We start from the raw sequence: 72,089 nt of genomic DNA on the forward strand, positions 1-72,089 counted from the left end.
ATTGGAGTCTTTGCCCTTTTAAAATTCAAAAATTTAAATTTTTCAAGTATCTTTTGAATATAATGAGTTTGAGACAATGTTAGACTGTTAGGAGTTGTAAGAATTTTAATTCCTAATATCACATCAACAACTCCTAAATTTTTCATATCAAACTTACTAGCGATCATAAACTTTTTAGCTTTTATATTAGCAATGTCTTTGCTCATTATAAGCATGTCATCTACATATAGACATAAAATGACTTCCTGATTTGGAGTATCTTTAATGTAAACAGATTTATCACATTCATTGATCTTAAATCCATTTGATAACATGATTTGATCGAACTTTGCATGCCATTGTTTTGGTGCTTGTTTTAGTCCATAAAGTGACTTAATAAGTTTGCACACTTTCTTTTCTTTATCAGGAACTACAAAACCCTCAGGTTGTTCTATGTAAATTTCTTCTTCCAGCTCTCTATTTAAGAAGGATTTTTTCACATCCATTTGATGAATTTCAAGATCGTATACTGCAGTTAGTGCAATTAACATCCGAATTGATGCAATCCTAGTCACTGGCGAGTATGTGTCAAAATAATCAAGGCGTTTTTTTTGTCTAAAACATTTGACAACAAGTCTTGCTTTATATTTGTCAATAGTTCCATCATCTTTCATCTTCCTTTTAAAGATCCATTTTGAACCCATGGGTTTGTTCCCTGGAGAAAGATCAACTACCTCCCAAGTATGATTGCTTAAGATTGATTCAATTTCACTATTAACAGCCTCCTTCCAATAGGTTGAGTCGCTAGACAACATTGCTTCTTTGAATGTTTGAGCCTTACTTTTAAGAAGAAATGTTACAAAATCAGATCCAAATAAAGCAGATGTCCTTTGACGTTTACTACGTCTTGGACTTTCTTCATTGGGTTCATTCTCTTTTGGTTCTCCCCCCCCCCCCCCCCACTAAATGACTCAATTCTAGTTTTATACGGATAGATATGTTCAAAAAATTCAGCACTATTTGGTTCCATTACTGTATTATCATGAATATCCGGATGTTCGAACTTATGAACCAAAAATCGACATGCCTTATTGTTTGTGGCATATCCAATGAATACACAATCCACAGTCTTAGGCCCTATTTTTACCCTCTTAGGTATAGGAACTTGGACTTTGGCTAGACACCCCCACACTTTAAAATACTTCAAGTTGGGTTTTCTTCCTTTCTATTTCTCATATGGAATTACATTTGTCTTTGAGTGAGGCACTCAATTAAGTATTTGATTTGTTGTAAGGATAGCTTCCCCCCACAAGTTTGTGGTAAACCTGAACTTATAAGTAATGCATTCATCATTTCTTTTAAAGTTCGATTTTTCCTTTCTGCAATTCGATTAGACTGAGGAGTGTAGGGAGCAATATTTTGATGGATTATTCCATTTTCTAAACATATTTCTGCAAATGGAGATTCATATTCTCCACCTCTATCACTTCTGATCATTTTCATCTTTTTATCTAACTGATTTTCAACTTCAGTTTTATAGTGCCTAAATACATCTATTGCTTCATCCTTACCATTTAACAAATAGACATAACAATACCTAGTGTAATCATCAATAAAAGTTATGAAATACTATTTTTTACCACGTGATGGTGTTGACTTCATGTCACAAATATCAGTGTGAATCAATTCTAAAGGATTTGAATTCCTTTCAACAGATTTATAAGGATGCTTAGCATTCTTGGATTCAACGCAAATTTGACATTTTGATTTATTGCACTCAAATTTTGGCAAAATGTTTAAGTTAATCAGTTTTCGCAAGGTTTTGTTATTAACGTGTCCCAAACATTCATGCCATAAAAATTTAGACTCAAGCAAGTAAGAAGAAGCAAAATCTTTATTCATATCAACTGCAATTACATTGAATTTGAAAAGGCCATCATTAAGGTAGTCTTTTCCTACATACATATCATTCTTGCTTATTACTACTTTATCAGAAACAAATACACATTTGAATCCATTCTTGGTCAGACCTGGAATTGAAACTAAATTCTTTCTCAATTTTGGAACATATGAGACCTTATTCAAAGTAACCACCTTGCCTGATGTGATCTTTAATAGAACTTTTCCAGTTGCTTCCACCTTTGCAACAACGGAGTTTGCCATAAACAACTTCTCATCTGTAAGTGCTGGAGTATATTATGAAAATAATTGTTTGTTGGCACAAACATGGCATGAGGCACCAGAATCTATCCACCATTCTCTTGGATTTCCAACCAAGTTACATTCTGAAAGCATTGCATAGAGATCGTCCATTTCTCCTTTGGATTCAGCCAAGTTTACTTGATCCTTCTTTTACCCCGGTATTTAGTAGCCCTATGACCATATTTACCACATTTGAAGCAGTTTCCATTGAATTTCTTCTTAGGAGGATTGTTTTTTGGACCAGATGTTTTCTTTCTTTTCTTTAATTTTGTGGGATCTTCTTCAACAAAATTTACTCCAGATATATCTGAATTACCGCATGACCTCTTTTCTGCAGCCTTATTATCCTCTTTGATTCTCAACCTTACTATGAGATTTTCAACAGTCATCTCCTTGAGTTTATGTTTCAAGTAGCTTTTGAAGTCCTTCCATAATGGAGGTAACTTTTTAATAATTGCAGTCACTTGAAAGGCATCATTCACAATCAATCCTACATTAATGATTATGTGACTATTTAGGAAAAACTTAATATTTCTAACATAGGTATTAAATAAATTTATACCTTCAGCAAGGAGATCATGGATTATGACCTGCAGTTCTTGAACTTGGGTGACGACAGTCTTGCTGTCTATCAGCTTATAGTCCAGAAATTTTACAACAATGAATTTCTTTATTCCGGCATCTTCTGTTTTGTACTTCTTTTCTAAAGCATCCCAGAATTATTTTGAGGTTTTGATATTGCTATACACATTGTACAAATCATCTTGCAAGCCACTGAGAATACAATTTTTACACAAAAAATCTGAGTTTGTCCATGCTTCTGTTAGCAAGAATCGTTCATCAAACGGAGTTTCATCTGACATAACAGGAACATTCTCATTAATGAACTTCTGCAGACTCAACGTAGTGAGATAGAAGAACATCTTTTGCTGTCATCTCTTAAAGTCGACTCCAGAAAACTTTGCAGGTTTCTCAACAGGCGTTAAGGCAGCATTTGAGCGATTATGTGCGACCGATGTTGTTGCAGCACTTACTGTTCCAGCATTTGTTTGACTTGAATTAGTCTTTTTTTTCTGTCACAAATGGCAGATAACTCAAGTATTTGAAATACTAACAGTAAAGAACAAATCTTTACAGATTGTTTCTGATTTAACGATAAAGTTTTTATGTTCTTTTAATCGTTAATCGAATGAATTTTAAAAATTCAAGTAGAGTAGAAAACCATAAAGGTTTTAATCTCCAGAAACCTCAAATACATAAACTTATTAAATTTCTTAAGATTGTTACTCAACTTGTATTATAAGGTTAGCCTAAAACGACAGAAATAGAATAAGATGAAACAGAAAATAAATAAAATACAAGAAGTAATCCGAGCCCACAGAAACTACTGTGTGTCCTTAAGAAATTTAATCCCCTCACTGTACCGGAGGTTATGGATTAATTTCTCCCAAGATAAAATGGATTAATCCTGTTAAAGAAATAGCGGTACCTCAAATTTTTATAACTTCAGCGAACTTCATAACAGCAACAAGTCACACAGACTCAGTCGATCGACACTTTGATTTATTTGAGAGAAAAATATATGTAGAGAAGGAAAATTTCAGTGTTTGAAAAAATAAAAATTGACTTTCTTTTATAGCCATTTTCAGCAAGAAACTTGTCTGTTCAGAGAAATCTGTTTAGACCCGTTTTATCCAGAAAGTTGTGTCTTTTGGAAAAAATAACATAAGAGATAATATTAACATGATTTATTTGATTTAACAAAAGTTGATTAAATAAATTTTGTCCAAAAAATTTAAAAAAAATTCAATCAATTGCCAAATCCAAAGCCGAGCGAGCGATGACGACGGCGCAAGGGGCATCTTCTTCTTAGCTCTTTAAGAAGTAATGGAAGTGTTTCCTTATATAAGGACAACAATTTTCCTTTCTTTTGTCAATATGGGAGAAATGACTTTTCATTTTCCCTCCAAAATAGTTTCTTCACTTTTCATATTCTCTCTTTTCTTTTTCCATTCACACTTGCTAAACCCAACAATGAGCTCCAACACCTTGTTTTTGAAGATGAACATAATGCATCCTTTAATTATTATTCATGATTAGGCTTCCCTTTAAAAGATTGAATAAACTATAAAAAAAAAGAAGAAAAAAAAGAAGCACAATATCTTTGTTTACTTGAATATAAATCTTAAATTAGCAAGAGCGAACACTTTAAGGGCCAGAGATACATAATCAAGAAATAGGAGCTCTTGCAAGGGAGTTATAATGTTGTTGTAATTGACACCCTTCTTCTTCTAGTGTTTCTTCCTTAGGCAACAACCCGAATTCAAAATTTCGAATATGCATGAGATTCAATGTCAAATTTCCAGTAACATCATTCATAGGTCCCCAACTATGTGTCTCATGAAGGACCATATGATCGTGATTATGTGTCAAAATCAAATTCTCCACAGTCTGTTGAGCAATAAGCTCACTACATGTTGAAGAGAGATTGCTCTTTGATATCCATAAATCATTTTTGATGACAGAAGAGAGTGAGCATGTCCATATTCACTTACTCCACAGTTTCCTGCTCTTTTTTTTTTCATTTTTTGATAGGACAAAGTAAATTAGAGTTGTATTTAGAGTAACTAACAAATATATTAGCGGGAAAATGCACAAGCATCCCTTAGATTATGACCAAAATTCTAGAGACACATATTAACTAAACTAAGGTTCTATTATTCCTAAACTTATTTTTTTAATTTTGCACACCTTTTATCTTACGTTGCACACTTCGTGACTCTATGCAATTGAGGCGCGTGTGAGATATTTGAATGTCACGTATGCTAAAAAGGTACACAAAATTAAAAAAAAAATGAATTCAGAAGAGGTAATAAAATCTTAGTTTAATTAAAATATGTCAACTCTCTAAAATTTCAATCATAATCTAGTATATTTTTTCTAAATTAGCCCTTAAACTTGTCAGAATATTGCATTTGTTTTTAACTTCACCAGCATGTAATTCTTACATGTGACACAGCATTAAAATTGTACATGTTATACTTATAATTAATGGGAATATTGCATTTGTTTTTAACTTCACCAGCATGTAATTCTTACATGTGACACAGCATTAAAATTGTACATGTTATACTTATTATTAATGGGAATATTGCATTTGTTTTTAACTTCACCAGCATGTAATTCTTACATGTGACACGGCATTAAAATTGTACATGTTATACTTATTATTAATGGGAGGAGTCAGAATTTTACTTTTATAGGTTAATAATTGGACTGTAAATTTAGTATATGATTATACGTACATATTAAATGAACTTCTTAGCACAAAATATTATTTAATTAAACAAATCCAAGCAAAATTTTATTATTAAGGGAAGTGTTACCTTGAGAGGGGTTTGTGGTTTCTAGTATAATGATGTTTAGAGCTCTTTCTTCTTCCCTCATTATGTCCTGCTAATCTCCTCCTACGACTCCTCTTTGACTCATCAAACTCACTTGCTGAATGAAACCTTCATATAATAATTCCAAAAAACAATCATCACAAAAGTTATTATAGGGTTTACTTTGGATAAACATCATGATACATGATTACATCTTAGACAAATTAATAAAAATATCACTATAATAAAAAGAAAAATTTAGTGATATAAATATGCATATTCACAAAAACGCCAAAGTCTGTATCATTATTAGTTAATTGCCTTCAAATCTAATGTCACCACGGGCTGTAGAGACACTTACAAAGAATATTGATTGCTACTAAAAATACATATCTAATGACAATTAAATATACTGTTAATTAATTATCATTAAAGATAGGTGGTGTAGAAAGATATATATCTTGATGCATTTTCTATATTTTATAAAATAAATTAGTATTGGATAGTTGTACATCATAGAATGGTGAATAAAATGAAGACGTTAGGAAAATACTTCAAAAAATAACCTATTTAGAGGTCAAAGAAATACAACAAAGTAACAAAAAAGCTTTTACTCTACAACCTGTCGGTGTATTTTAACTTTTCTTTTTTAATATTATCAATTTATAAAACTTGATATTTGTTTTTTTAAAAAAAACTTGAAATCTTTTGTTTGTTAAGCTTAACTTCTATATACTAAAAAAAAAGTAATTTTTTCTTCATATTACTTGTTAACATACATGATAACCATAACAACCATAAAAATGAATCACTAATAGTTACTTGCTATAACAGTTAAAATATAACAAAATTCTTTAAGGCGATGCTCGTATAAGGTAAACTCATATATTGGTAACAAAAATGATAAGTAATAAGATAAATTAAGCTAGTGATATTTTTTTTTATGATCTTCTGTATTATCAATGAAAAATAATTAAAAATATCTTTAAACTAAGTTAAATTGCATAAAATTGTGTATATTAATAGTTTTATTAAAACATATCTTTATCACTTATAAGTTGATTCAAAAATATTTTTACCGCTAAAGTACGGTTCAAAATTTCCATTGTTACTTAATGTATTAAAAATACTTTAGTATTTTTGATAAATAAATTATTTTTTAAAAATATATTTCTTATCGATTAAATAATTAAAGAGATGTTTTTAATACTAAACTATTCACGATAAAGATATTTTTAATGGTAATAACCTGCCTGCTACACTGTTGACAGAAGCGTTGTTGAAGGCCACGTAGCACAACTTTAAGGAGCTTTGGCATGCATTTCACGTGTTTTATATCTTGTTAGGATCGAATCCTCACACAATTAATGAATAAAGAACGCAAGAACTTTAGAGAGAAAGAAATGAGAGATCTAGAGAGAGAAAAAGAGTAATTAATATTTTGTAGTAACACTTTGTGAATAAATTTTCATGACGGTGGGGTATATATATATATTAATAAATTAGAGTATTTTTAATTACAGAAAATAAATAAAAAATAAATAGTACATCAAACAAGTATCTTACGCGTTTACACCTACTTATTTTCGATCCTGACTTATGTCGTCTATGATAAGCCTTCCCGTTAATCAGCACCACGTGACACCCTTCCACTTGGCACTTGGGCACCGCTGCCGTTGATGGCCTCCTACACCATGTTGACACTTGGAAAATATTGTCTCGCTCTCTTGTTCATTACAAACCCGACCACTTGTCCACCAGCACCCTCGTGAGGGGGCGCATAGTTATTTTTAATATAAGATCTCTTTTCTAACTTTAGATTTAAAGACATTAAATGATGGTATGATGGATATTGTAAATAATATTCACCTTCATTCACTCGTAATTGTTGAAAAAGTTGTAATTATTGAAAAAGTTGATGTTTTCCGTTATTGATTATTTTTGTGATTTTTTTCTTTTTGGAAGAAGTACAGTACTATGAGTCTGTGAATGGTAAGAGGTACTTTGTGGGCATAATGTTATGGAGTGTGATAACTAATAAGACCCTTATATGAGAAGAAATTGAATATATGAAGGAACGTTTCTAAGCCTATCGAGTTTTATTTATTTAAATATGTATATATACTTAATTTTTTTGATTGACCTAATTTGCCTTTTGAACTTGGTAAATTGAGTGGTTTTGATTTTTCTAGATGCTGATGTGGTGTAAAGAGTGTGAATGAAAGGCGTGTGAGAGGGGAAAAAAGTCAAAAATATCAATTCCCAAGTGGTATTTTCAACTATTGATTAGGATCGAAATTGTTTGGTGGTATTTCTACTTATGCAACTATTAATAATGTATGAGTTAGTTATGAGTGAATCTATATATTAATTTCATGTAGGTATTAGTTATATACTTTTTTTTTGTTTATAATTACTTGTTCACATTTGAATTGACATACTTATTAAGAAAATAATGGTTGACATAATAAATTTGTCATTTTACTCTTACTTATTATAAAATAAATGATTAAAAATTAAAAAAAATCTATCTTTTTTTTCAAAATTATTAGAATATAATAGATTAAAAAATTTGTCTTTTCTTGATTCTTCAAAATAAAACAAGTAAAAAAAGAATTGGTCAAATAATTAAATAAATAGAAAATATTTGTTAATTTTTTCATTTTCTATATGGATTGATCTAATTCTAACTTAACTCCAAAACTAATCAAACTGATTCTAGAATAAAAAATGTACCAATAATTTTGTGATGAATGGAATGATTATTTTATAGTTTCACACTACATATTGAAAATGTAGCTAAAAAGAAGAAATAACAGAGAGTCTGCTGAAAGCAAAGGACACATCAGGCCTTAATTGTGTTCTTAAAAAGAAGAAAGTCAAGATATGGCAATATCAATAAAGAACATACTTTCTATCTTAATTTATATTATTTATTTTTCTTTTTAATATGTTTAAATTAAAAATAATATATTTATATATATATAATAACAATTTAATTTTAAATTTTTTTTGATAAAATAATTTATAGACATACAAAAATTTATGACTTATTTCACACCATAAACTTTAAATTTTTTCTTTCTTAAATTTTATGTTAAGTCAAATTAACTTCGAATGTACTAGCGCTAAAGTTGGATTCAATCTGAAGTCTTGCTGGTGGTTTCTCTAGCTTTTATCAGTAGCACAATGAGACTCCTATATATGCTCCTCATGGCTTCAGTGGCGTAGCCACATAGTGTCAAGGGACACCCTTTATCGGGAAAAAAATAACATATATACAAGTAAAATGATACATAAAATGATTAAATAACTTATTTTGGACATCCTTAACATAGCAAGTTGCTATTTTTGGTCACCCGTTAAGAAATTTCTGACTCCGCCACTACATGACTTTACTGTTAATTACATCGTAATTTCTATCAGTTTCTCAAGATACATATACATATACATATATAGATATAATTTTTTCTAAAGTCAACGAGTGCACGTGCACTCTGTTTATAGGAGTAGGTCTGCCTCTAGATGGGGTATGGGGGGAGAGGGGGTATAGGGCAGAGAGTGTTGTGGATGATGAACTGTATTGTACTAGAATTGCTAGTTGTGCAACTGGGGTTAGAAGCTTTAAAGGAAAAGGCTGTAGTTTGCAGGAGATGATAAGATAGGAGGGACTTATGATCGATTAAGACTCGTATATATTAGTTGTACCACGAGTAGCTTCAGATTAATATGCTTCTTGGACCATATATTTGGTTGACATATTTGTTATACAACTATGTATTATAAAATAAAATTTTAGCGTGAAGATATATTAATAAATGAAGAATAATAAAGAAATAATTTTTTATTTAATATTTGAACTATCTTGAATTTTAATTAAATTTAGATTCACGTATCATGGTAGAGAATATAGCTATAATCTTCTTCACATTGCGAGACTCATTTAGGTCAGTGCTTCCAACGATACTTTTTTTCATTTACAAGTCTCAAATTTATTCTAGATAGAAGGATTTCAATCATTCCATCACAAATATATCTGTTATAAAAATTGTTATACATAGCAAATAATAATAAGGTTTAGATATTTGGCACTGACAGGTTTGATGAGACATAAATGTTAAACTAATCAGAATTTAAGACAGGTGATTAGACAATTATAACATATGTTCAATTCACCAAGGAGATGATACCAGATAAAAGAAAGTATATAAATATTGAAAGTTAAAATAAAATGTTAGTAGATAGTTGAGTGTTATCTTTTGGGAAAATACCAAGTACCCCCTCAACCTATGCCCGAAATCCCAGAGACACATTTATACTATACTAAGGTCCTATTACCCCCCTGAACTTATTTTATATGTAATTTTCTACCCTTTTTTAGCATACGTGACACTAGTTCAAAAAATAAAGTCAACCATCGTTGGACCCACAAGATAGTGTCACGTAAATTAAAAAGGGGTAAAAAATTATTAATAAAATAAGTTCAGGGGGTAATAGGACCTTAGTATAGTATAAGTGTGTCTCTGAGATTTCGGGCATAGGTTGAGGGGGTACTTGGGCATTATCCCTTATCTTTTTGTTAAAAGGAGAATAAGTTTGACACTAATATTTTATGATCAAAACCACCATGATTAATATCCACACTAATTCTCATGATGATTGGTGGGTGAATGACAAGTCATATAAAACATCATATGACTTAATTGTTATCATTATCTAAAAGCATTAAGATGACATAAGGATACTAAGAAAGCGCATAGGAGAATATATCAAATACAATTGAGTCTGACATAACCTTTCTAACATTATAGGAGTGGTTGAGACGTAACACATATATCATGTACAAGTCTGAAATCAAAATGACCATAAAGGCAATAAAAGTATCCATGGTTTTGTCCTCGAATCATGAGGACTCACCAATCAAGCAACCAAACCTGGACAGTTCAGATCTAAATCACTTCTAGGAGAAGGAGTGTTGAATCCTGTATTATGAGATAATATAGGTAAGACTGGGCACCGTATCGAAATGGGACCACAGGACCGCAATGAACGGTATCAGATCAGAATGGGACTATCTGATTGGGTTGTTGATCGATATTGAGACGAATCAGACTGGTATTATCGGGATAGAGTCTTGGTTCCGTCCCGTTCCACTATATGTCGAGATAGAATCGGGACGAATTGAAATGAATCAGAACAAAACAGGATGAGATAAACGGAGCGACAAATGTAGTTATTTCAAAAAAAAAGTTTTTTTTGAGTTATTATGAGTTACGAAAATATAAATATTTTTTTTATTTTTTAAAGTTTAATAGTTTACGGTATTTAACTTTAAAAATTTATAATGTAATTTTAGTTAAGTTTATTTTAAAGATTTTCTTTAATTTTTACTTATATAAGTTTTTAAGTTAAGTTCAATAAAGTTTTGAAAAGGTTTTGAGCTTATGTTATAAGTTTTCAAGATTTGAATCTTCTAAAGTTTATAAGTTATTAAGTTTTACTTATATCTTATGATTTAAAAAACTTAAATTTGTAATTTTTAAAAATTAAATAAACAAAAAGAAATGCTAATAAAAGTATAAACAATGGCACAAATGATATTTGTAATTTTGATTAAAAATAATTTATTGGGATCGAAAAGGAACGGAATCAGGATGAACCGGTATCGATATATCGGTACCAAATCATGATATCATTTCATTTTGTGTACCGGTTCAATGTATCGCATTTCGCTCCGAATACTATGGACCCAAATGGAGCAGAATGGTAGTGTTACAATCCGGCCTGGTGCCCAGTCTTAAATATAGGCACAAATATGCATTAATACAATTAACGTACTAAGTAGGCTTTTGGTCATGCGATATCATATCATGATATGGAACCTGAGATGGAATTAGCGTTTGAACATGCAATTTTATGTTGATTCCCTCTAATGATTCTCTATGGTGAGATGTGATTCCATATTCTCCAAAAATCCATGATATGTGAATTTCATATGATGATTTGAGATATTTTAATAAAAAATATTGATCCACAAGTTTATATTTTATTAAAAGAACCTCATATTATATCTACTTACCATTTATTTCATATGTAAATAAAATTTATATCCACATCATTACTTGTAAAATTTTATTATTTTACCAAAATAAAATTTATTACTCTCACCAACATATTGCCACTTTAACTCACACCAACCGATTATTGAGTAATAAACTTATTCTCTTCATTTACTCAAACACCTAATTTATTACATCTACCATTTTGTATTTATTACAACTTATAGTTATATATATTTGAACAACACAGCAGATCAAATTAATATGAGCATATCAAATAGTGCTAGTGAGTCTGATAGCAACATTGAGGATGTTATTTTTTACATTGCAACAGTTGAACAAATCAAACAAGTCGGATGAGAAAATAGGTTCTTATGTCGAATAGAACAACATACATCTAGGCCTGTTATGGTATCTGTTCGAATGCGTGCGTCCACTGCCAGTCAATGGAATAGGTCCCTTGGCTGTACTCAAAGTAAGAATGAAGAGCAAGTAACAACAGAAAATAGCACAAGCAGTTTACGTGGAAACCTCCTTGCTCAAGGGAGTAAAATCACGACCTGTCACACAGGCTTTTCAACCGTTATCACTAATCTTCACAAGCAAAAGTGAAACCCAATTACAACAACGTGAAAAAAAGCTATTAATCTAACAACCAAGTAATAACTTTACTTCTTGAAGAGCCTAAGCAGATTTCACTCTGCCCACTAAGCTATCACCTCTAGATAACTTAGGATTCAACTAAGCAACACGCACGTTGCCCACTAAATCACCACGCTCCGAATGACTTAGAATTTTTACTAAGCAACACTCAAGGCTACCCACTAAATTAGTTGGACTCAACTGATTTAGGATTTTACACACCAAACAACTATCTAATTCTTTTATAGATGGAGGAACAGATTTAAAATTTACGTGCAGAAGAAATAATCCTAAGACAACTACACTTCCAGCTCTTTCTGATTTGAGTTGATCTTGAGGATGTTTCTTCACTCCTTTTATAAGCCTTTGCAAGAGTTCTTGAGATGTTTTTCAAGTTTGAAAAACTAATTGTGAATATAGGGATGTTTGTTTATGTAAAAAGGTCATAGTACGTAAAATAATCCTATCGGCTTAGGCTTCAGGCGCGTCTGCCACTTCTGCCACTGTTGGAGACTGTGCACCAACTTTTTGTACTTTCTCCAGCTGGCAGCCAAAAAGTATATTGAGCCAAGAACCAGGTTCCTTCATAAGGTCCATGAGTTTGTCAAATCATCAAAACAACAAATAACATTTTTCCCCTTTTTTAATGATGACAAACAATATACCAGTGCCTACATGTTCTTCCATATTTCCTTCTGTTGGGAAGTAGGAGAACAAATAAAGTAGTTTTATTGATTGATTAAGTGAAGGCATGGTGTCGTATGTGTACAATTATGAGAGATTGCGGTAAAGAATAAAAAGTATTGAGGCAAAGAAGAAAAAGTGCAGAATTGTAAAGAAGGAAAAGAAGGAAACAAATATGGAAATAAATAAAGAAGGAAAGAAATAAAAAAAAGTAGCAATTCAAGTCAAAGAAGGAATGAAATAAAAAAGTAGCAATTCAAGTCAAAGAAGGAAAGAAATAAAGAAATTACAATTCAAGTCAAATAAGGAAAGAAATAAATATAGACAAGTTAACCAAGGAAATTGTAACGACCTGTTTAGTCGTTTTGAGCAGCAGATTTTATTTCTGGAAAAACAGGCTGAGACGACGGAACCCACGATGGACCGTCATGAGCACGACGGACCGTCGAGGGGTCTCGTTTCAAAACACTTAGAAATTCTGAAAAATGGGTACTGAAATCGACTCTCTCAACTTCGTAACGGAATAGCAGGACGGACCGTCACAGGCGTGACGGACCGTCACAGACTCTTCAGAGAATTTCAGCCTCTGAACTCTGTGACAGAGCAGCAGGACGGACCGTCGAAGGCACGATGGCCCGTCACAGGCTGCGTAATCCCAGGCGGAGTCGGATTTCTTTAATGTTTTAAGGGACGTTTTTGACTATTCCGGCTTATAATTATAAAGTTAGTGGTTTAATATTAATAACTCAATTACTTGGGGGCTAAAAGAGGTAACCTTGAGTAAACTAGTGGGTTATTATTGCCATCTTTTATTCTTAATTATATGCTAATTAGGGTAAAAGAAAGAGGGTTTGAATAAAGAAAAATAGAAAGAACAAGAAGAGAGAGAGAGGATCGACGAGAAAGAGGAGAAACGAGAAAACGAAAAAGGCTTGGGAAATTGCTTGCTTGATCAAAATTCTTCGGTGGAGGTAGGTTATGGCTTTTATACTATTCGTAGTTAACTCTTAATAGCGAATGATATGTGTTGGGTGTATTGTAAGTCTTCTATATGCTTAATTGTATGCTTGCATGAATGTGATTATATAATTGTGATGAAATAAGCATGATGAAGCTATTGAATCCCAAATCTTGAAAACCCCTTGTTAATGATGATGCCTTGGTATAAAAGAAGGCTTGATGAACTAAAGGGATGAGATTGATGAGGTTGAAGATGCCTTGGTATAAAAGAAGGCTTGATGAATTAATAGAATGAGATTAGTGGAGTGGGTGTCACGAACCGACACGTAGAATTAGGGGATCGGGTGTCACGAACCGACACGTAGAATTAGGGGATAGGGTGTCACGAACCGACACGTACAATTAGGGGATCCGGTGTCACGAACCGACACGTAGAATTAGGGGATCGGGTGTCACGAACCGACACGTAGAATTAGGAGATCAGAGTGTCACGTTCCGACACATAGTAGTAGGGGGAGCGGAGTGTCACGTGCCGACACAAGAGGAATAAAGATAATGAATCTCGGAATATGTTAATAAATTCGAATGAAAAGAACCTAATTCCCAAATGAGCATGATATGGAGGCTTGAGTCCTCATGAATGTACTTGATGTTATTTATCAAAGATTCTTGTACATGGTGTTGCTACAGATTGAGTATGGTAGTTGGTTTATGATATTATCTGATATATACTGTTTTCTATTTTGAGTTGGCCGATGATATCTACTCAGTACCCGTGTTTTGTACTGACCCCTACTTGTATGTTTTCTTTTTTATTATTGTGGAGTGCAGCAAACGTGCCGTCGTCTTCAACTCAACCGCAACTCTAGCCAGTCTTTAATACACCGGATTTCAGGGTGAGCTAATGCTTCTAGCTTGGACTGGATGTTCCTCTTCATGTCTTGATGTCTTGAAGTTCCGGCATGGACTAGCTTTTTATGTATTTTAGCTTCTAGATACTCTTAGCTTTAGTAAATTGAAGTAGATGTTCTTGTGATGATGACTTCCAGATTTTGGGGATAATAATAGTTGTTGAGTTTTTAGAAGTTATTGATTGGTTTTTATTAATGAGTTTAAGTCTTCCGCATTACTTTCTGTTGATATTATATTGAAATGTTAAGGTTTAGATTGGTTGGTTCGCTCACATAGGAGGGTAAGTGTGGGTGCTAGTCACGGCCCGATTTGGGTTGTGACAAACTTGGTATCAGAGCATTAGGTTCGTTGGTCTCATCGCACAAGAACGAGTCTAGTAGAGTCTTAAGGAACGGTAGGGGGACGCCTTTACTTTTCTTTGAGAGGCTATAAGACTTTAGGAAAATTCCATTCTTTCTTTCTTTCGTGCTATTACTTGGGTCCAATTGGTATCTAGGTGATACAAATTGGTATCTGACCATCTTCACTCTATTTCGCAGATGGTTAGAACTAGAGCAACAACCGCGCCAACATCAACATCGGCAAGACAAGAAGCGTCTGAGCCAGCCACTGGGCTGTAGCTCGAGGAAAAGTAGCGGCAAGAGGTCGTGATAGAGGTCGTGGGAGGACGTCCTCTAGAGGAAGGGGACGAGCACCTAGCCCATCTGATACTAGGGCGGTGACTCCTCCAACGATTGAAGAAGTAGTAAGAGAAGGGGAGGATGGGGAAAATGAACAAGTACAGAATGAGGAATTACCACCCCAACCTACCCCAGAGATGATCAATCAGGTTCTTGCTTATCTTAGCGGGTTATTTGATCAAGGCCAAGCGCCTCCAGTGTTTTATGCACCAGCACCTCAGGATCCGGAGGTACAACATGCGGCTACTGTGGCTCCCCGCATGGATGCCTCATTGGAAATAGGCACATTTCCTCGTCTGACTACAGGGCCTGTAATGACAAATGATCAGCATGAACTTTTCAGTAAGTTCTTGAAATTGAAACCTCCAGTATTCAAGGGTGCTGAATCGGAGGATGCTTATGATTTTCTGGTTGACTGTCACGAGCTACTACACAAGATGGGTATAGTAGAACGGTTTGGTGTGGAGTTTGTGACTTATCAGTTTCAAGGGAACGCCAAAATGTGGTGGCGGTCACATGTTGAGTGTCAACCAACAGAGGCACCACCTATGACTTTGGCATCATTCTCTAGATTGTTTATGGAGAAGTATATCCCCCGGACCTTGAGGGATAGGAAAAGAGATGAGTTCTTGAGCCTAGACCAAGGTAGGATATCGGTCACTGCATATGAGGCTAAGTTTCGTGCATTATCCAGGTATGCCACCCAACTTTGTTTCAGTCCACAAGAGTGGATTCGTCGCTTTGTGAAGGGGTTGAGATCAGAATTGCGGTTTTCAGCCTTACAGGTAGCGGTTACTGCAAAATCCTTTCAAGAAGTGGTAGACTTCGTGATAGAGGTGGAAGGAGTGAAGCCCGATGACTTCACCATGGCATAGACATCAAAAAGGTTTCGAAAGGGAGGTGAGTTTAATGGTTCTTACTCTAGAGGACAGGGTTCAGGAGGTTACTCAGTCCGACCAATTCAGTCTTCACTACAGACTGTAGTTGGAGGTCCACCTCAGACCGGTCAGCACTTCTCTGAGAGACCTATGCTTGACTCCAGAGAGTGTTATGGATGTGGAGAGACTGGACATATTAGGAGGAATTGTCCAAACCAGAGTTATAGACCCCCCCCCCAATAGCTAGAGGTAGAGGTGGTCATGGCAGAGGCTGTTATTCTGGGGGACGTGGTGGACGAGGTAATGGTGGTCACCAAAACGGCCGGGGTGACAGGCAAACTAGGGCCACTACAGCACCACATGGTAGGGGCAACGGGCAGACAGGTGATAGGGCCCATTGTTACGCTTTCCCTGGGCGGTCAGAAGCGAAGACATCAGATGCTGTTATCACATGTAATCTTTTGGATTGTGATTGTATGGCTTCTGTATTATTTGACCCTGGCTCTACATTTTCATATGTATCTTCCGCATTTGCTAATGGTCTTGATTTACAATTTGAATTGCTTGACATGCCTATTCGTGTTTCTACTCTGGTGGGTGAGTCTGTGATAGTTAAAAAGGTGTATAGGTCTTGTCTTGTAACTTTTATGGGGAGCAATACTCATGTAGACTTGGTTATCTTAGAAATGGTTGACTTTGATGTAATTCTGGGTATGACTTGGCTCTCTCCAAATTTTGCAATCTTGGATTGTAATGCTAAAACTGTGACATTAGCCAAGCCTGGGACAGATCCGTTAGTGTGGGATGGTGACTACACTTCTAATCCGGTTCCTATCATCTCCTTTCTTCGTGCTAAGAAAATGGTTAGTAAGGATTGTTTAGCGTTCTTGTCACATCTCAGGGATGATACTACCCAGGTACCTCCAATTGAGTCTGTCTCGATAGTTCGTGAGTTTTTAGATGTGTTTCCCGCAAACCTTCCTGGCATGCCACCGAATAGAGATATTGACTTCTGCATCGATCTTGAACCGGGTACTCGCCCCATTTCTATACCCCCTTATAGAATGGCTCCCGCGGAGTTAAGAGAGTTAAAGGCACAACTTCAAGAGTTGCTAAGCAAAGGCTTTATTAGACCAAGTGCATCTGCTTGGGATGCTCCGGTATTATTTGTGAAGAAAAAGGATGGGAGCTTTCGAATGTGCATAGACTACAGACAACTAAATAAGGTAACGGTTAAGAATAAGTATCCTCTTCCTCGCATTGATGATTTGTTCGATCAGTTACAAGGTGCTTGTGTCTTCTCTAAGATTGACTTGAGATCCGTTTATCATCAATTGAAGATACGGGCAACGGATGTGCCAAAGACTTCTTTTCGAACTAGGTATGGGCATTACGAATTTGTAGTAATGTCTTTTGGTCTTACGAATGCCCCTGCTGCTTTCATGAGCTTGATGAACGGGATTTTTAAGCCATATCTGGATCTCTTTGTGATCGTATTCATTGATGATATATTGGTATACTCAAAGAGCAAGAAGGAACATGAAGAGCATTTGAGAATGGTATTGGAAATGTTGAGGGAGAAAAAGCTTTATGCCAAATTCTCCAAGTGTGAGTTTTGGCTAGATGCAGTGTCCTTCTTGGGGCATGTGGTTTCGAAGGATGGGGTGATGGTAGATCCTTCTAAGATTGAGACAGTGAAGAATTGGGTAAGACCTACTAATGTGTTAGAAATAAGGAGCTTTGTTGGTTTAGCTAGCTATTAACGCCGATTTGTCAAGGGATTGTCTTCCATTGCTTCCCAATTGACGAACTTGACTAAACAGAATGTTCCATTTGTATGGTCGGACGAATGTGAAGAAAGCTTTCAGAAGCTCAAGACTTTGTTGACTACCGCACCAATCCTTACCTTGCCATTGGAAGGTAAGAATTTCATTGTCTATTGTGATGCATCCTATTCGGGGTTGCGTGCAGTGCTAATGCAAGAGAAGAACGTAATTGCTTATGCTTCAAGGCAATTAAAGGTGCACGAATGTAATTATCCGACCCATGATTTGGAATTGGCTGCGGTAGTGTTTGACTTAAAGCAATGGAGACACTATCTATATGGGGTTAAGTGTGAAGTATACACGGATCATCGTAGCCTACAGTATGTCTTTTACTCAAAAAGATTTGAATTTGAGACAGAGGAGATGTATGGAACTACTGAAGGACTACGATATCACTATCTTGCATCATCCGGGAAAGGCTAATGTTGTGGCAGACGCCTTAAGTAGAAAGGCAGGGAGCATGGGGAGTCTAGCTTACTTGCAAGTTTCTAGACGTCCATTGGCTAGAGAGGTTCAGACTCTGGCTAACGACCTTATGAGGTTAAAAGTAAATGAGAAGGGAGGATTGTTGGCTTGTGTGGAGGCAAGATTTTCTTTTCTTGACAAAATTAAGGGAAAGCAGTTTAATGATGAGAAATTGATCCGGATCCGAGATAAAGTGTTGCGAGGAGAGGCTAAAGAAGCAAAAAGGATGAGGAAGGTGTTTTGAGAATTAAGGGAAGGGTATGTGTGCCCCGTGTTGATGATTTGATCCCCACCATTCTTATAGAGGCTCATAGTTCCGGATATTCTATACATCCTGGTGCAACCAAGATGTACCGTGACCTAAAGCAACACTTTTGGTGGAGTAGAATGAAGCGCGACATTGTTGATTTTTTGCCGAATGTCCAAATTGTCAGCAAGTAAAGTATGAACACTAGAGGCCCGAAGGAACACTTCAGAGAATGCCCATTCCTGAATGGAAGTGGGAAAGAATTGCAATGGACTTCGTGGTTGGTCTTCCAAAGACTTTGGGGAAGTTTGACTCTATTTGGGTAATCGTTGATAGGTTAACGAAGTCTGCTCACTTCATTTCGGTCAAGGTGACTTATAATGCAGAGAAGTTGGCCAAAATCTATATCTCAGAAATTGTTCGATTGCATGGAGTTCCACTTTCCATCATATCAGATAGAGGTACGCAGTTTACTTCTAAGTTTTGGAAAATATTGCATGCGGAATTGGGTACTAGGTTGGACCTTAGTACTGCGTTCCATCCTCAGACCGATGGTCAATCTGAGCGAAAAATTCAAGTGTTGGAGGATATGCTTCGTGCATGAGTGATAGAATTTGGAGGACATTGGGATAGCTTCTTACCCTTAGCAGAGTTCTCCTACAACAATAGCTATCACTCAAGCATTGATATGGCCCCATTTGAGGCACTATATGGGAGATGTAGGTCTCCCATTGGGTGGTTTGATGCATTTGAGGTTAGACCTTGGGGTACTGACCTTCTGAGAGAATCGTTAGATAAAATGAAATCTATTCAAGAAAAGTTGTTAGCGGCGCAAAGTAGGCAAAAGGAATACGCAGATCGAAAGGTTAGAGACTTGGAGTTCATGGAGGGTGAACAAGTCTTGTTGAAGGTTTCGCCCATGAAAGGGGTGATGCGTTTTGGAAAAAGGGGTAAACTAAGCCCAAGGTATATTGGTCCCTTCGAGGTTCTGAAGCGCATAGGGGAGGTGGCTTACGAGTTAGCCTTCCTCCAGGGCTGTCCGGAGTGCATCCGGTGTTTCATGTGTCTATGTTGAAAAGATACCATGGGGATGGAAACTACATTATCCGTGGGATTCAGTTTTGCTTGATGAGAATTTGTCCTATGAGGAGGAACCTGTTGCTATTGTAGATAGAGAAATTCGCAAGTTGAGATCAAGGGAGATTGCATCCATCAAAGATCAATAGAAGAATCGACCAGTCGAAGAAGCCACTTGGGAGAAAGAGGTTGATATGCGAGAAATATACCCACACCTGTTTACAGATTCAAGTACTCTTTTTCGCCCTTGTTTTCCTTCTTGTGATCGTTCGGGGACGAACGATGGGTAAATTGGTATCTATTGTAACGACCTGTTTAGTTGTTTTGAGCAGCAGATTTTATTTCTGGAAAAACAGGCTGAGACGACGGAACCCACGACGGACCGTCATGAGCACGACGGACCGTCGAGGGGTCTCGTTTCAAAACACTTAGAAATTCTGAAAAATGGGTACTGAAATCGACTCTCTGAACTTCGTAACGGAATAGCAGGACGGATCGTCACAGGCGTGACGGACCTTCACAGACTCTTCAGAGAATTTCAACCTCTGAACTCTGTGACGGAGCAGCAGGACGGACCGTCGCAGGCACGACGGCCCGTCACAGGCTGCGTAATCCCAGGCGGAGTCGGATTTCTTTAATGTTTTAAGGGACGTTTTTGACTATTCCGGCTTATAATTATAAAGTTAGTGGTTTAATATTAATAACTCAATTACTTGGGGGCTAAAAGAGGTAACCTTGAGTAAACTAGTGGGTTATTATTGCCATCTTTTATTCTTAATTATATGCTAATTAGGGTAAAAGAAAGAGGGTTTGAATAAAGAAAAATATAAAGAACAAGAAGAGAGAGAGAGGATCGACGAGAGAGAGGAGAAGCGAGAAAACGAAAAAGACTTGGGAAATTGCTTGCTTGATCAAAATTCTTCGGTGGAGGTAGGTTATGGCTTTTACACTATTCGTAGTTAACTCTTAATAGCGAATGATATGTGTTGGGTGTATTGTAAGTCTTCTATATGCTTAATTGTATGCTTGCATGAATGTGATTATATAATTGTGATGAAATAAGCATGATGAAGCTATTGAATCCCAAATCTTGAAAACCTCTTGTTAATGATGATGCCTTGGTATAAAAGAAGGCTTGATGAACTAAAGGGATGAGATTGGTGAGGTTGAAGATGCCTTGGTATAAAAGAAGGCTTGATGAATTAATAGAATGAGATTAGTGGAGCGGGTGTTACGAACCGACACGTAGAATTTGGGGATCGGGTGTCACGAATCAACACGTAGAATTAGGGGATCGGGTGTCACAAACCGACATGTAGAATTAGGGGATCGGGTGTCACGAACCGACACGTAGAATTAGGGGATCGGGTGTCACGAACCGACACGTAGAATTAGGGGATCGGAGTGTCACGTTCCGACACATAGTAGTAGGGGGAGCGGAGTGTCACGTGCCGACACAAGAGGAATAAAGATAATGAATCTCGGAATTATGTTAATAAATTCGAATGAAAAGAACCTAATTCCCAAATGAGCATGATATGGAGGCTTGAGTCCTCATGAATGTACTTGACGTTATTTATCAAAGATTCTTGTACATGGTGTTGCTACAGATTGAGTATGGTAGTTCATTTATGATATTATCTGATATATACTGTTTTCTATTTTGAGTTGGCCGATGATATCTACTCAGTACCCGTGTTTTGTACTGACCCCTACTTGTATGTTTTCTTTTTTATTATTGTGGAGTGCAGCAAACGTGCCGTCGTCTTCAACTCAACCGCAACTCTAGCCAATCTTCAATACACCGGATTTCAGGGTGAGCTAATGCTTCTAGCTTGGACTGGATCTTCCTCTTCATGTCTTGATGTCTTGAAGTTCCGGCATGGACTAGCTTTTTATGTATTTTAGCTTCTAGATACTCTTAGCTTTAGTAAATTGAAGTAGATGTTCTTGTGATGATGACTTCCAGATTTTGGGGATAATAATAGTTTTTTGAGTTTTTAGAAGTTATTGAATTGGTTTTTATTAATGAGTTTAAGTCTTCCGCATTACTTTCTGTTGATATTATATTGAAATGTTAAGGTTTAGATTGGTTGGTTCGCTCACATAGGAGGGTAAGTGTGGGTGCTAGTCGCGGCCCAATTTGGGTCGTGACAGAAAAGGATTTGTTATTCCTTTCCTTGTAGAAATTAAAGGCAAATCAAATCTATAAAAGGATCAAGAAGTTGAAGGAAAAAAGCATCTTTGCATAAACAAAAATCGAGAGAATTTATCAGCAAAGCCAGAACAATTGCCATTGCATATTCACGAAATATATCTTCTTGAGAGCAATATTTTCTGGAGAAAAAACGCAGGCCTTCGTCACAGAAACGCAAGGACCAGGTTCACCTTCATCACAACAAAATAAGGACCAGATTCACGAAACCTGTTCTACTCAAAACTATTGAATATTGAAGTTTGATCAATTAAAGTCTAGGGTTATTAGTTTTGGTTGATTTGTTCTAGGTTTATTATTGAGTTGTAATAATTCCTAGATTTGTAACAAGAAGTGGGTTTGACTTCTTGGGAGTTGAGTCTTGAGAGAATTGTAACAAGAAAGGAGTTTGACTTCTTGGGAGAGAGGTTGTGAGAATTGTAAACAAGAAATGGGTTTGACTTCTTGGGTGGTTAGAGTTAAGAAGAGTTGAGAGCTTTTGTAAACAAGAAGAGAGTTTGACTTCTTGTTGAGTGGAGAGTTTTTGATTATAGTTAATTGAAAAGGGTAGAAGTTTAGAGTTAGATTCATTGATTAACTGAATTGTAATTTTTGAATTAATATAAAACTTCAGGTTTTTCCCTTCCTTGAGTTAGGAAGGTTTCCACGATAAATCTTTGTTTTATTGTGTTACGTTTCTTCACCTTCCCCCTATCGATAAAGACCTGGCAGTTGCATTTACATTTGCACAATGAATTAGGTCTTTTCACAAGGTCTCTGGGTTTGTCAAATCATCAAAACTACAAATAACAGTATGGTATGAAAATTGACATAGCTTGTGCAGTGTTACATAATTATTTGCGAGATTACCAAAGGATTGATGAAATATTTATGGTCTATGAGTATGAAAATATAGTTGCGGATGATATTGATCAACAAATGGCTTAAAGTAACAATGTTGGTTCGTTTTCTCGATCACATGACCGAGAAATACAAGTTCAACGTAAGGAAATTGTTCATACTATGTGGGAGAATTATATTAAAGAGTAGTAAACCAAAATTTATGTTCATTTTTTTTATTGATTTAAAATTTGATGAATTAAAGTTAGATGAAACAATTATTTTAGTGGAGAACAAATAGCTATTAATAATTCACTATGCGATTTTATAAATTTTCATTTCTTTACTAAGATTGAATAAATAATTGGAGTTATTTTAATAATTTTTACAACATATGAGACTCTTATGTTTATGAGAAAATATACAGCACAAAAATTTCATATTGCATTTCTAAACAAAATTTCAATTTCATCTCATAATTTCATATTATAATATCATATCATGATTTCATATCATGAAACCATATCAAGGGGGGACAATGTTTCCAGGGCAACACCTCGGTAAAAAAGTTATTCTATATATATAAGATCAACTTTTTAGTGTACGTGTATATATTTAAAATTGAACCATTTAGACAAATGTCTAAGGAGCAGCTCAATGGTTGATTGGTTTTATGATTTTGCTTATATTAGCTTTTGGGTTGTGTGTTCGAATTCAGTCAACAACATCTTTTTATTTTATTTTTTAAATCTCTAATTAAAAAGTCAACAAATAAAAAAACACTCTTCTTTTCTAGGGATAGCAATATAATTTTTTCTCCCTCCCAGTCTTCTCATATAACTTCACCTATATTTTGTTGTTGCTCGTTGTTGTCCCGATAACAAAAATCCTTCTTTGTCAAACTATTTGTTATTCATTTCTTTCATATATGATCTGACCTGTTTATTTATGGATAATATTAGCATGTAAATTTTTTTTTAACCCCCTTGATAGAGTTCTTGCCTCCGCCGGTGACCATATCACATCATCAAACGGGCACTAAGTATGGGAAAATGCAATAAAAATAAATATGATAATAGTTAACTTAAACATGATATGCATGACCAAGTGAATGCAATAAAAACCTTTTGAGAGAAAATCATGAATAAGGTCAGTGCACACTTGAAAATCGTTGGGGAAAGCTTTGAATTGACATTTAAAGAAAATATAGTTAATTTATGATATATTTGAAATGACTTTTAAAGAAAATATAGTTAATTATGATATATTTATCGTTGAGCGATAATAAAATCATATGAGTTATAATATGAAATTTGACACGATCCTCACACTGAAAAGAGAAATCTTTACGGTAAGACTCCATCTCATTCATTATTGATATAGTGTATTCAATATCTAGGTCATTTAATACAATCCTACTAGGACACACAATTTTGGACAAGGATATTATTTTTAGAGTCCCAATCTCTACTAGCGTGAGATTATCCATATCAAGATCCTATGTGTGCTAAGTGAATCTCTATGGAAAAGACATAATCATATTCAAAATCAAAATACTTGAAAAGATAACAATTAATGCTACAAATCTAGTTATAAAGTTAATATTAGAATAGCTCCTTTTAAAACTATGATTTCATAAACTTGTTCATAAGACACTTCCTTTCTGAGCATCTAAATTATGATTTCTTTCATATGAGGGAATTTTTTTTTACAAAATATTGACATTTCATCTTAAAATATCCTTAATTTTTTTTTTGGTTAAAAAAATATCTTATAATTGTAAAATCATCAATTTCTTAAAATAAGCATGAATCTATCCTCAATTCATAAATATAAGTTTATACGTTCATAGGCATAAATCATGATCAAGCTTAAAACATGGGGTTCATACAAAACCAATTACAAAATATACAATTCAATTGAATCATGCATAGTAAGCAAAATCAAATAATATCCATTGAATCATAATAAATTAGACTCGTGAAGAATAGCATGGGTGATTTCGAATTGGAGATTTGAGTTTTCTTTTTGGAATCCGGTGGTAGAACTTTGAAAAGATTCATTGATAAATTTCCACCTATGCAATTAATGCCCAAATATTAAGGGTCATATTATTTTATTATAATATATTTGAAACTTCTGTTTCTTGACGTGGTGTCCCACACTGACAAATGTCAGAGTTAAATTGGAAAATTGTCATAGGTAGGGAAAACTATAAACATATCAAATAAAGATAACTATCCATTTTGGCACCCCCAAAACGATAAAAACTATCAATATTAGTCCAAAATATAAAATGGTAACAATATTAACCCTAAATCAATTTATTATTAAAACCCTGTTGATTTAATTATTTACATGTCAATTTTAGAATGTTTTGGTGGAGATTTGAGGTGGTTTTAATTAAAATTTGAGAACATAGAAGAAGATGAGATAGTGTATCTGTTTGAATATCTTGATGTATCCCCTGGGTATATCATGTATACATTTATATATCTATACGTGAGATATACCTGAAGACATGTGTTGTACGAAAAAAGATTACTCAATTTCAATTGACGATCCATGTGTTTTCAACGAATTTCAATCATACTTGGTGAAGAAAAATTTTGTTTTCTTTTTGGTTTCTCAAGTTTTTTGTGGGTAAATAATTAATGAAATGGCTAATTGACTTTAAACTTTTTATATTTTGGATAATTCATATAGTTCTCAGAGTCAAATATGTAGTTCAAGGGAGTTTTGAACCTTATTATGGATTTAGTTTGTTTCTTTTCGAATTAATTAATAACATAATAACAAATTGTGAGTTATTCCACTAAAAAATCATAATTGTACTAATTTTGAATTTTTACATTAAATCTTATTTAACTTTTTATGTTAAGATTTAAATACTAATCAAATAAATTAAATTACTGATATTAATTTATTGATTATTTTCTTTAGCCTTTCGTTCAGCTTACATGTAAGGATATAAAAATTCATCGATTGAATTTGCTCATGAAAACATATAAACTTGCATAAAAGGATATGTCCCCCTGAAGGGAAAATTGTATATAATAACAAATTAATAACATAAATTAAATGAAGTAGTTAGGGTTTGATTTAATTGTGCTCCATAGCAAACGTTTGCAAAAAATTGTCAGGCGCCTTTCTCCCAAATATCTCGCTTGCCACTCTTCTCCAATCTCTCTCTCGCTTCCTCACTTTTTATACAAATACAAGTGTATAAAATTTGTTTCTAATTGTATAAAGTAGAGAAAATTGTATAAATACATATATTGTTGTTCCCCTCTCTCCCCTCTTCCAAATCTCGCTCGCTACTCTCCCAAATCTCGGTCGCCACCCTCACCTTTCTTACTTATACAAATAGAAGCGAAATGTATAAATTGTGTTTCTGTTTGTATAAAGCGTGAGAAAAATGTATATGCACATGCAAGTACATATATTTTCGTCCTATACACTTATAATTATACAATAAAAATACTTCCCTGCCCATTTTCTTTTGTCTTTCTCTCTTTCTCGTTTTATACAATTTTTCAAATCGTATCCAATTTCTCTCTTTCTCGTTTTATACAATTCGATTTAATTGTATATTCCTTGTCAAGTCTCTTTTGTCTTTCTCTCTTTCTCATTTTATACAAATTTAAATTGTATATAATCGTTCTATGCACTTATAAAAGTACGATTCATTTTATACACTTCGTTTTTATACAGTTCTCTGTCCAAATGCCTTTCTCTTTCTTGTTTTATACACTTCGTTTTATACAATTTGTTTCAATTGTATATGTATAGCGAATTATACATTTTCTATGTTTGCTATGGTGCGCAATTATACAAACTTTGCTATAACACACAAATATAAATTTTTTTATTTGCTATATGTGAAATTGCCCTATAATAAATCTCCAAGCAAACATGAATTTTATCAATTAACCATTACTTTGTCCGTGTATATTATCATTATCAAATTAATTAGGTATATTAACCCACAACAAAACTATCGCCTTTTAATAAATCAGAAAGAAAGAGTACAAACAACTAATATTAGTTAAATTGAAGAGTATAAGTATAATTAATAGAGTAGAAAATATGTTTTATAAGATCAAAATAAATAAAAAATTAAATCCTATTTAAATTAATAGAAGTTGGAACTATAGCCATTTTATGTTAAGATAAATTATATTAAATCATCTTGCTACACTTCCATCGAGGACTTTGTTTAATTTCCATTAATAATGAATTTTATACTCATAAAAACTGAAAAATTAATTTCTTTGTATATAAGTTAAATTTTATATACTAAATAATCAATTATATAAGTAAAAGAATTGGAATAGATTATCAAATCATACATACATAGTTCCGAATAAAAGTTACAAAAAGACGATAGCAATATTATTGAAAAAGACGGTTTGAATATTTTCCATACACAAACAAATGTAAAATATTAAATATTTAACAATATATTTTATTATTAATAAATAATTATTTTTCATTAAAAAGGTACTATAGCAAACGCATAATTTGTAGCATATTCTAAGAAAAGAAGGTAGCACCATCTTATCAATATAAACGGACTCAAAAGTTAGGATAACACATATAAACCGATGAAATTTTATACTATGAATTAATGGTCCACAGACAGGTCATGGCCCATGAAGTGAAGCTATTCCCAAGGTATTGAATAAAAAATAATATTGTTTTTCAGAATGTGATAAATGATTTAGTGTTACAATTATTTATATGTTGCATTTAGTGAAGGAAATTTTACCAACAACAATCAAGAATTGGTTAAACTACTCGAGTATACGAAAGTAGGTTGTGATGTAGTGGTGAATTATTTTATTCTTAATGAGAAATTTTAAATTTGAGTTTTGTGGACGAAAAAAATTCTATGAGGAGCGTTACTTTCGAATGAAGTCTGCGATTTGAATTAGTAAGATCTTAATGTAGACCTCGGATATCGAAAAAGACTCAAGTACAATTTGAACGTGTTTGTTACGAAGGACAATCTTTTTAAAACGTGTTTCAATTTTTCATGTTTAGTTAATTAAATGCTTTGAAGAATAATTTTTTTATGAAAGTAATCTTCTTAATAAAAGTAGAAAAAATAAGTTTTATAAGTGATATAATTATAAATTATTTCATTTAACATAAAATATATATCATTCCGAGAGAAAGTAAAATTTAGATTTGATTAAAGAATAGCTAGAAGTTATCATTTAAAAATAAAGAGAAAAATATAGAAATTATTATCTGAAAATGAAGAGAAAAATAACAAATATATCCTCAAATCATTGTAAATAATATGCGAGATCATACTTTTAGGACATGGTGGCCATGCCTAAGAATTAAGACATTTTTATCTTTTATGTTAAAAGGCATATACATGTCATAACTATTATTCACGACTTGATATTTATTAAAATAAATAAATAAAATTACGCCATATATTCCTATTTAGTTTTCAAATAAAGTAAATGATATATATATATTCCAATTTTTTAATTATAAAATTACTAATATCTTAAAATATGACAAAAAATATTTACATATCATTTTCCTTTTTCACATAAACAACACAAAGCTAAATTTTATTTTATTTTTGCCAAAAGTGATGAGAATCATTACCTTATTGACTTCCTATTAGTAAGGAAGTATTTAATCACTGCAAAATGCATTGCAGTAACTATTGGGTCCCAATGATATCTGACATTTTCTGATCATCTTTATCTTTTGAACTACAATATATTTTTTATTTGTGGTAATTAATTTAGTTCCATTTAAATATACAATAATATTGCAAATATTGTTGTTATTAACGTTATCGACGTTGATACTTGAAATATTGTCACGTTTGGAGCCTACTGGTCGAAATTCAATGTTATTATGAACCACACGGATTTATGACATGAAATAAAACATATTTGTAACATGATATGAAACACGAGCATACGTCTAGACATAAACAGAAATAAAATTTTAATATATTTAAAGTAATAAGTCTCATGAAATAAATATTTTTCATATATATATCATAAAAATATTTGTAATTTGTGAAAAAGTCAAAACTTAATATATATTACTCTTATTATACATGAAGCCTCGACATATTAAATAACAGCATGCCTTAAATTGGGCATACTATTAAAACATAAATTGACTCAAATTTTCTATGTAAAGTGAGGTTCACCTTATCTTGGAGACGGAGAATCTAGCATACTGCTTGATCGTGTGTTTCCATACCTAAGCTTATATTTATTAAAAAAATTCAACGTCTTCAATAGAAAAATACATAAATACATATAAAATAGTATTGTATGTAAAATGGTTGAGTGAAAAATGAATGTACATATCAAGAAAAACAGGAATAGCCAACAGAAGCATAATAGTGACATAAAAATATTAGAATAATTTATATCTCTTCAACAAGAAAATGGATCAAGAATAAATAAGAATTTTATTTTCTAGATTTAACAAAGTTACAAAACAAACAATATTCACAAATGGTTGCTGTTCTATCTTTGGAGTTTTTTATTTCACCATTTCATCTAAATCTCTCAAATATTTTCAAGAAAAAATGTTTTGAATTGAAAACACACATAAATTCCCTTTAAAATTTGACAGCACAATTTATGTTAGCATATAAATTATACGGATGTTTAAATATTCTCTTAACATTTTTAAAGTGAATTAAATACAATCCTGAGAGTAGAATACCATTTTCACCTGTCATATCATAGTCATGTAAGTACCACGTCACAACCCTTTAAGCATCATATTATTAATTTCATCATGTTTATTCACCTTTTTTCTTAAACATTTTCTTAAAATTTATTACACTAATCAATTAGTTAAAACTGCATTTTAATATAAAAAAAATATGTCCTTCTTCTTCCATCCATTCTCTTCTACATTTTTCTTACACTTAAATTCATTACACTAATCAACTAATTAAAAATGCATTTTAAAATAAAAAATGTTCATCTTCTTCCATCCCTTCGCTTCTATGCTCCCCCAACCCCACCCCCACCCCACCCCACCCACTCTTCCCTTTCTTCTTTTTTAATTTTCAACCTCCACAACTTCTTTTTTTCTTAGTTTTCTAGCCTTCAATAGTTATTTTCTTCTTCAACATTCATCAATTTTTTAAAAAATAGCATACATACTTTTTCTTCTTAGAACCCCCTCTTTCTCCCACAAATCTGCCTCTCGGAGAAAAATATTTTTGAAAGTTACTTTTTTTCTTAACAACTCAAATGAAATATGAAAGTTGTGTAAGAAAGTTGATAGACTTACATTTTTTGCATCACAACTAATAGAAATCAAAATGAATTACTTAAAATCAAGCAAGCTGACATTCAATAATATGAATTACATATTGAATTTTGTGATTAATGAAGACCGGATGAGGCGAGGGATGACGATGAAGGGAAATTTTTCATATGGAAGAAGAATGGTGTAGGAGTGCTTCAATGAGGAAGCAACAAAAGGGGAAAGGGTCTGATATATCGCTCAAATTTGTCATTTAGAGCTGATATGCCCCTCGTTATAAAAGTGACTCATATATATTCCTACTTGTAAATAAATGCCCCACATATATCCTTTTCCTCTAACGGAAATGAAAAAAAAAAATTTTAATATAAATTTTTATTATTTTTTTCTAAAAAATATAATCCCATATGAGTAAATTTAATCCTTGTCAAACATATTTTTTTTGCCTTTTTTCTGTTTTAATGACTAATTTATAATTATTATTTTGATAATCAAATTTATTTATGTTTCACTAATATTCTTGTAAAACTTATTATAGATGACCAAATTTTTTCTTCAAATACGAAATTAAATTACAATACACAAAAAAAATAGTTTAAATTTTTTTTCTTTAAACTAAGGAATGAAAGAAAAAACAAAATAAGAATAGGAAACTCAAATAATTATAATAAAAGAAGTCAAAAAATAATTTATGTATGAAAAAAATTAAAATATACCTTGAACTTGATAAAAGAATCATATATACCCCTAAATATTTTTTTAAAAAAAAATTAGAAGTAACAAATATAAATTTAAAACTAATTTTTTAATTTCCCTTAAATAAAGGGTATATGTGAGCCATTTTGTAACGGCAGGGGTATATGTGAGTCGTTTTTATTACGGTAAGGGCATATATGAGCCACTTTTATAACGAGGGGTATATCAGCTCTAAATGACAAAGTTGAGGGGTATATCAAACCATTTTCCCGCAACAAAATAAAGAGAGAAAAAATAATAAATATTTTTTTTAAAAAAAAAAAATTGAACCCACAAATTTCATTTACTTCTAAACAAGAATTTTTTCAACTTTTTAAAAAAATTTAACTTATAAAATAAATTAAAAGCTATTAGTTATATATTGACCAATAAAAAATGTCATGTGTTTGATTTTACCTTGAGTTCTTGTTTTTATTTTTATTTTTCACGCACTTTGAGAAGAGTAAGTACTCTCATTTTGTCATATTAGCTCTTAGGGTGATATTTAATCAATTCAAAATTATTAAGGGGATATTTAAACGCACTTATAATTAAAATATACTAAAGTAAGTTTTGTTGTAAAATTATATTTACTCAAAAATAAATTGTCATTAAATAATATTTTTTATGTAAAAGGGTCAAACTAAATGTCCTTGAACTATGTGAAATTGAATAAAAATGAAGTCAATTAATAATTTGGTCTAAAGTGTTCCTGTCATCAACAGTTTGATCCAAAATGTTCTTATTGCTAAAACGTTACTAGGTTAGCTCGGTTCGCTTCGCTCTTCAAGCTCCGCCCCCTTACTCAACCTCTCATTGTTAGTACTCCATGTGTATTTTCAAAAATATCTATTACTATGTCTTTTAGTTTTAGACAAGTTCTTTTCCTAATAATAAGGGAAAACCCATAAATATCTCCTCAACCTATGCCCGAAATCTCAGAGACTCTCTTATAATATACTAAGTCCTATTAGCCCCTGAACTTATTTTATAAGTAATTTTCTACCCCTTTTCGTCCTACATGACACTAGTTTGAAAAAAAGTCAATTAGCGTTGGACCCACAAGATAGTGTACGTAGGCCGAAAAGGGATAAAAATTATTAATAAAATAAGTTCATGGGGATAATAGGATCTTAGTCTAGTATAAGTGTGTCTCTGAGATTTCGGGCATAAGTTGAGGGGGTACTTGTGCATTATCCCTAATAATAATTATCTTATTAACAAATGTTTATAAATTGGAATATATATATATATATATATATATATATATATATATATATATATATATATATATATATATATATATATATATATATATATATATAAAAGCTAAGTGACTTCTTTTTTTTTAAAAAAAAAAATAAAATTAGATTTTTAAAAGTATTATTTTAGTATGAATAAATGTGCTTTTGAATAGTTATAGGGACTTGTTTGACCAAATTATTAGTGTAGAGATATTTTTTTAACCTTATTATTAACGACGGAAATACTTATTGACTAAATTATTAATTATACTAAATCTATAGGTTAGACTGACTGAATATAAGCAATTAATCATATTTAAGAAATTAACTATGAAATTTCTCCATCTGCATAATGAAAAGTCTCATTTTGATATTGATTTCAGTCAATATATAAAATAACGATGCCAATAGAACACATAAGACTACAAATAATACTGATATCAACAGGAAGACAAGTTATACAACACAACAAAGCAAACCAATTCAATGCAATGAAATGATGTAATTGAGTAGTGAAATCAAGGATGCCGCATAACCTGTTGTATACACGAGCTTTAGATTCCAGACAAGGTATCATGGCAGACTCACAGTTCATATACCAATCTCCAAATCTCAATATCAGATCAACTCGTTATCTAACTCATGATCAAGGATAAAAGTTAAGTGTCTCGTTTTCTTTATCAAAATAGTATTTCTTCCGTTTTTCTCATATTCTCATGAACAATGTATTCAAACTCACACAATAAACGTGAAGAATTGGAACAATTCTTATTAAGTGCATTAACTAACTAGATTATATTTACACTAATATTTATATTCATCTGAAATAGTAACTAACTAACTACTTGCTAACAACTTTCTAACTAACTAACTAATTTACAAATCAACTATTAGTAAACAATTAGTTAAAGTTTAATTAACAAACTAACTAACTAAACAATCTAATAGTAAAATTAACCAACTCCAATACTCCTCCTCAAGCTGGATGTATTGAACAAGTTCAAGAATCCTAGCTTGTTAATTAAGATCTCATGTTGAATCCTGCCTAGACCCTTGGTCAGTACATCTGCTTGTTGATCTTTTGTATGTATGTATGTATGTTTAATTAACTAATTGTTAATTAAACAATTAGTTAAAGTTTAATTAACAAACTAACTAACTAAACAATCTAATAGTAAAATTAACCAACTCCAATACTCCTCCTCAAGCTGGATGTATTGAACAAGTTCAAGAATCCTAGCTTGTTAATTAAGATCTCATGTTGAATCCTGCCTAGAGCCTTGGTCAGTACATCTGCTTCTTGATCTTTTGTATGTATGTATGTAGGTCTGATTAGTCCTTGTTGCACCTTTTCTCTGATAAAGTGACAATCTATCTCAATATGTTTAGTCCGTTCGTGAAATACAGGATTAGCAGCAATCTGTATGGCTGCCTTGCTATCACAAAAAATGGTAGCTGGTCCTCTTAGTTTTACTTCCAATTCATGAAACAAATTGTTTACCCAAACGATCTCAGCAGTTAAGGTAGCCAAACTTCTATATTCTGCTTCAGCAGAACTTCTAGACACTATGTTTTGCTTTTTTGACTTCCAAGATATTAAAGAATCACCAAACTTCAATATAAAACCAGTCACAGACCTTCTAGTATCTGGACATGCAGCCCAATCTGCATCACAGAATCCTGTAAGTTGAGGTTTTGTATCTGCACTCATCAACAACCCTTTTCCTGGTTCAACTTTGATGCATCTAATCACCCTCAGTTGCCTCCCAATGTGACCTTTTCGGCTTCTGCATAAACTGACTCAAAGATTGTACTGCAAATGCTATATCTGGCCTTGTATTAGTTAAGTACAACAGCTTCCCAACAAGCCTTTGGTATTTGTTAATATCTGGAAATAAGTCATCAGTAGTGACATTGCCTTCATCAAATTCCACACTAGTTAACTTCATGTTGCATTCTAGTGGTGTCATTACTGGTTTTGCAGCAGCTAACCCCACCTCAGAAATCATTTCTAGAGCATACTTCCTCTGATTCATAACTATTCCTTTGTTGGATCTCAAAAATTCAATTCCCAAAAAATATTTCAATTCTCCTAAGTCTTTAATCTTGAAATAACTATGCAGCACATGTTTGGTTTCTTCTATCAAATTGGCATCATTTCCTGTTACCAAAATATCATCCACATAAACTAAAACAATGACAATTCCGTCATCTCTTCTCTTGGTGAATAAAGAATAATCCAAGTGACTTTATATATAACCTGAACTGCACAAGGCATTAGTCAATTTTGCATTCCATTGCCTAGATGCTTGTTTAAGACCATAAAGAGATTTAACTAACTTGCAGGCCATGTTTTCTTCCTTCATCTTGAATCCTTTAGGTAATTCCATGTATACTTCATCAAGCAAATCTCCTTGTAAGAAAGCATTAAATACATCCATTTGATGAATGATCCAATGCTTAGCAGCAGCCAAAGCCACTATAGCTCTAACAGTCACCATTTTTATCACTGGTGAAAATGTCTCTTGATAATCAATACCTTCAGTTTGGTTGTATCCCTTTGCCACCAACCTAGCCTTGAACCTTTCAATCTTCCCATCAGCTTGATATTTGATCTTAAAAACCCATTTACATCCAATTGCAGACTTTCCTGCTGGCAGTTTAACTACTTCCCAAGTACCATTTTCTTCTAAAGCTTGTATCTCTAGCTTCATTTCATCAACCCACCTTTTATCTTTAATAACCTCTTCATAACTTCTAGGCTCATTTTCAACAGAAAACTTAGATAGATACACTGCATAAGTAGGAGAAATGTCTTTATAAGACATGTATTTCCTTAGTGAATAAGGCTGATTAGTATCTGAAACTTGTGTAATATAATCTTTCATCCATATAGGAGGTTTTGAATTTCTAAGAGATTGTCTTGGTTTTTCAGTAATAACATCAGGTACTGAAATATCAACATTGTTCTCTGCACCTTCATTTATCACATCTGTGTTTTCAATATCTTCATTGCCTTCATTCCATGCACTGTCATTATGCATGTTAATCTCAGGAAATGTTTGTTCCTGTGGGATAATTGTATCCATGTCATTCATCTTATCATTCAAATCCTTATGATCATCATCCTGATATGTATCCAATGAAGAATTAGGAAATAAAGGCAGCTGTCTAGTAACCATTTTTTGAAATGGAAATATATCTTCCTTAAAAACTACATCCCTGCTTACTACAAATCTCTTGCTGATCAAGTTGTACATAAGATAGCCCTTTTGAGTAGCAGGATAACCAAGAAATACACAAGCATCAGCTCTTGGTGAAAATTTGTCTCCTTTAGGCAATCTGGTAACATATCCTAAACATCCAAAAACTCTCAAATGATCAAGTTCTGCCTTGGCATTGTGAAACACCTCATAAGGTGTCTTCCCTTCCAATGTTATTGTGGGTAGTGTATTGATCAAATAGACAGCTGTAAGAATACATTCACCCCAAAATATTATAGGTATATGACCATTAAACTTGAGTGCTCTAGTTACTTTAAGTATATGTCTGTGTTTTCTTTCAGCAACTTCATTCTGTTGTGGAGTATATGGACAACTACTTTCATGAATAATCCCATGAGTAATCAGAAAATCATTACTTTCTTTGTTAAAGAACTCTCCTCCATTATCAGACCCTATTCTTTTAATGTGCTTGTTAAACTGATTCTTAACAAGAACACAAAAGGATTGTAAAATATGAAACACATCACTTTTCAATTTCATCAAATATGCCCATGTCATTCTGGATTTATCATCAACAATAGTCAAGAAAAATCTGTAGCCATTATGTGTTGTCACATGATAAGGTCCCCAAACATCTAAATGAATCAATTCAAAGATACTACTAGTTTTTGAGAGACTCAAAGGAAAAGACAATCGAGTTTGCTTTGCAAGTGGACATACAGAACATTTCTTACAGATATCATTTGAAGTTGAAGTCAAAGACAGCTGTTGTAACACCCTGGCTGATGGATGCCCTAACCTGTTATGCCATAACAAAGTATTGTTCAAACTCTTACTTTTGCGTGTTATCATAATCATCTCATTATTCTTATCTTCTCCTTGTATTTTTTGATTAGAGAGATAGTATAGTCCATCCACTTCCTTACCAATCCCCTTCACCTTTCCATTGGAGAGGTCCTGAAAAACAACAAACTCGGGAAAGAAATTAATTGAGAAATGTAGTTGTTTTGTTAATTGTGATACTGAGAGCAAATCAAATTTGAACGTAGGAACCACCAAAACATTCTTCAACAAATCTCCTTCTAATGTCTTATAACTTCCTGAATGTGTAACAGACACAGTTTCTCCATTTGGTAAATGAACACTTCTATTTAAATGATCAGTAAAGTTGCAAACATAATGCAATCTATGCATATTATGAGTCATATGACAAGTTGCTCCTGAATCAATTATCCATCCCTCTTTCATAGTAGAATTTACAGATAATGCTGTATCAATATTTCCTGTTATACCTGCCATATTTGCTGCTATATTGGATCCTGAAGTTCCCACTTCTTCTTTATCAAGCATATGTAGAATTTTCTGATATTGTCCTTGAGTGAAAGTAGGTTGAGCTGCCAGTGCTAAATTCTCTTGCAATCTCACTCCTTGACCTTCTTCTTTTCTGCAGATTGGTGCAAAATCATCTTGTATAATTCCTTGATCAACTCTCACTTGATTTGCTTTCATACCTTGTGTCTGTCCTATGACATTTTGATCATATCCTGAATTAAAATTTTCAGGTTTCTTCTTAAACTTCCAGTCAGGTGGATAACCATTCAACTTGAAACAATCAAGTTTGACATGACCCTGCAGCTTGCAATAATCACAGATTTGATCCCAATTTTTTTCTTCAACTGTGAAGATCTCATGTTGTTTCTCTGCATGTTTCCTCTTCCTGTATCATTATTCCTCTGGAAATTTCCTCTTCCTGCATAAAGTGCAGTACGTTCCATTATTTCCCTCCTTGATTGTGTACCTGCAGTCATCCTTTGACCTTCATATGCCATTATCATAGCATATGCCTTACTAACGTTTGGCAATGGGTTCATCATCAAGATCTGACTACGAGCTTGACCAAACACATCATTCAACCCCATCAAAAATGCAAACAGCCTTAGATAGTCTTGTTGATCCACATAAATCCTTGACCTATCACAATTACATGAAGGTGGAGGTACAAAAGCATCAAATTCATCCCATAGTAGCCTCAATTTTGTAAAATAACCAGAAACAGTCAAATTACCTTGATGTATTGTACAGATCTCTCTATGTAACTGGTAGATCCTCGATCCATCAACTTTGTCAAATCTATCCTTGAGATCATTCCATACTGTAGTTGCATCATTAGCATATACAATGCCACTTAATAATTCCTTAGACACTGTATTCATTATCCAAGCTAGCACAAAACAATTACATTTCTCCCACTGTTCTTCCAATTCCATATTATAGTCACTCTTCTTACATGTTCCCAACACAAAACCGACTTTACTCTTTGCTCAAATATTGATTAGCATAGATCGACTCCATAATGAATAATTCTCCATGCCTGTGAGTTGTACTGTAGTTAACACACATCGAGGAGTATTAGACGGATGTAGATAAAGAGGATGATTCCTCTTCTTCTCAATCGTTTCTAAAGTCTCAACATTATGTGTTGCAGATGCTTCTCCAATCGATCCCGATTCTCTAGTAGTCATTTCTTTTCTTCTTCTTCCACAAAGGATCTACAATGGCTGATCAAAATTTCTTTCTCTGCTTCCACAAAGAATCTAAAATGACAGAACTTCTCCTCTGTTTCCACAACAATGGCAGAACTTCTTCCTCTGCTTCCACAAAGGATCAACAATGGCGGAAATCTGATTTTTGCATTGAATCGGTTCTCGATTCAGGGCTCTGATACCATATTCAAACTCACACAATAAACGTGAAGAATTGGAACAATTCTTATTGAGTGAATTAACTAACTAGATTACATTTACACTAGTATTTATATTCAGCTGAAATAGTAACTAACTAACTACTTGCTAACAACTTTCTAACTAACTAACTAATTTACAAATCAACTATTAGTAAACAATTAGTTAAAGTTTAATTAACAAACTAACTAAACAATCTAATAGTAAAATTAACCAACTCCAATACAATGGTGTGATGAATGAGGATGAATATATCACAACACTTACGATACAAAGATGTAATCAATCAAGAAATGTCTAAAGCGTTCAAAGATCTCAAATTCAACAGGTCATGATATACACCCATACATGATAGAAAATAGTGAAAGGATTCATTTCAAATCAGTCTTTAACATTTAGAAACCATATCCTTCATTTTAAGATGTGATAAAAAATCACTCAAGCCCTTAACTACGACATCTCAATATCAAAGTGTTAAGATAGGCAACACAATCCCTCACTCAGGAAAATTGTCAAATATCACAAGTTCTCAAAGCAATCAAGGATATCATACAAGGCCTTCACACATGCTTAGCATCACAAATAAGGAGGCTCACACGGACTAAAAAAGAGAGTCAACACTTACAAATCTCTAATTTTTGTTCTATAATCTCATTCTGCAGCCGAATTCATAAGAAAGATTAATTACTCATATCAGTTCAAATGAGGTATAGTGAAGCTTACCTCAAAGATCGAGCTTCACCCGAAACCTTTTTTTTTCTACCAAAAAATCTTCTAAACGATCCTTAACTATCAAAATGAAAAAAAAACCATAAAAAGAGGTCAAATGATAAAGGTTAGGAACCAAAGGTAAACAATCCAAAAATCTTTTAAAAAATTGAAAGGGTAAAATCATACTTTTATTTGCAAAACATGTTCTATATATAACTGAAGAGGATTTCGTGATTGAAAAGCCCATTAAAAACAAGTAATTAGAAACAAGTTCCAATTCAAAAAGCTATAAATCTTCCAACTTTAGGTGAAAAACCTCAAAAACCATATTAAAATCATGATTTAAAGAAGTTTTAGTACGATAAAATTTGGAGGAAACGATAAGGAATTGATAAGTGAAGCTTATCCACTCTAGTTTACTCAACAAAAGCTCCCAAGATTTGCTTCCCCTAAGTTCCGTTTGAGTGAAAAATGATGGAATAAGAAAAAGGGGGAAGGATCCTAAAATTAGATCATGTCTGTTCATCACGAGCCACTAACTCTCGCAATCGCTAAGGACACTGAGGCTACACATCGCAAATGGTCTAAAATACCTGCACCAGAAACTAGAGAACCAACCGGTCAATTCAAGAAAAAGGATTCAAATTGGACCCTCGAAATTGTTTGGATTCCGATAAAAAATAGTTGGACATGTAGGGTGTGTTTGGTATGAAGGAAAATGTTTTCCTAGAAAATGTTTTCTTGGAAAACAAATAGATTTTGGACTTATTTTCTCATGTTTGGTTGGTGGTGAGTAGAAAATATTTTTCGGAAATGATTTTGTGTTTGATTTATGAATGAAAAATATTTTTGAGGAATATCTTTTATTTTTACTAGAATAAAAAATAATTTATGAAATTGAAAATATTTTTTAAAAATAATTTTTTTGGGTGGTGATGATATGGGCAGAGGAGGGGGTAGGAGTGAAAAATAAAAATTTGTAGTTGATAGTATTTTAAAAAATAAAATTAATTTTTTGGGGGTTGGGGGTGGGGGTAAGGGGGCTGATTGGGGTGGGTAGGGGGCTGGCCGGGGGTGGGGGGAGGTAGGAGCTTAAAAATAAAAATTTGGAGTTGAAAATATTTTTAAAAAGCAAAATTAATTTTTTGGGGAGGGGGTGGTGTTGGGGCAGGGGGGACGGGGGGGGGGGGCAGGGGGGAGGGTGGTCAGATATCGGGTGAAAAAATAAAATTTTGAAATTGAAAATATTTTTAAAAAAATTAATGTTTGTTTTCCCAAAAAAAATGTAATTTGAAATTGGAGGAGAATTTGGAAAATGTTTTCCATAATTTTTGAAGGGAAGTCGTTTTCCTTAATTTTGAGGAAAATGAGTTGATTTGGAAAACATTTTTCAAAACTTTTGTCCCAACCAAACATGAGAAAATTGGAAAACATTTTCCAGAAAATGTTTTTCTTCATACCAAACACACTCGTAATCCCACTAAATTCGACAATTCAGACATAATGAAATTGTTAGATTTTTGCAAAAAGATCAATTGATAGAAATAATCCTCCCGAACCTCTCTTTAGGCTAAAAGCTCAACATCCTGCCTATAACACCCAAAACTCAACTTAAGGCCTTGAAACTTTGTCCACCACCCTACTAGCTTTAACAAAATGTTCCATATGCAATGAAACTAACGAAAATATCCTTCGATGCTTGAATCTCAAAATGTTGATCAAGGTCAACTATATCAATATAATTCAATTAAAAGGCTCAAAAACACTAAAATATCACCCGATCGCTTTAGGACCCATACTAACTGTTCCCGCAACACAAGTTAAGTATGAAAACACCAAGAGGAAGGGAAAATTGTTCATTTCACAAATAAAAGTAATTTCACAAGAAATAAGACATTATACCTAAAAATCTCCTTGCTTGTACTTATCCTTATTGATATTTTTATTTTTTAATAAAAGTCCGCTAGACTATCCGTCTAGGGGTAATACTTTAAAAAATTAAAATTAAAAAAGTGTAGTGAAGCCCCTTTGTTAAGTCTCGAGTATGTATTTCTTTGTGAGAGAAGTATTGAAAACATAAATTATTAATTTCATTCTAAAATATTGATAGTCTTAAAAGTACTCCTCTATTGACTATCTAAACTTAGATGCACCCCGATCTGTCATATGACATGACAAGTGATCTCAGTTTTTTGTAGCATCATGAGGCTCTTAATAAAAAAAATTGAGAAAAGTGCTGAAAACATATCTAAACTTGGCGAGAATTGAAGAGTGTATTTGGCTCATATTACAAGATCAATGATGTATTTAAATTTAGTTAATCAAATAAAAAGACGTTTTAAAAATTTCAATAATTTAAAATAAAATAAATAATTCACGCCGAATTTATAGATATGTTTGATACTTTTTTTTTCTTTTTAGAAACGGGTGATCTGTCCCATTTAGTTTTGTACTTAGCACTTTGATATTAATAAAAATTATTTTTTCTAATTATTTATTATCAATATGAAAATGACGTGAAGAGAGAAGTATGAGTATGAACTCAATGTGTAGAAGGAGGAGGCAAAATGAGTTGTTAAATTTCGTGGAAGTTTCAAAGAAAACATTGAAGGTAAACCAACATCTATACGTCAACTCTTCCTATATCATCATAACACTAAAGATAAATTACCTACTCATAATAATTACTATATACACCATATGAAATTACCACATATTTTACTCATACATTTATTACTATATAATTTTTATTTTTATGAAAACAGGTAAAAAAAAAAAAAGCATCTAAGAATATATATTGATAATGATTTAAATTTGTTCTTCATTTTATTTAGGAAAAATGAAAGAAATCCCATATTTTAAATTCTCCTATTACCATTATTTCTTATTAGTTTTACAAATCTCCAAAATTCCTTATTTTTGCGCATCAGATTAATGTATCAGCGCATCATATTAATGTATCTCATGTATTAGATTAAGGTATCACTTCATCAGAATAGTGTATCATGTATAAAATGTACATCAAATTAGTTTATCCTATATAAAATGTAATTTATCTTACTTAATGATTAATGTATCTCGAATATCAGATTAATGTATCAGCAATTATAAAATTGTATCAGTTTGAATGATTTCTCTAATTATAAACTTATAAGGAATAAATGGTGATTTTACCTTAAAAATAAGTGATTTCAATCCTTATCCTTTATTTATTGGACTTCAACAATCATTAACATTTATTTTCTAGTTAAAAACACTATTACTTTTACCCTTCGTTCAATCTTATTTGTCCTCCAACCGCCCACGTGTGTGTCTGAGTCAGTGCTGGCAGTCGCCTTCATTGAGTTAGGTGTATTACTATCGGCCCTACCAGGTAACATCTACCTACACAAGCTCGATCAGGAGATAGGGAGGATCCGACAGAAGTACGAAATTCCGACTAATTTGGATGAGTTGAGTCTAACATTAATGTGGACCAATGAATCATTACTATTTATTTAATTAAAATTCAGATATATCATCTCATAATTTTGTTAAAATAAGGGGCGTATATTTATTTTACTTTTTGTTATCGTAAAAGACTATTGGAGTGAATAGAACATGGAGGGAGAGACATTTTGAACACAAAAATTAATGTTAAGGGCAATAGTAGTCAAATAAGTAGAAAAAACAAAAATTCAAACCCTATATCGAAGATGTTGTTTCATCCTTTTCAAAAATACATCTTAAATTTATCATGTATTTCAATTTGTTGTATAAAGTATTTTGTCTTATTATTATTCGTTTCATTTTATTTTTATCCTTTTATTAAAAAAAGGATTTCATTTTACTTATTCAATATTTTAATTCTCTCTTTTTTTCCCTAGACTTTTAGTTTTAAATAACTACATAAAATGGTAATAGCCAGATTAGAGCTCCAAAACATTATAATAAAGTTAATTTAATAAAGTACTCACTTAGTGAAAATTTTGTTAAGAAATGTACTATATCAACATCAGCCAAGTGATATAAATTGGAAGAAATATATAAAAGTCATTAACCTTATCATGGTTTATTATTGATTAAAAAAATAATTCTAAAAGGACTTCACCGTTTGACTCATCAAAGTTAAACCAAACTCTATGATTTTTTGTACTCTTGAAAAGAAAATATACAAGGAGAAACAAATAATTTTCATAATAGATGGGGTAAATTTTTAGCCCTTGTAAAACTAATGTTGATCTCGATGGATGAAGTCATGATAGAAAAAAAGAGAGGAGATCGAATGAGTTTAGTCTAAATTTGAATCTTAATAAATTTCAAAGTCAAAGAGTTTCTCTTCAATAATAATAAAATATTTATAAATGACATCTAATTTAATATGAAGAAGCAATATTTTTAGACGTGAACTCTCTACTATATCCGATGCACAAAACATGATAATGACGAAATTATCAACTATCAATCTCAAAAATTTGTGACGATTTTGTGACCACGTGATCATACTAACTCAAGTGTAATCTAAAATAGACATTTTAAGAATCTAGACTAACATTTTTGTAATATTATATAAGAGATTTTGTTCTATAAATAACTTCTTGCGCGGAAGTGTGGACTTTCACTTTTTGTTTTTTCTAGTCTTCTATTTTCAAAATTTGATATTAATGAATTATTTTACTTTAATCCGTATGATTACGTACTTTGGTTGTTGGTATCGCCAGATTCTAGGCAGCAAAAAAAAGTGATCGGATTTAATTTATTTGCCTTTAATTCTATTTTAATAAACTTAAATTACTTGGTATTTATAGGATGCTCATTTTTAAATTTTGCAGTCCTTTCAAAAAATAATGATCAATATAAATAGTTAATCACCATACCATATTAATTGATATATATTCATAGATCTTATAAAATAAGTAGTTAATAGTGTATATAAAAATAATAAATGAAAGCAAAGGCACACCTAGAAGAGGGTAAGGTGTTTTACCCAAACCCATCATAATAAAAAAATTACATCATATATAAAGTATTTTTAATGCACAAATATATTTTGAATCCCCTGGAAAAACGATTTAGAGTCTAAGAAGTTGATCATAACCATAAAATAGATAATTTATAATAGTTTTAAAAATTATTTATACTAATGATATTATTTTTGAATTTTTGTTGTTTGTGATAAGAAAGGTCAAAGAAAAACAAACATATTGATTAATGCACCTACCCCCACCACTACACATAACTCATAAAAGTAAACATCAACCAAAATTCTCTTAAAGAAAATCAATTAGTCAGAAGAAATTTAAAAAAATAAAATAAGATGTTGATGTAAAATTATTCTTTAAAATCCTTATAATATATAGTTTAATTTTGGTGGACCCTGACCACATAAATATTTTTTGAGCAAAAACAGCTTCCATGCAGGAGACAGCTTGACTTGTGGACCTCTTATACCCTTTAACAGTATATTCACCAATAGAAATAACTATCACTTTCACAATCACTTATTTTTTTACCATATGATAATTATTTTATTTTTTACCCTCTACTTTTTTTTTACTGCCACTTCACAGGAATAATAAAATATCAAAGTAGCAGACAAAATAAAATAATGCATACACTATAAATGGTAATACACCTGCATGAGCTTACCTGCCATGTCCAAGTCTTGTACCAAAAAAGAAACTTGAGTTTTAATTTTTGTACTATATATTATCAAAATAATAATTATGAGTAGTTCAATTCGTTTATAACAAGTGAAATTAATTATTTCTAAAATAAAACAGACAGCATGCTATAACAAGTTAAATAATACAGATTCTTCAATGGATTCATGAACTAAATTAAAAAACTAAGAGACAAAATATAACACTTCATAAGTTTAAAAAAAAGAAAAACTTGAAAATTCTTAATTAATATATGTTTCTAGCTACATGTGACATTAAAATACATATTAAAAGTCCCCTAGGAAATACAAGGGTTAACATAATTCTAATAATGCGTACTAATTAATAATTAAAATGTTAACATATCATACTCATCATTTTACTCTATTAGTAGCTAGATATATAGTAATAATAAATACTTAGCATAATTAATTATAGAAGAAATTTGTTATGGTCTTTGCCTAAAAACATCCAGTGAGATTCTTGGTGGAGAAATTGCTACTGTCACTGATGAACAATGAGCTCCTGAATCAGCTGGAGACCCTAATTATAACATAAAATCACAAATTATAACCTAATTATTACACTAAATCACAAGATATTAATTATCAAAAAAAAAAAAAAACTTACTAGCAAGAGTGTCAGATGGTGAATTTGTGGTAGTATCTTTATTGCTGTTCTCTAAATTTGCTTGTTGATTTTTCCTTCTCCTTCGATTATGATCTGCTAAACGTTTCCTACAACTTCTCTTTCCATTATCAAATTCCGACAACAAATGGAACCTGTTATCCATTTAGAAAGTTTTATTGAGTAAACCAGAATGGAAAAAGCTGTAATTTCTATAACAAGCAAAATAATTAGTGGACTGAAATGCCCCCCTCGGGATCAACAATTTCGAAACAAATTTGTAATGATTCGAATGGGATAGGGTATGGTTATTGTAGTATGAGAAAAAAGAGATATAACCTGCTGCACTGTTGACAGAATCGTTGAGTTATGCCAGCGGCGATAACAGTAGATGCTTTGGAGTGAAATTCACAAACTTTGTGTCTTCTATGATAATGCTTGGCATGAGTAAGATCAGCATTACAACCTTCAGCTTGACATCTAGGAGTATTCATTATTGAACCTGCAGTTTCAACTGCTCTAGAACGTCGATAAAGTCGATTCACAAAATCATGATCTTCAGAAGATGAGAAATATGTTCTTCCACCTAAATTCAACCCAATTCGACTACTACTACTACTCCCAAAATCAATTCCACTACCATTACCCACAAATTGATTTGGTTCACTTTTTGGAACAACCATAAACCCACTATTTTGTTGTAACATTGAACTTTGAGGGTGGGGGTGGGGGGTGTAACAAGTTTCATAACTACGTGGGTCATAAAGGGTGGTAGGGTTGTTTTGGGTGTGAAAAAATTGATGATTTTGATGTTGAATGTTAGGAAAATGTTGATGAGGGTATGGATTTTCAGTGTAAGTTTGAGTATTAGGGCCATAAGGGTCAAAGAATTCACGATTTTGCTCATTTTCTTGATTTTGTTCATCATTCGAAAGCATAACAGATGATTGCTCTCCCCAATTATAGTCCAACATCTTTTGATCTAACTCTCGATTCAATTGTAATTTGCAAAAAATATTAATGAAGTTTTAATTAGTAGAGAAGAAAAGGAAAGATGAAACTAAACCATATCACTAATTGATATGGGAATTAAAAAGGGGGGGGGGGTGGTAGAGTACGGGGGGGGGGGGTGAGGGAGGAAATCTGCCAGCTTTAAAAGATGAAGATTATATGGACTTGCAAAAGGCTGCAAACCAAAGACTTTACTTTTTAGCATTCAGTGTGAGTTTTTGAGTAGGCTTTATAGGACTAGTATAGAATAATAACAGTAAAATTATTTTCTTTTTCTTATAAAACAATAAAAAAAATATTTAAGTTCTTGCTTGAGTTTGTAGTGACATGTCGGACTATTAGACACTTTCTTTTTTCTTCATTTAGTTCCTTACATTTTCTTTTTATTTATTTAGAAGAGTAATAACTTACCTTATGAAAGTTTGGGACTTTGAGAGATATAATATAAAAGTAATATGACATTTGAATAGAAACCCTATTAATGTACTAACACAATAGCTAGGTTGGCCATCCACAACTCTCCAACTCATTTGGAAAAGAAAAAAAAAAGAATCACACTTTTTATGTCACACTTATATCTTCTTCCTCCAATAATATATTCTCTCTTTACCCTCCAAAATAATGCGATTCAGTGGATGAGGTTGCTTTTTTTTTTTTAATCAGACATCTTACATTCCATTCTTAGAGATAGAAAAATTATTGGTCGATCCTTTCTTAATTAGAGATCTCGCATTCGATTGCTACATTTGAAATAATCCCTGATAGAAAGAGTCTTCCCCTAAATGGGGGTCCTAAGAAGCACAGATCTAGAATACTCAGATTTCAATATGAGTATCGAACAAACACAACTTTGGAAAACCAAATATACATTATCTCTTGTATGTTTATTATTACTTGAGGAGTCTCAAGCTAGAATAACTACTGACTGATGAGGCGGCTTTGTTCAGAAACTGAGTGTGTAAACATAAGCAAATGATTAATGACTATTTTACCCTTGTCTGTGAAAGGAAATTTCTTTGAACCCTCTTGCCTTGAAAGTTTGTGGCTATTAGGAAGGACCAGATAATGCTAAGGAAGTTCCGGTCACTCTCAATGGTTATAATTTTTTTCTTTTTTCTGGTTTCCCATTTGGAGTCTACATTGTTTTATAAGTCTTGGGTAAATCCATCTTCAGGTTTAGGTTTAGGTTGTGTACCGATCGATTCAATTTGATTTGAAGTTTTTTAGTTCAATTTATTAGTTATTGATTTGTACAAATACTAAATCGTTATAAAAGATTTTGTAAAAACCAAGTTTAGGATTGTATAATAATTGATTCGGTTTAATGTTGAAATGTTCGATTTCACTTGATGATTTGTAGGCATGCTAATTTGTTATAAATCATTAAGATATTAACTTATTGATAACCGATAGTTATGATTGAGTTGTAATTTAATCATTATATTTGATATAAAAATTAATAATTTAAAAACAGCTATAACCAAAGTGACAAACCACAACCACCCGTAAGTGTTGGGACCCTAAGGCCCAACATATTTAGATGGATGGATGTGAAATTTAAAAGAATATTCAGATATAAATGGTCATATTTGAATGAAGACATAAAACACACATTAAAAACATTAAAATGAGAATATGTCAATTTTAATATAATTAAATACTGACCTATGTAGACATTCAAATACACTAGCTAGTTTACAGCAATGACACTGATGATTAAAGTTACTAGTTGTGTTTGATTATTGTTTTTGCAATGTATTTTTCATTTACAAAAAAATGAAATGCAATGTAAACCTGAAATATAATTTAATAACGTTTGATAAACACAAAACAAATTAGGGTATGTATATTTGACTATATTTGAGAATGAAAAATATAATAAAAGTAAAAGCAAAGTAATGGATGTTCTCCAAATTTCAAATGCAATTTCAAGTTGTTTTGAAATATTTCATTGCAAAAACATTGATTCTGAAATAAAAGGAAAAACAAATCGTCAAAAAAAAGTAAAAACATTTCATGGCCAAAGATTTGAAAGTAGTAATTTAGCCAAGAGACTTTGTAGGCATTTGACCATGAAAAAGAAAATAATATTCATTTTATTTGAATTTTTCAACGTTGGAGTTTTATTTGACCAAACATTTTTGTAAAAAAATAAATATATATATATATATATATATATATATATATATATATATATATATATATATATATATTTAGAATTTGAATGTATTTTTTAAAATATAATTTATGCTCACAATTTTTAAAAACTATCAAAATTATCCAACTCAACTAATTTATCTTAATTATACAATTAAATTTGCTTTGAAAGAGTAATATCTAAAAAAAAAATTAGTCTAATAACGTCATAAATTCGATCTATTATGTGAGCTACTATGTATTATTATAAATATTTTGTCACTTTAATTTGAAATGGTTGAAATTGAAGTTGAAGATGATTAACTTGATAAAAGATGCGAAGTCTTGAAAAATTGATAGAATAAATTATCTTTATGATGTACTCATTTTGAAGTTCAAAAACCGTCAACTCTAACATAAAAATATATAATACTTATACAATATAGTCTCCATCAACATTGTAATGATCCTCAATGTTATTTTCTTTATGTTGTTTTATTTCCGGTGTTAGAGCTTTCTAATAGCGGTCATTTATGACTTATTGGAATTAACAATTTGGTCACATGATAGTTCGTTTGATTTTTATTTGAGTTTATGTGTCTTGAAGCTTTTGAAACTTGAATGGTTGACTTTGATCAGAACTTCAAGTAAATGGCCTAGAATACAATTTTGATGATTCTGTAAGCTCTAGACTATTAAGTTTGATCTGAAAAGACCTTTGAGGGTGGCCCTAGGCTTCTGGGCTAATTTCAAGCTATTGCGTGGATTTTGGCTTAACAAATGGAACTTGAGTGTGATATCCACTTTTTATTGAGACAAATTTACATTGAAAATTTTGACATCCAAGTTAAATATAGAATATCAAATTTGATGGAGGTAGCATATACTACTAAAAATTTGGCCTACGACAACAGTTTCATATGTGTTGCAATAGGACAGAAAACTGTTGCCATTGAACTACAACAACGTTTTGTGAACGGTCTCATTTGCTCGCGTTACTATAGCTCTATTGTAACAGTCCAGAAACAACATCAATATATAGACATAGGCAGCACATTCAAGCCAAGCTATTGTGGAAGTGAAGAAGAAGAAAAACAATAACTTTCATACCTTGATTGTTTTTGCTAAAAGATGGATGATTTGACGGTTGCATATCTTCTTGTTGTGATTGAGCACCCAATGAGGCCAACGTGGCAGCATTCAATTGAAGTCCTGGGTACATACACTTAAGTCATTCAAGAATATCATTTGTAACGTCTTGGTGTATAGCTTCTTTTTGTTGTTCTAATTTTTCCAACATCTGCATCCTCTCTTCCAATTCCTCCATTTTTTCCCATCCTCTCATCATTAGAAGTTAAACAAGGTTCTGAAAGCACTCTCCTTTTCAAAGTAGTTTTGGTAACTCCTCGTCCATACAATCTCAGGCTCCCTAAGTGTTCCTTTCCTATGACTGCTGTAAAAGCATCAAATGATTGATCGTCATCTTCACTCTGTCGACCTTGCAGTTTCACAATTTCAGCGTGCAAATCAAAGTCAAAAAATCATGTATTTAAGAACAAATAATGTATCTTAACAACCTTATGACCCAATAAAATTTATACAATTTTACTAATTGTATCTTCGTTGGTTTCCTTGTATACTCGACCAGGTTTTCTTGATCTTGTAGCCACAAAGAGTTCTTTAGATGTCAGCTCAACGGGACTTTCCTTCTCTTTTTCCTAATTACATAGAGTTGGTATTAAAGATCTTTTATGGAAACAAGTTCATATTTTTGATAATTAATAGAAGAACATATCAAATTATTGCATATCACAACAAAATTTATTTTACCAGCAGTATGTGGATTCATTTTTTTTTCAATTTTTGGTATTTCTTTCACTCATTTCCTGTAAATAAATGAGTCTGTAAATTCTACATAAACTTAAAATTGAATCAAAAACAAAAAAATGAATCAATAAGAAATTAAAATATAAATCTAACCTTGAATTTTTAGAGGCCCAATATTTGAGAAGATCCTCAAAATCAGATTCTGAAACATCTATGGGCTTATTTTCCATTCGAAGATCATCATTATCATATGCTTTATAATGTTTCTGATACAAGTCATTCTTATACTTTCTCCGAGCATTCTTTATTCCATCCAAAGCCCATCGTTTTGCACTTTCAAGGAATATCATTTTCTCCTACAATTTGTTCTTTATATTAGTAAAAAGTATGAAAAGTTTATAACTGAAATTGGAAATGTAGGAACTCAAACCAGAGTATACTCCCATAAATCATCTTTTGTGTTCATATTCTTCCAATTATGAATATTTAGAGGACAAAGCATCACATTCCTTGCCAAGGTTCCAAGAGAACTCCCTAACTATGTTACAACAACATTAGTAGGACCAATGGGTTGATTATACCTATTCAACACAACCAACTTACGCTTTTTTTCCCATGTGCACTTTGCATTACTGTACTACCTCTTTTATTTTCTTGAGTTATAGGGCCTACAATATATGAAACAAAGTTAAACAACATATAAACAATGTTAACTAATTTTACAATTCTAGTACATTTAAATATTTAGAAGTGAATTAATATGTTTTTACCTAGTTCTCCTGATAGGTCATTTTCTTCTGAATTTTGTGTCTCTTGTTCCACTTGGTCTTGTATATCACATTCCTCTAGAGTAGGAGATTCTCTTGGAACATGTTGCGATTGTTTCTCTGAAACTTTTGCTACTAAAGAGGAAGAATTCATAGGTGCTTGTGGCACTTCTTTCTGCACAATTTTTGCTTTTAAAGTGGAGAGATTTGGAGGCACATTTTGCTGTGGTTTCTGCATTGATCTTGCTATTAGTCTCGAACAACTCTGAGGCATTTCATCCGTTTTAGACTGTGCTTTCAAAGTACAAGAATTCTTAGGCACTTGTGGCAATTCTTCCTCTAATTTTTTTCCTACAAGAGTAGAGAAATTTTGCATCAGAATAGATTGAGCATTCTCTTTTGATGTCAGTGAAAGAAATCCTTTTGTGAGTGATAGATGTAAGTGTTCTTGCTTGCACATATTGTTTTCCTTTTCCTTTTTTATTTTGTTTTAAAGTCTCTTCCTTCCTCATGACTATCAAATCTGTTTAAATCACATGTATGAATAAGAACCAATCTTGATAAATACAATATAAGATACTTTACATGTGCATTATATGCAATAACAAGGCTACGATACTTAAGAAACACAGACCTTCCTATAGTCCTAGCCCGTCAGTAGTATTGTTGAGACTCCCTTTAATGATTTACTATCTAGCATGCAAATAGAAGGTGAATCACTTGAAACAAATGAGAATATAATTTTAAGAAAAAAGAATAAAATAAACATGTATTTTCTAAGGAAAAGACATTTATCACTCATTCAAAATAAAATAAACATGTATTTACAAGATATTAAAAAATTATTTATTAATCATCCGCATCCATCAAATCCCAATCAGTATCATCAAAGTCATCCTCATCTTCCGACGTTCCCATAGTTGTATCCTCTGAAAATTGAGCATTAGATGGCATATCTACAACATCAACAGGAACATCGTGTCTTGACCATCTCATGTCAACATTGGATAATCTATATGAGGGACCAATATCTTCACTTAGCTCTCTCAGAAATGTATCTTCAATATCAGGACAATTTTCTTCCTCCACGTCATACAAATCAACAACCATTTTATTCCTTGCATAATAAACATCCTTCTCAAGTGGATCCGCCACATAAAATACTTGATGCACTTGACGCCAACAAAAGGGTCATATGTACTTCGTGATTTGTTGAAGTACACACGAGTTAACCCATATTCATCTATTTCATTATGAAACCAATCACATCTAAATAGTACAACACTAAACAATTGTAATAATCAACCTCAATGATATATTGAATAGCCCCATAATATATAACCTCTCCATTAATGAAATTCTGATCTTGAGCACTAGCAAAACTATCAGTTGTAGCTGATAAAGTCACTCCACTATTTTGAGACTTGCATGAGTAATCACGTGTTAATGTATGAAATCATTATCCATTAATTAAATATGCAGTATATATTTTGGTTGCCACTCTATTAGGCCCTTTAGCTAGTCATCTTAACTGATTAGACACTTCAACATTTTTAACTTTCTCCTTGAACCATTTGCCAAATTCCTGATTATGACTCTTTGCTCTTGTCCATGAATTTGATCTAATATACTATCAATTAACATCTTATGCTCCCTGCAAGTATGAATAATTCAAGTTTGACTATCAGCCATTTATAATTAATTTATTAAGTGCGTTGTCATAATTAAAAAAATGAATTTAAATTATATATAATTACTTTGTTTTTATCTTACTTAATAAATTCTTTCACTGCTTCATCACCAGTATTGAAGAGAACATATCGATGTACTTCACTATATAACTCTAGATCATGGTAAAAGTCTTTCCATTTGCAACTGGATGCCCAAACTTAAGAAACAAAAGGGAAAAATCATCTCCCTCTTTTTCAACAACCTCGTCATCCTCAGTTCGATACCTACTGAATGGTATCTTCACTCCATAGTGTAGGTATCTCGAACCAAAGATCAAGAACTCTTCAACATCAAACCCCTATGCTATACAACCTTCTGGATAACGTCGATTACGAACAAAACCCTTGAACTTACACATTTTTCTCTCACTGGAATACATCCATCGAAGATGAATTGGACCACCCAATCTAATTTCATCAACCAAATGTACAAGCAAATGTTCCATTATATCAAAAAAAGATGGAGGAAAACTCTTTTCAAGCCCACATACAATTTTTTTGATTTCAATCTGCATTGGCTCAAGATCTGTTCGTCTTATAACCCTACTGCATATAGTTATAAAGAAGTTCCCCAACCTAATCAAGGCTAATGAAACATTCTTCAGCAATCTTTTTCGAACCACAATTTGGATCAAGTGATGCATTATAAAATGAGCATCATGACTTTTGTACCCTGATATTTTCATTTCATACACATCCACACGATCTGATATGTTTGAGGCAAATCCTTTTGGTAATTTTGCATTTTTTAAAGACAATGCAAAATAATCATTTTTCTTCTAGCTTCATGGTAAACCAAGATTTAGCTAAATGAGCTTTTCCATTTGTATTATCTTTCCTTGGATGAAGCTTCTTTCGTATCCCCATTTCTTGCAAGTTATAACGAGAATTCATGTGATCTTTTGACTTTCCTGGGATATTTAATAAAGTCCCAAGCAAACTGTCACACATATTTTTCTCAATATGCATCACATCAAGATTGTGCCTCAACTTATTATGTTTCCAGTATGGTAATTTAAAAAAGATGGATCTTTTCTTTCATGGACCCTCATTATTTTGACGATTTTCTTGTTGGCCTTTCCAAAAACATCATTGAAATCAACCAATTCTTCAAACACTTCTATGCCCAACAAGGATGTTGGTGCAGGTCTATGATCCTCCTCTCCATTAAAGATTTTTTTATCTCTTCTAAATGGATGATCAGGAGGCAAAAAATCTCGATGACCTAAGTAACACATTTTACGACTATGTTTGAGATATTGAGAGCATGTGTCGTAGTTACATGTGGGGCACACTAATTTTCCCTTAGTACTCCATCCGAAAAGCATTTATAGCGCTGAAAAGTCACTAATTGTCCACATCAAAGTTGCACGCATTTGAAATGTTTGATTTGTATGAGCATCATATGTTTCTATCCCAAACTCTCATAGTTCCTTTAATTCAGCAATTAATGGTTATAGGTACACATCTATATCTTGTCTAGGAGATGATGGCCCTGGAATGATCATCGACAACATTATATACTCTTGCTTCATGCAAATCCATGGTGATAAATTATAGTTTATCAACATAACAGGCCAGGTACTATGGAAAATGCTCATGGTTCGAAATGGATTGAAACCATCACTTGAAAGCCCCAATCAAACATTACGAGGATCATTTGAGAAGTTTGGATGCATAGAATCAAAATCCTTCCAAGCTTATCCATCAGCAAGATGCCTTAAATTCCCATCATTAGGTCGTTCAGAATCATGCGATCTCATTTCAACAACTGTTTCAGGACACATAAACATTCTCTGAAGCCTAGGACTTAAAGGAAAGTACCTTAAAATCTTTGTTGGTGTTTTAGAGGTCGCATTTGTTGTGTCATCACTCTCATTTGACCATCTAAAAGAGCCACACACAGAGCAATTATCTTTCTCTACATTTTCATTCCAAAATAACATGAAATCGTTAGGGCATGCATGTATTTTATTATAGCCGATACCCAAATCTTTTATCATTCTTTTAGCTTTATTGAAAGACTCGGGCAGTTGAGCAAAGGGAAATTCTTCTTTTAATAAGTCTAACATATCAGTAAAAGGCACATCACTCAACCCATGTAGGGATTTAGCAAGTATAACCGAATGATGAAACTCAACTTACTGAAGTTCTCACACCCTGGATATAACTCATTTTTTCCTTCATCCTGTAATTCAAAAAATCTCTTTGCATCTTCAAATAGCCGTTCTCTCTCTCCTTCACCATGACTTGTTTCACCCTCTATATTTCGAAATATATCATGAAGTAGTCCATTAATATCATCATGTCTGCGTGAAAGTTGTGTATTTCGTGAGAGAACTCTCTCCCCGTGAAAAATCCGTTTGTTGTATCCATCCACAAATCCATTTACAATCAAGTGATCCTCGACCACATTTTTGTAATGCCAATAACGATTGATGCATATTTTTCAAGGGCATAATATTTCATTTCCTTTTGAAGCTCGTTGAAATGCCTTATCAACAAGATCATTAACTCCACTAATATATTTATCACTGCATCGTCTCATACTCATCTAACTTCTATCTAAATTATTTATTGATATCTAGTGACAAAGACAGATAAAAAGAATCAAATTTATGATAAACTATGAAATAAAAAAAAACAACAGTGTATTACACAGGAACAAACATATCTCTTAATGTACATGGAGAATATGTAGTTTAAACATATTGCAATCATAATTCAATTTACAACAAGCATTACACAACTTTTCTTAATATATGAAAGTTCCGTACAAATTTTCTTTTTGATAAAAATCAAGGCAGAACATTCCTTAAAAGTATTCCTACAGATTTTCAAAAAAGTATCCCTACAGATAAACTTTTTGATTAAAATCAAGGCAGAACATTCCTTAAAAGTGATAAAATGGAATTTAAATGCAAATAATATTGATATGGAATTTTAGGATGTTTTAGATTTTCATGTCAAATTGTCTAACACCAATAGTGAAATTCAGTTTTTCCCACTTTCATGCTAATGTATTTCGTGTTTCCAGTTACTCTATGTAACTCTTTAACAATAATAAAAACAAAATTTCTCACATAGCTACTCAAGTGAGAGGAAGAATACATCAAATACACTAACTACACCTCAACGATTAAAGGAAAAAGAAGAGATAAAAGAAGAAAACCTCAACAGCTCAAACTTGAAGTTTCTTCAGCTATAACCTCAAAGATGTTAGAATATCAAGATTTCTCAGATTTCACAAGCAAACCTTCAACCCTCCATTTATTTTGATTTCTCAATAATTTCTAGGAGAACAGTAGTCAAACTGAGTGTATGTCTCTATAATTATCCAATTCTAATAATTGAATCAAATACCCATGAAACACCATATGTAAACAGAGAAAAGAAAGATACACACAAATAAGTCATTTTTGGGAACTGTTACCAATATGTCTCGTTAAATCAGTGTTCATTACTCAAATCAGATTAAAACAGAACAGAAACAATAGCCCTTGCTTAGAAAATTTTAACGTGAAATCCAATAAATTAGAGGCTCAAAGTTCAAACTTGAAATTACAAACAAGAACTTACTATAATATTCGATTCCTTTCACATTTGTGTGAAACAGTAGCACATTTTAGTATCCACCAGTGGTAAATTTTAGATAATTACATTCTCATGTTAATTTTATATCTTATTTCCTATTGCTCTAAATTAAATCGTCAACAATAATGTAAGTGAGAAGTAAAATCAATGAAGACGTCATCAATACAAGGATATTCAAACTCGATTGAATAACTCATGGACAACAAATTCAACATCAATTTCAAGTTAAATGGGTCTTGATCAGCAGTCAATTTAACCATAAATACAACAAAATATAAAACCAACAATAGCTACAACTTAACGAAAAAGAACCCACAAATAGAGAAATACATCAAATACACTAACCACATCGAAATACTAACTCACAAAAGGGCTCAAGCTGAAGCAGAAGGAAAGACTCCTGAAACAAAGAAACCCATCATTGTGAAGTATGAGCTTAAGCACATCATTTATCTTATTGAGCAGAATTAAGCTCAATTGGTAGTGATTGTTCATGATGTGGACCCAATAGAGTTGGTTGTCTGGCTTTCTGCGCTATGCATAAAGATGGAAATTCCTTACTGCATTGTGAAGGGCAAAGCTCGTTTAGGATCGATCGTGCATACGAAAACTGCTCCAGCCTTGTATTTGACAACCGTGAAGAATAAGGATAAAATGGAGTTAAGCAAAATTTTGGAGGCCATTAAGGCTAACTTTAATGACAAGTATGAAGAGAACAGGAAGAAGTGGGGTGGTGGTATCATGGGCTCTAAGTCACAGGCCAGAACCAAGGCCAAGTAAAGAGTTCTTGCCAAGGAAGCTGCCCAGCGATTGAACTAGGAGCTTGCTGTGATACTATACACTGCAATTTGATTAGTGAGATTCTCCGCCAAGTTTTTTATTTGGTTCACATGCTTCACAATGTTAAAGATGTTAGTTTGACAAGTACCCCTTTATGTTTGCCTTGACATAACTTATCAGACATTTTTGTTAGATATTTAGTTGAGTTGATTTTTTATGGCACCGAATTCCGCAGTTATTCAGATTATTACTACACTAAACTAAAAAAAAAATCTAAATACTAAAGACAAAATAAGATAAACTAAAAAAAAATCTAAATACTAAAGACAAAATAAGAGATTCAAGAACAAAACCTCAAAAGTTCAAATGAAGTTTCTTCAACTATAACCTCAAAAATTTCAGACAAAACCTTCAGTTGTTAAAGAAAAAAACATCAAGATTTCTCATATTTCACAAGCAAACCTTCAGCCCTCTATTTTCTTCGATTTCACAACAATTTCTAGTGAGAATAGTAGCCAAACTCAGTCTGTCGCTATAATTATTTAACTCTGATAATTAAATCAAATACCCAACAGAAACAGTAGCACTACTCAGAAAATTACAACTTCAAATCCAATAAATTAGAGGCCTAAAGTTCAACTTGAATAACTCATGGACAAGAAATAGAACATCAATTTCAAATTAAATAGGTCTAGAACAGTGAATTTCATCATAAATCCAAGAAAACACTAAACCCACAATAGCTATAACTTAATGAAAAAGAACACACAAATAGACTAATACTTCACATACACTGACCACACCCAAATATTAAAGACAAAAGAAGAGATTCAAGAAGAAAACCTCAAAAGTTTAAACTTATAGTTTCTTCAGCTATAATCTCATAATTGAAATGTTATTCATAGGTATATTTTGCTATTAAAAAAAGAAAAAAAACATCACTTTAAAGGGGATATGATCCCTCACCCATTGAAACTAAAGGCTTTTATCATCCGACTCTTAACCATCGAACCATAAAAGACTAATATTTTTATCATAAAATTCACATATAAGATAGTTCAAAAATGAAAATGTTATTCATAGGTATGCTTTGTTTTAAATTCTAATCTATCTTTTGGATCTTTTCTTGCTAATTTTGACCTGAAATCAACCTGATCATAATCACAATGCATATTCAACAAATACTTGGATATTCATAAGTTTATACTAAAAACTTAGCTAAATAAAGAATAAGAGGATAAAATATGATAATTGAATACATAACTAAAACCCTGAGATAATTGTCATATATAATTAAGAAGAATTAGCCAGGACAAAGAACATTGTAATCTAGCAAAGAAAAGGAAATAATCAAGTCAGTATGACTTTTTGAAATTTAAGGTTTATATAATGATTTTTAGAGATTTATAATGTTGCAATTATTTTATTAAGAATAAAATGAAAAATTTAAAAATGAAATGTTTTGAAAACTTTTTCTTAAACGGAATAAAAAGGAAAAAATAACTTATAAAATGACACGAAAAAAATACTTATTTTATCTTAATTTGTGTGATCTACTCTTTGTTTCCGTCTTCTTTCATAAAATGATGCCGTTTATTCTCGCAAGAAATTTATTTTAGTAAATTTTAGCATTTAATTTTTTTTAAAACTTTAACTTTAAAATATAATTTTTAAATTTTAGCTTTTAAGAAACTAATTTTTAACTACAAAAATCTTATAACTTATGAAATTTATCTTTTATTAGATAGATTTGAGGTGTAGTGAAAAACCATCAACATAAAATGAGGGAGGCAATATTGAATTTTGTGGCCCAAATAATTTCTATTTAGCTTTCTTTGAAGTTGAGTCAACTAGAATTGGTTTAGGAATATCATAGTGGTACTAGTTATTGCTCTATGAGTTCAATACTTAAATTATACCCCTAGCCCCAGACCAATGAACCTCCCCCCCCACCCCCCCACCCCCAACCTCAGTAATAGGCTGAGAAAAGAAAGTTTCTTTAAATTACAAGTAAAAATATAATCATTATATTGTACTTTCTCGATTTCTTTTTACTAGTAAAAATATAATCATTATATTATACTTTTTCGGTCTTTTTTACTGATTTAATTTGACTTTTTACTTATTCATTTTTATTTGTTATTTTTGATAAATTAAGGAAAGATAATATCTTTTTAGTTATTTTACTCTCAATTTAGTTAGAGACTTCATATTTTTTGAAAAAGATAGAATATATTTAATGAGTAAATTAATTTTGAAATTGTAATAATTAATAAAGATAAAATAATACATTCACTATATTAATAATTTTTTTCTTAATAAATACGTCAATTTAAAAATAGATAAATACAGGGACATTCAGAATATTTTCTTGTAATAGGAAAACAAGATGGTTTTCTTTGATTTGAATATATATATATATATATATATATATATATATAAAATTGGTAATTCTATCTATCTACAAATACGAAGTGTGTTATAATTATATATGCCATTTCGCAACTAGGCAGCATACAGATGCTTAATTTCATTATAATATCGATAAGGGTGGTGATAAGATTGATAAGACCTTTTTTAAATTTTGGATTAGATGTATCAAGTTTGAATCCTAGATTAAAAAAAATTCTATAAAAAATATTTTTTCTTTACTGAATTTTACCTAATACAAATTTGAATTAATCAAGATTCTAATACAAATACTAAATATGAACCAAAAACAAAAATAAAACGTCCCTGATAATAGTTTTTTTTTTTTTTGGAAGGGGTGTGTTTTTGTAAATAGGGACCAGAAGAAATTCAAGTTTATTTTACTACACAATAATTTTAAATTCTCATTTCATAATAAATATTGTTTGTTCAGAATTGACTATAATGTTTGAACCTAATAAAATCATTCATTTTTCTTTGATAATAGTCCAATCAAATTTTCATGTGAACTTCACTTAGCTACAAACTAGCGATAGATTATAAGAGAGATCAATTAGCTAAACACGTTTTAACAATAATTAGTTAGAAATTGCTGATAATTTTTTAAGCATATTGACAAGTATCCAACATTGGATACTCTTTAAGTTTCTTGTTTCAAGCACTAACAATGGATCTCGAGTCTCAACCACAAATAATGCACAATTATAATAATTAAATTTATATTTAACAAAATTAAATATATTTTATGAAATATTACAATATAAAAATATAAACTTATTGAATATAATAGGAAACTATAAACTTCTGCCATTGGCGCGCTTTTACGAACTTAGTACACATTTTGTTTTTTAACAATTTTGTGAATTGATAAATTTTAGCCAAAAATACAGGTCGACACCTAATTTATAGCCTAATTAATAAGATCATGACAATAAACCCAATAGTTCCACATTTTCAAGTTTTTTTTTTTTAAATTTATTTAGGTTGGCGTAGACATTACTTTTTCTTCGTTTTTTTTCTAATCATGTCATTACTTGTTGTGCCTCATTTCTAAGTGAGCACACGTGAGCACCGTTTCATAAAATAATACAGAGTTAAAGATCAAATGACATCATCATAATTTTAAATCTAACTACATGAATAGTAAATATCGTGAGTCATGCACATGTCTAGATGTTCCACAGAGTAACGATGGAGTCATTTGCGGAGCCATGTATTCTGTCAAGGACATTCAAACTTTAGAGGAGTCGATACTTTTTTTAACCAAGTAGGTGCACAAAATATTTATTTCTACTGATGAGTGAGTGCATCCAAATTTAAAAATTAAATTATATATTACTAAATTACAAAATGATATGGAATCTTCTTTCTTTATATAGAAACTTAAATTTATAAAACTGACAATGTTATAAGTCAAAACTAATGGAGAAAGGTCAACAAAAATAATTTTAGCTACTGTTTGAATAAACTCCCTCTAGTTTATATTTAGTGAATTGTTGAAATTTTGTTCATGATTCGAAATAACTGAATATTTCAAAGTTCAAGAGAATTGTTGAAACTTCTTTTCCCATATTTGTAACACCATGGTATTTGAAAGACCTAGAATAAGAAAGAACTATTTTGGAAAGAGTAAAAATTGTAAAATTTTGGCAAATTATGCTAAGTATGAGTTTTGGATCAACTTCAAACGACCATAACATTTAATACATGATGTGTTAGATGACCCATAAGATATCAAATGAAAGGTCTTAGAATCCTCTTTCGAAGGCCACCGAGTTTGGTAATTTTCGAGCTCGTATGAGGAAGATATAGCCATTTTGGAGTCGGGCTATCGAGTCAAGGAAAGTTACCCAAATTTAAGAGGGGTATTTTGGTCTTTTCCTTGCACTATAAAATTTATTTCATTTTTAGTAAGTAACTAGAGATCTAAATTGATTTGGTTCAGTTTACACAATCATAATTAACGCTAGGGTTTTGGAGAAGAGTTCAAGAAGAGAAAAGAGGAGAAAGGTCCAGAGTTCGTCAAGTTTTTGAGGATTTTGTTTCGGATTTTGTCAAGGGTTTGATGAATAAGAGGTATGTGGGGGCACATAGCATTGAGTTCGTTCACCCACACGCCAATCATGATTAATTCAGCGTAATATTGTTCTTGAAAGCAAATGATTTGACTTCTTGATGAGCTTTCTTGAAGTTTCTTTCATAATTTGAATGTTGATGTTTTTATAAGTTCTTGAGATAATTGTATGACTTTTAAGATTGGTTTTGAGTATATTCTTTTATACTAATGTTGGATATTTGAATCTATGTGATTGTGGAAATCCATTCTTATCTATATGAATTGGGGTTTAGAAAAAAAGTAAGAAAATTCATCAAAATTTTGGAGAAAAGGGGTGGGGCGCCGAGACACTCAGTGCGTCCCAAGTCTGGTCATTTGGTATGGGTCATGGTTCAACGCAACTCTCAATTTTCTCCAACCATCCTTCTGTAGTTCAGGGTCTAGCGCACTATGCCCCTCAGTACGCAAGGGACGCCAAGTCCTCTACCCTTTCTCACTTCTTTTCGTTTGAGTTCCCTCGAATCATACCTATGTTTTCTAGTTGATTTCTAAACTCTAAGGTACACCTAGAACTTGATAGATCATCCATAAAATGAGATCATAACTCTTGAACCCGTAATACAAATTCAAGGTAAAGTTAAGAGTCAAGTGTTTTACAATTGTTTTAAACTTATTTTAAGACTTAACATTGAGTTTGAGGAAGAGGAGAGACAGGTTCATTTCCTTTAAAATGATATGTGGGAACTAAGTATTTCCAAGAGTAAATATTTTCACATTTAAGATGAGAGGAACACCGAATCCCAAAAGAGTTTTGAAAGCAGTTTTAGCACCATCTCTTATGGAAGATTTTTGAGTAATAATATCAAACCCCAGAAAAGAGTCATGTTTTTAAATATATGAGCTAGTTATATTTTGGGAGTAGTATTGAGCACCGATACAGAAACGAGTTTAGATAAATCAAAGTCTCCATAATCTATGTAGCTAACGTGATTAGTAAGGATCATAATTTTTAGATGATTCCTTAATGTTTTTTAGTATAGACTAGTGGATCCACTTAGTAGTAGGTTCTATATCCCGTCAAAGTAAAGGACAGTTCTGGCAGCGTGGGTTAGACATTGTATCATCACATAACTCATAGTGATGTTGTTGATTAGAGAAACTCCCACAGACTTATTTTGTATCATTATATATAGAAACAAAGTTCATATTGTATTTTATAGTACATGATATTATCATTTGCATGTTTTAAACTTTTTCTTATACTGAATTTTTGTTTCTGCTTTATATTGAAATGAGTTGAGTAAAGTTGAGACGAGGAAAGTGTTTCAGTTATACTTCAAGCTTATGTGTTATTTTTAAATTTCCCCCCATATGATGATACATTCAATGAACTGACACCATTTAGCCAGCATCATCTTATGATGCAAATATAAGTAGGTAACTAGGATCAACACCTAGTGCTTCATTGATCCAGTCAAGTTTCAGAGTCATTTGGTGAGTCTCCTTGCTTCTGAAGGATCCCTTTCGTATGTTTGTTATTCAATTTTCTGTGATCAGGGGTATTGTCCCGACATCCCTCATAATATTATAAGCTTCATGAATAGGTAGACACTAGTTTATGAGTCTTTTCATTTTCATTTTGTCTATGTTGAGACTTGAGTTGACACTTTGGCTAGTTGAATATTTACTTTTAAGGCATTCTAAGTTTAGTTTGAGACAGTTGAGTAATATTTGCATTGATTTCTTTTACTAATGCTTAAAGTCTTCCGTTGAGAGTCTATCCATTCCAAGGGTTAGCTTGACGCATAAATGGTTCTTGAGTTCCAATCGCGTCTACGATATAGGCTCGGGGCATGACAAAGCACAAAGTTTAAGAGTCCTAAGGTGTATATGAAGCCGTGTTTGTAGAGTCTTAGTTATCGGTGTGAAGCGCGCCATATATATAATAAGGAGGCTGCGACATTTAGGAACTATCTCATTTCTTTCATACTCATTTCGTGTGATATCGTTCATCTCTAGAAGTTGCATTCAAACTCGTGCTTGCATATATCTTTCAAATCATGCCTCTACGAAGAGATGTACGAGGTCGTGCTAAGAGGAATTTTGAGAATCAAGGGGTACCTAATGCATCATAAGTGCAACCCCAAGCAAAGGTCAATAATACCAAGTTCCAAAATCTATTTAGGATGTTGACCAAGTTGTGACCAAAGAAGCTGGGAAACAAAGAGAAAATCGATAGGAAGTGGTTGATATTTCTAGGATCTGTGAGTTGGATGAATCCTCCTTATTCATTGGTTCAAGTGCCACTAAGGATCCAAAAATTTATGGAAGAGTGAGAAAGTGTTTAAGGCGATGCATGTTGCTGATACTGAGCGAGTGGAACTAGTTGCATACCAATTGAAGGGTATTGATAGAATCTGGTTTGACCAATGTAAGAAAGGTAGAGCTAAGGCTGCACCGATGGTGAGTTGGGTTGTGTTTGGGAGTGCATTCATGGGGCGTTTCTTTCCCACGATCTAAGAAAGGCAAGGGTAAGAGAATTTCTCACCCTGAAGCAAGAATCTATGAGTTTGCATAAGTATAACATTAACTTCACACAATTGTTCCATTTTCCCCAGAGATAGTTGCTAACATGACGATCACAATGAGTCTGTTTGTTGTTGGGTTGTCTTGTCTGTCAAGTAAGGATGGCAACGCGACTATGCTAATAGGGGATATGGACATAGTAAGACTAATGATCCATGTGCATCAGGTTTAGAATGATAAGCTGAGGGATAGAGAAGTGTTCAAAAACAAGAAAGATAAGACAATAGGGCATAAGTATGAGCAGGAGAAGAGTAATGCAAACTGTTCATCATTCCAACATAAGTAAAATGGACCTACTCCATATTTTCTACTGCACCTTCACCAAGCAATAAATGTGAGTTAAATAATCAAAATTCACAAAAATTCACAGCTAAAACTGCATAGTCTCAAGGTAGTGTGGAACAAGGAGGAAATGAGACTTATGCATGTGCTAAGTGTGGTAGAATCCACTAAGGAGTGTGTCGTGATGGCTCCACTAGTTGCTTTAAGTGTGGTAAAAAGAGTCAATTCATGAAAGAGTGCCCTAAGAACTTGCAAGGCGGTGGAAATAGGGGAATAGAGCCCAATTTTTTCACTCGCTCCACCAGATAGAGCTGTACCTAGAGGAACCACTTTAGGGACAAACAAAGGGTCAAACCGTCTTTATTCTATCACTAGTCGCCAAGAGGAAGAGAATTCTCCAGATGTTTTCACTAGTATGATAAAAGTCTTTACTTTTGATGTTTATGATTTGCTTGATGTAAAGAGAGTCTAAGTTTTGCGACTCCTTATATTGCCATGAATTTTGATATTCTTCTTGATTAACTTTTTGAACTCTTCTATTTTATCTAAGAGAGTTTGTTGTGGTTGTACCATTTATGTCAATCACAAGGACACCATAAATGACTTAATTGAGTTAGATATGGTAGGTTTTGATGTCATTCTAGGTATGGATCGTCTTCACGCCTGTTATGCCTCAGTCGATTGTAGAACTCAAGTAGTTAAGTTTCAGTTTCCAAATGTGCAAGTTATTGCATGGATTAGTAATTCAGTAGCGCCTATGGGTCATTTTATTTCTTACCTTAAGGCGAGAAAGTTATTCTCCAAGGGGTTCATCTGTCACTTAGTCCGACTTAATGACTCTAGTGTTGAGACACCACCTATTCAGTCAGTTCTTATAGTGAGTGAGTTTCAGAAAGTCTTTCTAGATGATATTCTTGAAGTCCTTCTTGAGAGAGAAATAGAACTTGGAATAGATATTCTTTTTGATACTTGTTCTGTGTTTATTCTGACATAGAGAATTCCTCCAATAGAGTTGAAGGATTTAAAAGATCAATCAAAAGATCTTGATTCGGTCAAGTGTCTCACCTTAGGGCGTTCCAGTCTTATTTGTAAGAAACAAAGATGACCCTTGATGTACTGTGGTTTCACGGTACTTTCAATGCTTTTTCCTTAAGTTTATTGTGTGTCTAAGGCCTCTTTGAAGTAGTTTTAATGTATTTTCTCTGTGTTTGAGCAGGTGTTTTATGGGTAGTACGCCCATGTTGAGGAATAAAAGAGAGAGTTAGCAAAACATGTTCATAGACTTGCACATTTAGGAGTCCGACTAAAAGGTTCCATGGAAGGAGGAGTAGCGGTGAAGAACAGGGATGAGTCTATATTAGTTTTAGAAGTAAAATTCAATCAAGACCAAGATTCGATTTTTCTTAAATTAAAGACAAATGTTCATAAGAAAAATTATTAGCTGATGAACAGAGAGAGATGACGTTTTGAGATATCAAGGTAGATTTTGTGTACCAATGGTTGATGGACTTCAAGAGAGGATCATGGAGGAAGCTCTCATCTCTAGATATTCCATTCATCCGATTTCGACAAAGATGTATCATGATTTGAGAGAGGTTGTATTAGTGGAGTAGCATGAAAAAGTGCATTATTGAATTTGTTGCTAAGTGTACGAATTTCCAACAAATTAATGTAAATCACCAAAGGCAGGTGGTCTGGATTAGAATATATAACTTTCATAATGGAAGTGGTAGATAATTAATATGGATTTTATCACAGGTTTACCAAAGTCTTGCAGACAACATGATTCCATTTGGGTTATGGTGGATCGCTTGACAAAATCTGCCCAGTTGTTGTCAGTGAAGACTACCCATTCGACAAAAGATTATGCAAGTAAGACTCAATAAGGTCGCGATCTCCATTATTTGAGATAGATGTGTGCAATTTACTGCAAAGTTTCGGAAGTCATTCCAAAAAGGCTTGGGTTGAAAGGTGAACTTAAGTACTGATTTTGATCCTAAGACAGATAGGCAAGTAGAGGTACTATTCACACCTTGGAGGATATTTTGAGGACATGTGTGATTGATTTTAAAGGTAATTGGGATGATCAACTACCTCTCATCGATTTCACTTACAATAATATTTACCACTAGATCATCCAAATGACTCCCTATGAAGATATTTATGGGAGAGTATGTAGATCTCCTATTGGATGGTTTGAAGTTTGTGAAGCAGGGTTGACAGGACCAGATTTTATTCATCAAGCTATGGAGAAAGTGAAAGTGATTCAAGAGAGTTTGAAAATGGCGCAGAGTCATCTGAAATAGAATTTATAAGAATTTCACCCATGAAGGGTGTTATGAGGTTTTTTAAGAAGGGGAAGCTTAGTCCCCGATATATTGGACATTATCGAATATCCAAGAGGATTGGCTAGGTAGTTTATGAGCTGGAGCAACCACAAGAGTTAGGAGATCCCGATTCAGATTCTAGATCGAAGTTGAGAACAAAAGAGGTATCATCAGTCAAAATCCTTTGGAGTAACAATTTTATCAAGGAAGATAATTGGGAAAATGAGGTGGATATGAAGTAGAAATATCCATATCTCTTCGAATACGAAGAAGTTCCAAATTAAGATACAAATCCTTTTTTGGTATTTATTTTGTGACTAAGCATGTTGTAATTATAATGCTTGATTGGCTGTGTGAGTTGTTGCAGGTTGTACCCTTATCCTAGTAAGAGTAATCTCATTCGAGGATGAATATACCCAAGGGGGAGATATTTTAACATCTCGCAATTTGGAAAAGCTAGGAAGGAAGCAAAGAATTGGAAATAGTGATTTTTGGAATAAATTGAAATTTGGAAACTTGGTTTAAGTTAGGGAAGTTGAGTTTTGGTCAATTTCAAAAGGCCATAACTTCTAGCTCAGGAGAATTTAAGTGTATTTCCAGATATGGTTGGAAAGAACTTGGAATAACCTTTCCAACTCTGCCTAGTTTGCACGATTTTGAGTTCGTATGAGTGAGCTATACCCTTTGGAAGTTGGGCTGTTGGAATAAGGAAAGTCTAATTCGGATTTTAAAAGGGTAGTTAGGTTTTTTCCTTACCCAATTATTTTAGTTCTTTTTGGGAAATTAATTGGTATCTAGTAAGTTTACACTTTTAGAAAAAAAAGTTAGGGTTTTGAGAGAAGAGAAAAAAAGAAGAGAAAGGAGAAGAACATTCAAGATTCGTCAAGATTATCACATTTAAGTTGTGGATTTCGTCGAGGGTGATCCCTATAAGGCATTTGAGATCACCAACGCAACAATCCTGATTCAATTCAACGAAATATGTTTGTTTTTAAAGTAAATACGTTGAGTTCTTGATGATATTCGTTTGAATTCTTATGGGTTTGTTTGATGAAGTTTTTTGAGGTTTGATTCATGTTTTTGGGTGTAATTTTGGGTTGAATCTATCATATATTAAGGGTATAAGTGATTCTATGTTTTTGGGGAAAGAATCATTTAAGTTTAGAGATGAAAAACGAAGGAGAAAAATTTAAGATTTTTTGAACAAGGGCTGGGGGCATCGCGCCTTGCTAGAGCGCCACAAAAGTTCCTTTAAACTTTGGCAATTGGAACCTCACGCCTGGAAAATCGCCTCTAAAAATTCTTTGAACTTTAAGGGCTGGCGCACCACGCCTCTCTGAGCTTTAGAGACACCAGTTCTCTCCATTCGTTTCCCACCATTTCGTACTTGTTCTTTGGCAATGTACCTATATTTTATGATTTATTCCAACACTTTAAGGTACATCTAACATCATCAAATAATCCATAAAATTGAGATCATGAACCTTGAATCCATAATTCAACTCAAGGAATTAAGATCTAAGTCAAGAGAAGTTAAGAGTCAAGTCAAAGCAAAGTTTATAAAGTATTCAAAAGTATTTTACCAAATGTTTTGGCTTTTTTTTTAAAAAATATTTGTAGTTCTAGATGAGTAAATAGTAAAGAGTAAAGATTGAAGTCTTTTTCTCTAGAAGTATATTGGGACTATGTATTTCCAAAGAGTTTAAAATTATTTTCACATTTGACAAAGAAAGGGAGTATTGACTCCAAGAGAGCTTTAAAACCAAGTTTTGAGTAATTATATCAAACCAAAAAAAGAAGTTTTAAAAACATATGAGCTAAGTATGTTTTTGGGAGTAGTATTGAGTATCGATATGGGGATGCGAATTCATATTGACTCAAGTCTCTATAAACCGTGTAGCCATCATGGCTACTAATGGATCATACTTTTTAGTGATCACTTAAGTTAATATGGTGGATCCACTAAGTTAAGCATTCTATGTAATGGCAAAGTATAGGACACTTCTGATAGCGTAGGCAAGACGTTGTTTCATAACTTAGGCTCATAATGGTTGTTGTTGTGTTAGATAATTTCCCACAGCAAGTAAATTGCTTTATTACATGAGAAATGTTTAGTTTTTTATTGCATATTCTGCAACGAACTAAGTTGCTTTCACTATTTTGTAAAGCTTTTCATATATTGTATGTGTTTCATTACTTTATTTTGAGTTAAGTTATTCATGAGGGGAGAAGTGGAAAGGTAAGTGTTTCTTTCAAAATCCTTTTCAAGTCTATCTTATTTAGCATTCCAAATCGCATACTCGTACATTCAATGTATTAATGTAAGTTGACGTGCAATGTATTATGATGTAGCCGTAGGTAACCGTTTATCCCGTGAGCAGTTCAGAGTTAGTTAACGAGCCTTTTTGCATTTCAGAGCTCTTTTTATCACTTGCTTTCTAGGTTTTAGTTGTTAGGATTATTTACGGTCCTGTTCCAACATCCCTATTTGTTTTAGAGGCTTTATAGACATATAGTATTATTTCTTTAGTTTTATTCATTTCAGTTGTATATGTTTAAGACTTGAGTTGCCATTTCGTCTAAGTTATTATATTTTATGTTATTTCATAAGTTATTTATCTTATGTATAAGTCTTTCACCGAGTAAGTAAGGTAGGTCAAGGGTTAGCTTCAGGGCATCAATGCTTTTCTAGTGCCAGTCCTGTCAGGGTGTAGTATCGGGGCGTGACAGAGATTGAGAAGGACCAACACTTGGACATGTTGTTGGGTCATTTAGATTCCTTGGACCGAAAGATCAAGGACTTGGAGGAACTCGAAATGATAGGCAAATACATCCCCCTCATGAGCGTCGGAAGTTGAAGAACTAAGAGGGTAGGAAAATTGAACAGGTCCCCTCTTACTCATTTTACACAAAGTCGAAGAACACGATAGAGTGTTAATAGATTTAAGAGAGAATCTCTTAATGAAGAACGAGATGATGACCTCTTATTCTATGCTCATTTAGCTACTGGGCCCCCCAAATAGATCAAGTGTTGTCTTTGCTCTACTTGGAACCAAAAGTAGGGTGGCCTTATAAAAATAAGGCTAACCTCACTAATAGAATCCAAGGCGTTGCTTGGGAGCCAACCTAAGACCATTTAATTCTTTATTTTGTTTTAGAAATAATGGTCGTTGTTTGTGCAGGTTAAAGTGTGGAAAGGGTTTAGAAAGTGCAGGTTGGCGAGTAAATGTCCCACTTAATGTATCACCAAAGTGGTCGGCGACCCTGACCCATACTGCCGTTAGACTTTAGACAAATTTAAATTGAAGTATGTAAAACTTGATGAGCCTAGGAAAGTTTTGGTGAATCGACGACCAGATCTGTGATTACGATGTAGACCACCATTTGGACCCTCACAATAACTGGAGGTATTGTAAAACTCGGTGCATTAAGTTCCCACTCAGAGTATCACCGAATGGATTGGCCAGTATGACTAACGTTGCCGATTGGGTGAGAACTGGATGATTTTAAGGCTAAAGGTTTAAAAGTTTCAAATTCTTTATCTTTCCCTCACTTTCTAATGGACCCAAACTCATATTCGCACTATAATTTATATATTCCTTACATTATAGAGTATTTTAGTCATTGAATTTGTGTTCGAATTTGGATGACATTAACACCTAGTATCTTAATATCATTTTAAACAGCATTGAAGGTTGGTTTATAGAACACAACTTTATTTTTGAGAAATTGTACTATTATGTAAATGATCTTATTGTATTGACTTGTGCTGAGCCTCTATATATACTAAGAGTGTTTGATTTCCTATTTTAACTTCGATAATCTTGCCTATAATTCCTTTAATGTTGGATTCCCATAAATTTGTTCCTTAAAATGAATGAAATCTTATGAGGTTGTGCTTACATGTTGTTTGGTTAGTCATCTCAAGTCTAAGTAACCCATATTTTTGCCCAATAATGAATGTTTTCCAATAATAGAGATGGTGACATCATTCTTAAGGGCAAATGTCGTCAAATGGCCAAATTTGGCAAAACCATTGGATTTCTGAGTATCTTGAGGTAATGCGTGTTAATTTAATTTTAATCGTACATGCTTTGATTTTGTTTTAAGGGTTGCAGGATTGAATTCGAGAAGTGGGATTCAAAGTAAGCACATTGGGTTATTTGTCGAACTGGGTCGATATCACCAAACCACTCAATGGGTAGCTGAAGTTCCCCTCTAGCTTTTAACTTCATGCTTTACTTGTATTTGGGTTCTGTAACTTTTGGTTGAGAAGTTTGAGGTCTCCAAACTCTTATTTTCCCTTTCTCTGCACCATTGAACTGTTTTTGCACTGTAACATTCAGCTGGCTAATCATGACTCATCAAAATATGTCAGAGATTTACCGAAAGGCCTTTCTAATTGATGAATTGCTAAAATTATAGAGCCAATCCTTTTGGAGAGCCTGATCTAGCTCGCCAAAGTGATTCAATGACTCGCTTACTGGATCTGCGAGTTATCTGAAACTAATTGTATAAGTATTTCTAAATTCTTTCATTGTTTTGAAGATATGGTGAAAATAAACATAAACATGCCACATCGTAAAAGAGTACGGTGAATCACTATAAATTAAGGAGGGTCAAATCCTCCTGAGAAGGGAAGACAAAAAACTCTACTTGGAGATAAAGGCTAGGGCAAGAGGCCTATTTCTGACAGGATGACTACTTCTCAAGGTCCTATGTTCCTTTATGGGTCCGCGGATTATATGCAGCTATGTAGATCATTTAGGCGGATACATTGTTAGCGGACTCTAGTTCAAATATTTTTCCTCCTGAGGTGACCCGGGGCACTAGTGTCGAAGTTCATATTGCTGCACGGGCACTGATGCCCAGACAGATGGAGTGACTGTTTAGATAGGACCTCTCTCTACCTTCCTCTCTGTCTTATTTTAGTTTAGCTTTTGGATATTTTTGTTTGCATTTGAGGACAAATAATTTTTCTTTATAGTGGGGTGGGGATATCCTTTTTGTTTTGTGTTGCGACTATGGTTTATATATAAAGTTTTGAGCTATAATTGTGTTTCACACTGTTTTTTGTGAATGATTGATCTTTTGACTCCATGTCTTAAATGATAAATGATTTTTGGACACTTTCAATAAATTGTGCCAAATCTTTTGAGTTTCAATGTGGATGTTTTGTTGTGAATTTAAGTTGCAGTTGTGATCAATACCGATGACTTGAATAGTGCTTATAATCGGACAAAAAATTAATGCGCCGCTACGATGAGGCAAAATAAAGTTGCATATACGATTTGTGAACTCTTTGCATCTTGTTCTAATTAGCCGACTATCGAATT

At 32.6% G+C, this 72,089-nt stretch overlaps 1 protein-coding gene and 1 pseudogene across 1 annotated transcript; both read right to left on the reverse strand.

Moving 5' to 3' along the window:
- Nucleotides 1-4,042: 4,042 nt before the first annotated feature.
- Nucleotides 4,043-33,993, reverse strand: LOC112942262 (uncharacterized; annotated as a pseudogene).
- Nucleotides 33,994-44,814: 10,821 nt separating this feature from the next.
- On the reverse strand, nt 44,815-46,441 carry LOC101267454 (squamosa promoter-binding-like protein 8). Its single transcript, XM_004248501.5, has 3 exons — nt 45,567-46,441; nt 45,231-45,382; nt 44,815-45,143 (listed from the first exon to the last, which is right to left on the reverse strand). Exons 1-3 carry the CDS (start codon nt 46,199-46,201, stop codon nt 45,049-45,051), a joined length of 882 nt encoding a protein of 293 aa, XP_004248549.1. The 5' UTR covers nt 46,202-46,441; the 3' UTR covers nt 44,815-45,048.
- Nucleotides 46,442-72,089: the final 25,648 nt, after the last annotated feature.

The sequence above is a fragment of the Solanum lycopersicum genome, chromosome 10, assembly GCF_036512215.1.
Source record: "Solanum lycopersicum chromosome 10, SLM_r2.1".
In the NCBI taxonomy this organism is placed as follows: Eukaryota; Viridiplantae; Streptophyta; class Magnoliopsida; order Solanales; family Solanaceae; genus Solanum; species Solanum lycopersicum.

Bases quoted from the DNA above. Each gene is read 5' to 3' on its own strand.
- LOC101267454 (XM_004248501.5), bottom strand. From the start codon at position 46,201: ATGTTGGACTATAATTGGGGAGAGCAATCATCTGTTATGCTTTCGAAT. The intron at 45,383-45,566 runs GTTATATCTCTT...AATGGATAACAG, and splicing joins TTCTGTCAACAGTGCAGCAG to GTTCCATTTGTTGTCGGAAT. The intron at 45,144-45,230 runs GTAAGTTTTTTT...TGTTATAATTAG, and splicing joins ACCATCTGACACTCTTGCTA to GGTCTCCAGCTGATTCAGGA.